We start from the raw sequence: 68,377 nt of genomic DNA, 5'->3' as shown, positions 1-68,377 counted from the left end.
TCCAGGTAGAAAACACGTTGGTAATTCATGCTTCTGGGATATAGGTATATAGATCATATGCAGTTATAGGTAAATAGAGCATCCACAAATTTGTTTTATCTGTTTGTTAACAAAAAGGCAAAAACGACACCAAAGCAAATTGAAAATTTGAAAGATAAAGTCGATAACAAAGTGTTTCATTTCAACAAAATACCTATATCTGTGTTACATGTAAATTGACCTGCTGGTGGCAAGCAATTAAGGGAGGTACTAAACCCAAATGTACCTATCATATAGGCAAAAATAATCCCATTAAAACAAAATGTCTCTATGATATAAGTGAAGGTGTAAACAGACGAAGAGAACATAAACATGCAAAAAAGTACAAAAAATGTGCCTTGTAATGGCCAAATGAAATCACGAAAACACTTCTTACCTTATTTATATTTTAGGGGCAAATTTGGAACCACAGCATAAAAAAAAAATTAAAAATATAAAATATAAATGTCAGAAATTGAAAAAAGGTAACTAATCCTATGTGGCACAAAAGTCAAAGGACTTGGATTACTAACAATAAGTGTGTGGATTGCACTCAAATTCTATCATAACAATTGGACTTATACTGAATTATTTATAATTTGTAATTAATTTACAGTATATAACACTATAAAAAAGGCAAGTCTAAGAAACATCTCCCTAAAATTAATATGGCAATAAATTTAACGGCTTTGTTTTCTTTGCATGACGTCTTCTTCAATTTGCAGAATATATAGTTATTCTCTCATCCGGACGTCCTCATGTTATTATCGTGCGGATGTCATTGTAAACATGGAGGAAAAATGACAGAGGGATAGTATAAAATACATAGTATTTGTATGATTTCTTATATATATTTATATATATATATATATATATGATTTATAGAGTTTTATTCATGGGTGAGTAATACATGTTATGGAGGTATGAATTTCTGTTATCTTGTTGTCACGCTTGTTTTAATTTGAGTGTGTTTTGAGGTGGCTTGGAAGAGTTTAGATAGCTCAGGTCTCTAGAGAAGGAACATGGTTGCTGATAGTCTTGCCAAATCGAGCTCCTCCGTTAATGAGGGGAAAAAGAACATAATCTTAGGTATTAACAGGATATGAGGCAGCTTACTACTATAGTGCAAGTGAGTAAGAATAACATGGTTTTCAAGCACTAGAATTTTTAGGTTTTAAGTATGCCAAATACAAAATACCAACTAGGTAGAATTCTTATGAATTCCAATATTTCATGGAGATAGAAGCACCTGGTTAACCATTTTGTCCAAACCCACAAAAGATGAGCCATTAGGACTGGTGGCCTCCGTTGCCAACTTTTTCCATTCCAGGGCTTTCTTCCTCATCTCTTTGCCCTCGTCTCCCTCCATTAATTTTCTCACAAGCCCCTCTACGTGGTTTCTTTTAACATCACTCTCCATCTCCATGCCAATGCCCCACTCTTTCTCACTGTACCTACAATTGGTCTGTTGCTCTGCGAAGAAGGGCCAGCAGATCATGGGCACTCCAGCACACACACTTTCAATAGTAGAGTTCCAACCGCTGTGAGTCAAGAACCCTCCTACAGCCGGATGGCTCAGGACTTGTTCTTGAGGGCACCAATTTGCCAACAGGCTCCTTTCTTTGGTCTCTTTCACAAACTCTGGTGGAAACACAGCTGAATCCCCACCAACAAGGTCAGGCCTAATCACCCAAAAGAAGGTCTGGTTGCTATTTGCAAGTCCCCAAGCAAACTCAATTAGCTGCTCTGCTGTCATCACTGTGATGCTTCCAAAGTTGACATAAACCACAGAGTTAGGTTCTTTAGAGTCAAGCCATTCTAGACACTCTGGTTCCTCTGTCCATAGGTTTGATCTTATCTCCTTTAACTCGCTATCTGCCGGGATCTGATTAATCTGTAGATGCAGGGGTCCAATGGAGTAAATAGGTGGTAGCAAAGTCGAAAGTGCATCTAAAACTTCATGTTCAAAGTCATGGAAGGTGTTAAAGATGACTGCGGAAGCTTTTCGAGTTCGCTCTGTTTCATGCACCAAAAAATCCAGCATGATATCATCTGGGTCTGTGGTTCTAATGAAGCTGGGGATGTCCTTTAGTCGGATGCCTCTCATGCCTGGTATCCAATCTATCTCAGTCTCCAAATAGCCGTTTGTCAAATAACTGGCATCTGCAAATCAAATTAAGAAATAATGCGTTAAAAATAATGTCAAGTAGAACGGTTTAGGACAAGATGTTCATCTGCAAACCAAAAATAAAATAAAAATAGATCATGATCAGTAAATATATGTTCATTGCAAAGTCAGTCATTCCAAATGACCAAACTAGAAGTAGGGTTTTCCTTTTAGTTGAGAATAAAACCTTTGAGAGGAGTTAGACCCTTTTCAATGAGGCGGTGGTAGTGTACATAGGCCAAGAAGCCACAAGCACTGGTTGTCCAGAAAAGCACTTCTGGAAGGCCAAATTCTTGGGCTGCATCTAGAGTGAAGCCCATGGCACCGTCAGAAACTACGCAACTTACAGGAGGGCAATCGGGCGAAGAGTTAAGCTTGGACAAAAGGTCTCTGAAGTAAGGCAAGCTGCGTTTCCTAGTGGAATCACATAAGGATGGTATGTCTTGGGTGGCATTGGCATCAGTTGGAGGCAGGCCGTCGGGGATGGTCTCGAATCGAAAGGATGGAAAGCCATCAAGAGAATTGGGACCTCGGGATTTAAGGAGGCGTTTGTGGTTGAACTCAGTGTTCACAAAAGTTATATGAAAACCTTTGTAGTGGAGGAGTTTGGCTAGTTTCAGCAGTGGGTTAATGTGGCCTTGAGCTGGGAATGGTATGCAAACTGCATGTGGCTTCTCTATCAAACAATTTGAACTCATTCTGTCTCTTTTCTCTTTTCCCTCTCAAATCACACACAAATTGAACCAGAGAAGCTAAGAAGATGGGATATAGAGGTGAGAAGAAAAGCCTCTTACAGCACCAGTTTTATAGGAACCCTTTTTTTAAAAGTCAAATGATGCGACAAATGAAGAACCAGTTCATACAAAAATTTCAAGCCTATCAAAATATCTATATACATTTTTTGTTCTTTTGTTTGTTGTGTTTTTGTTCATTTTGTTTTGTTCTTATGTATGGTTTTTTTTGTATTCTATAATGAGACGGGATCACTCTCCACCAACTGGAGCCGGCGATTGCCCGTTCTTGTTCCTATATATATTTTATAGTTTTTTAAATGGAATAGAAAATATTATTGAGAAAACTTATCTGTCAAACCTTTGTTAAAATTTTTAATATTCCCCTTATGATCGTTGAAATCATTTCATCTTGAGCTCTCCATATTTCAACTAATTGTTCACCCCAATCGAAAGGATGCACACTAGGCCTTGAAGTGATCCAATTTGTATTCTTTACAGGCGTGCTGTTGTTAAAAATTAATGCAATCTGAATTGAGAACACATCCTATCCTAATATAATGTATCATTGTTTACTTTAATTTCCGTTCTTGTGGTTCTTGGTTTATGTCAGCATGGGCAATTGGGCATTGAGATTAATGACATTTGTCAGTAAAAATATCAGGAAAAAAGAATGACAGTAAAGAGAAAGTTTCATCATTTAAAACAAAATCTTCCCTTTACATACATGTCATATTGCAATTACTCCGAATCTGGAAACAAACCAGTAATACAAAAAGCCAGAGGCAGATTAAACCCTAATGTTTCAACTATTTGAATTCTCACACCTGTAACAAAAGAAATAAATAAATAAATAAATAAAATCCTCCATTTCTCATGGCTTTTAGCACTAAGACTGCTTCCCTTTACATTTTTATACCAACCAAAGCTGAAGAAGAGGAGGCAAATAGGGCCAACAATGGTGAAGAACAAGTAAAAAATGTTGAGGTGGAAATCAGAGGGTTTTTACCAAAGTGGAAGACTACTTCCTTTTACACTTATTTACCAACCAAAACTGAAGAAGAGTTTTGATCGGCGGAGATTCATTCTTTTGGAGGTGAAAGTGAAGAAATAAATTGGTATTGGTTTAGTGAAATTTATTATCAAAATATAATTTCAAATATGTTTGTTTTGAAATTTTCAGATGTTAAAATTATTTATTCAAGGGAAGTAAATCATATTGTTTTGGCCAACGGTGTTTAGCCAGTAGAAATGGCCTTGACTTGCAAACTAGGCATCTTATGTTCAAACCCACATGATATCATTGTAGTGTGTGTGAAAAACTTTCTTATAATATCGCTTGTATTAAATAAAAAAAATCCTATTGTTTTTGGAAGCAAAATATATCTTTCACATTTCAAGTTGAAAAGTATAATAAATTGAAAGCATTTAAAACTTTTCAAAAACTAGAGGGCCCACTAGCTGGAGAAATTCTCCTAATATCTTTCTATATCATCCACCTACATTCGACATTTAGGCGAACTTGGAGGGTTACAATCTTCCTATAGTTGCAACTTGCATATAAGATTCGTATATATAATTAAGTTCATAAAGAACCCAAAAAAAAAAAATTATACATATATATATATATATATATATATATATGTGACACCATATTTTTGACACAAGTTTTGACACAATTTTTGGGCCATTAGATTACTCCATTTTTAATAGTTGAGATTAAATCTAACATGACAAATAATTTTAATATTTTAAATAAAAAATCATTAATTTTATTTTCTCTCTCATAAAAATAAAATAAAATAATTTTCTCTCTCCTTCCTTTTTTCTTGGAAATGTAATCTTTTTTTTTTTGTAATATCCTTTTTTACTTGATACTCTAATCTCTCTTCTTTCTCACGCATACCTCTCTCTCTCTCTCTCTCTCTTTCCTAGGACCAGAAAAAAACCTCCATCATTTTTCCCTCTCTCTCTCTCTCTCTCTCTCTCTCTCTCTCCAGTAACTGCAAACCAACCATATGAATTCTCTACTCCATTTTCATTTTTAAAACAAATACGTTTTGTTTTGTTATTTATGATTATATTGATAGTTTAGTTATCTGCTATGCGTTATACATGCAGTTGCATTTCTTATTATATTTATGTTATACATGCAGGAATTCAAGGAAGCTCCTCCTGCTGAAAAGCTACGAGCAGTTGCATTTCCTATTATTCAAGAGAAGCTATATTTGGAGAACAATTGCTTGGTTCCGGAGAAGTTCGTGGAGATATTAGCAAAACACTTTGATGCTCAATCAAAACCTTCGCTCTCCAACAATCTCCACCAGCTGCTCACATCTAGTGGTTGACAAGATTTTATTTTCATGTAAATATAATTTTTCTCTTCAGGATCGCATTTTTTTATTTTCGCTTCTGTGCTCTCGTATGTAAGATTCTTTTCATTTGACTTGAAAATGCGGTGGTTTAGTTTCTTGGGAGTTTCACTAAAACACCCAAAATATGGGCTGAAATTATAAAAAAAAAAACCCAACACCCAAAACACTTTATAAGCACATCCAAAACTCATCATTACACACACTCAAAACCCATTTATAAACACACCCAAAAAATATACAATTGTTGATTTTGGAGTTGATTTTGGGAGTGTTTCTATGTTTAAATAATGCTTGGGTTTTTTTTATAAATACATGTCTAGAATTGAGTTTATTTATAAATTTGTATAGTTTCTTTTCTATAACATCCTCGGAAAACAATTATTAAAAAAACATATTATGTCTAAGTGCAGATCTCAATGAAAGGGAATGATTCTCAGCTCTGTACAAGGCTAGTGACGTTGATACCTTGCATGATGTTGAACATGGAAGGCTTATTTTTCCTTGGGTGTAACGAATGCTGACGCATAGTAGATAACTAAACTATCAATATAATCATAAATAACAACAAAAAAAACGCATTTGTTTTAAGAAAATTGAAAATGGAATAAAAATGGAGTAGAGAATTCTACGGTTGCAGTTCTGGGGAGAGAGAGAGAGAGAGAGATTAGATTACCAAGTAAAGAATGATACTATCAAGAAAAGAGATTACGTTTCCAAGAAAAAAGGGAGGAGAGAGAAAATTATTTTATTTTATTTTTATGAGAGAGAAAATAAAATTAATGATTGTTTATTTAAAACATTAAAACTATTTTTCATGTCAGATTTAATCTCAACCATTAAAAGTTGAGTAATCTAATGGCTCAAAAATTGTGTCAAAAATATTGTGCCACGGATCCACCCCCATATATATATATATATATATATATATGGGTCACAGATTCGCCCCATAAATATAAAATTCGTATTTAAATACTTTTGTTTATGCTAAAAGGTTTAATTTCATCCATTAAAAGTTCTGTAATATAATAACTTAAAAATTGTGTCAAAACTTATATATAAAACATAATGTCACGAATCCGCCCTATATGTATATGTTTGAACCTTTACCTCAGCCCCTACGCACAGTCCAAATATTTAAATATCGAGGGAAAAATTGTGGCCCCTTAATTTAACAATCATTTTCTGCCTAAAAAGCCTTCTCGATGCATCGATGGTCCTCTCACTTGGGCTCATGCCTCATAGAAACAAAAGTTGATAACAACTGGTTATTAACATAACAAGTAGGTTTTTATTAATTCTTTCTAATTAATTATTGTTTGTCTGTCGCGAATCTCACTGCCTGATGCTCCGGGCCGAAGGGATCTGCGTCAACACGTGGCGTCCCTTCTTTTGAATGCGGTGCGGTTGTGCAGATGATGATGAGGTTCGTAGAAGATGGTTTAAATGTTGCGCTGGCGTTCGACTCCTAATCAAGCGATCGTGGCGAGAGAGGAACTAATCTCGGCCGTCAAGTTCACGTCTGAGCTACAAGGCCGTTTAGTGGTGGTGTTGGTGGCGGGTTTTAGGCGGTGCTCCGACGCGTTGCTTAGAGAGCAACGATCGTATGATATATGGGGTGAGTTAGGCGATAACAGAGATGGTGCTCCGGCGCCTTGAAAATCAAGGGTGGTATGATATATTGATGAATGAGTTTTCCTTACAATCTACCACTACTCCTAATAAAACAAATAAAGGTATTGAAAGTGCATTACAGGAAAATATAATTTGCTCCGTGGGAGGCTTTTGGTTTGGTGTTTGAACCCTTTGAATGTAGTCCTGAGCTTAGTACTTATAGGAGTCCTGGAGGGACATTCGAGGCTGACAAGACCTGCGCGGTGGAGCCTGACCGGGGCAAGTGGGTAGTCAAATCGGCATTTGGGATCGTGAAGCATGGCGGTTTGGGGTTGAGAAGCATAGTGGTGTGACCCCCATAAATCTCGGTAAATCTCGGCCACCGCCCTGATCGTGGGTTCTACCCCCTTGGCCGTGGGAACGCATTTAATGTCCTGGTTTGGTGGTTGGTGATCTGACCTTAAGTCGTAAGATTACTTGTGAGAATGTCTGCGCCTAACCACCCTGATTTCCATCACCAAATCCGACTTGATCACTTCCCTTGTGCATTAAACGCTTCTTGTGACTAGTGGGTTTGCTGCGAAGTCGAGGCATTACTTCATTAAATGGGCGTGGGGCCACGAGGCCACGTGGTGATTCAACCACGGCTTTTTAAGCCGTGTCTTTACGACCTTCAATCTGCGGTCGCGAGACCGAGAGGATTCTGCATTTCCAGCTTTTCATTGTTCTTAGGAATGCAAAATGCTTGACGAAGCAGTAAGCGCCAGGGCCGAAGGGAAGTCTCTTCAATCAGTTCATGACCGTGATTTATTAGGCACAAACAATTATTGATTGTCATTTGTAACTAATAATATAATATTCTCTAACTAAAAAAATTAATAACATGTTTGTAATTAATTTTTGTTCACATAAGTACACACCAATGACCTTGGATGATACTTTTTCACATTATGTTAGCTTTTAATCATAGGGTGAACTCGTTTAACATATACCAACAAATCCAACAGTAAATCTGAAATCTAACTCCCAATGCAAATAATGGAATCATCATATCCAATCCAAGTGTTCAAAAAGTGTTTATACTGAGCATTATCATCACATTATGTGTTATCAAATTAGTTTGATATAATCTACCCGTTATTTAAATTTCAAAAAATTATTCAACCACACATGATATGATAGTAATGTTCATGACCACCATTTAAGAGTGGTCTCTTTCAACAAAGAGATAAATTACGTTATGGTCCCCGCCAAAACAAGTTGCCCTAATTGCAACGGAGATAGCACAACCAATAATGCTACACACTAGTCCGCCAAAACAAGTGAAAGTGATATCCCCTTTTTATAGAAATCTTTCTCCTACACACTAGTCCCACTTGTTTGTTCCTATTTGTGGCATGGAATACACACGTAATGTAATAAGTCTCTTTCTTTATGAGGATTCATTGTTTTGTTAGAACCCAACCTATCCTGCAATTTGATTCCATAATTCAAACCGTCTATTTTTCAGGCATTTATTTTAGAATCATTTGTTATAGGTCATTTTAGTGTTTATCAAAGACGCTATTCTTGTATCTATTTTTTATTACAGAAAGATGCATCATCAAATCAATGGTTTCTAAATTGACTAATATTTTGTAACAACAATCCTCGCGGAAAACTTAAGGAATAGATGGTTTAGATCACTGAATCGCATCTATGGATGCTCGTTCATAAATCTCCATGTGATTTTTCCCGTAAATAGGGACCCTATCATTGAGGTGATGTTGTATAATATTTATAGTGATGGGGATTGTTTACTCGAAGGCCCATCCATGGAGAATTTAATCCTTGATATCAGATCACACTTACCCAGATAATCAATACAAATGAATGATTAAAAAAAACTTCAAATGCTTGCATGCGGTCTTCACTGTGGCACGTCCTGTTCTCTTTATTAAAACTAAGTCGGTAATAAGATTGACAATTTTACTCTAAATATTATATGATATGCCTCCTAAAAATATATATGATTACATTCTGCTTATGAACGATACAGCTAAATCTTTCCGATCTGTTTGACCTTTAAATTTGTTCACACTAAATCTGAACAGATAAGAGTCTAGGCTAACTTACAAGTGTGCTGATGGTTGAGGATTGGAGTGACCTTCTTCTGTGATGTCCGAAGGTTTGAGCAGGGGCTGGATCCGAACTGAGGAGGGGATACCGGTGTGGTATCTGCCGAAGGCACTCTGATGCCAAAATTAGTAACTAAGAGCGATTCTATTGACAGTGGAAGCATTTAGTCCAGTCAAAAAGTCTTACCGCTTGGCTGGGACAGGGGGCTCTATTTATAGAGAGCATTTGTGATGCTCTTAGTACTTAGTTTCGATGTGGGACTCGTGGGAGTGTCTTCGGAGATCGACACGTGTTATCGAGGTATGAATTTCTTTTATCTTGTTGTCACGCTTGTTTTAATTTGAGTGTGTTTTGAGGTGGCTTGAAAGAGTTTAGATAGCTCAGGTCTCTAGAGAAGGAACATGGTTGCTGACAGTCTTGCCAAATCGAGGTCCTCCGTTAATGAGGGGAAAAAGAACATAATCTTAGGTATTAACAGGATATGAGGCAGCTTACTACTATATAGTGCAAGTGAGTAAGAATAACATGGTTTTCAAGCACTAGAATTTTTGGGTTTAAGTATGCCAAATACAAAATACCAACTAGGTAGAATTCTTATCAATTCCAATATTTCATGGAGATAGAAGCACCTGGTTAACCATTTTGTCCAAACACAAAAATGATGAGCCATTAGGACTGGTGGCCTCCGTTGCCAACTTTTTCCATTCCAGGGCTTTCTTCCTCATCTCTTGGCCCTCGTCTCCCTCCATTAATTTTCTCACGAGCCCCTCTACGTAGTTTCTTTTAACATCACTCTCTATCTCCATGCCAATGCCCCATTCTTTCTCACTGTACCTACAATTGGTCTGTTGCTCTGCGAAGAAGGGCCAGCAGATCATGGGCACTCCAGAACACACACTTTCAATAGTAGAGTTCCAACCGCTGTGAGTCAAGAACCCTCCTACAGCCGGATGTTTAAGGACTTGTTCTTGAGGGCACCAATTTGCCAACAGACTCCTTTCTTTGGTGTCTTCCACAAACTCTGGTGGAACCACAGCTGAATCCCCACCAACAAGGTCAGGCCTAATCACCCAAAAGAAGGTCTGGTTGCTGTTTGCAAGTCCCCAAGCAAACTCAATTAGCTGCTCTGCTGTCATCACTGTGATGCTTCCAAAGTTGACATAAACCACAGAGTTAGGTACTTTAGAGTCAAGCCATTCTAGACACTCTGGTTCCTCTGTCCATAGGTTTGATCTTATCTCCTTCAACTCGCTATCTGCCGGGATCTGATTAATCTGTATATGTAGGGGTCCAATGGAGTAAATAGGTGGTAGCAAAGTCGAAAGTGCATCTAAAACTTCATGTTCAAAGTCATGGAAGGTGTTCAAGATGACAGCAGAAGCTTTTCGAGTTCGCTCTGTTTCATGCACCACAAAATCCAACATGATATCATCTGGGTCTGTGGTTCTAATGAAGCTGGGGATGTCCTTTAGTCGGATGCCTCTCATGCCTGGTATCCAATCTATCTCAGTCTCCAAATAGCCGTTTGTCAAATAACTGGCATCTGCAAATCAAATTAAGAAATAATGCGTCAAAAATAATGTCAAGTAGCATGGTTTAGGACCAGGTGTTCATCTACAAACCAAAAATAAAAAAATAGATCATGATCAGTAAATATATGTTCATTGCAAAGTCAGTCATTCCAAATGACCAAACTAGAAGTAGGGTTTTCCTTTTAGTTGAGAATAAAACCTTTGAGAGGAGTTAGACCCTTTTCAATGAGGCGGTGGTAGTGTACATAGGCCAAGAAGCCGCAAGCACTTGTTGTCCAGAAAAGTACTTCTGGGATGCCGAGTTCGTGGGCTGCATCAAGAGTGAAGCTCATGACACCATCAGAAACTATACAACTTACAGGAGGGCAACCAGTCGAAGAGTTCAGCTTAGACAAAAGGTCTCTGAAGTAAGGCAAGCAGTGTTTCCTAGTGGATTCACATAAGGATGGTATGTCTTGGGTGGCATTGGTATCAGTCGGTGGCAGGCCGTCGGGAATGGTCTCGAATCGAAAGGAGGGAAGGCCATCAAGAGAGTTGGGACCTCTGGATTTAAGGAGGCGTTTGTGGTTGAACTCTGTGTTCACAAAAGTTATATGAAAACCTTTGTAGTGGAGGAGTTTTGCTAGTTTCAGCATTGGGTTAATATGGCCTTGAGCTGGGAATGGTATGCAAACTGCATGTGGCTTCTCTATCAAACAATTTGAACTCATTCTGTCTGTTTTCTTTTTTCCCTCTCAAATCACACACAAATTGAACCAGAGAAGCTAAGAAAGATGGGATATAGAGGTAAGAAGAAAAGCCTCTTACAGTACCCTTTTTTTAAAAGTCAACTAATGCGACAAATGAAGAACCAGTTCATGCTATCAAAATATCTATATATATTTTTTGTTCTTATATATGTATGGTTTATTTTGTGTTCTACAATGAGACTGGATCACTCTCCACCAACTGGAGACGGCGATTGCCCGTTCTTGATCCTATATATATTTTATAGTTTTTTAAATGGAATAGAAAATATTATTGAGAAAACTTATATGTCAAACCTTTATTAAAATTTCTAATATTCCCCTTATGATTATTGAAATCATTTCATCTTGAGCTATCCTTATTGTTCACCCCAATTAGGAGAGATGCGGGACCAGGCACACTAGGCCTTGAAGTGATCCAATTTGTATTCTTTACAGGCGTGCTGTTGTTGGAACTTTTGGCTGAACTCAAAAGATATTCGTTGCACATGATGAAGTTTCAGGAAAAAAGAATGACAGTAAAGAGAAAGTTTCATCATTTAAACAAAAATCTTCCCTTTACATACATGTCATATTGCAATTACTCCGAATCTGGAAACAAACCAGTAATACAAAAAGCCAGAGGCAGATTAAACCCTAATGTTTCAAGTATTTGAATTCTCTCATCTGTAACAAAAGAAATAAATAAATAAAAAAATCCTCCATTTCTCATGGCTTTTAGCACTAAGACTGCTTCCTTTTACGTTTTTATACCAACCAAAGCTGAAGAAGAGGAGGCAAATAGGGCCAACAATGGTGAAGAACAAGTTAAAAATGTTGAGGTGGAAATCAGAGGGTTTTTACCAAAGTGGAAGACTACTTCCTTTTACATTTATTTACCAACCAAAGCTGAAGAAGAGGTGAAAGAAAAGAAATAAATTGGTATTGGTTTAGTGAAATTTATTATCAAAATATAATTTCAAATATGTTTGTTTTGAAATTTTCAGATGTTAAAATTATTTATTCAAGGGAAGTAAATCATATTGTTTTGGCCAACAGTGTTTAGCCAGTAGAAATAGCCTTGACTTGCAGACTAGGTGTCTTATGTTTAAACCCACATGATATCATGGTAGTGTGTATGAAAAACCTCCTTATAGTATCGCTTGTATTAAATAAAAAAATCCTATTGTTTTGGAAGCAAAATATATCTTTCACATTTCAAGTTGAAAAGTATAATAAATTGAAAACATTTAGAACTTTTCAAAAACTAGATGGCCCACTAGCTGGAGAAATTCTCCTAATATCTTTCTATATATATATATATATGTATATATATAGGGATTGTAAACCTCCTATCCTTTACACAGTGACTCGAACCTGGGCTGGTATTTGATCACATAGGTGAGCGGTTTCCAAGGGGACACATGCACACTTAGAACGGTTTATCAGAACAGAAGCGAACTGGGGTTGATCCCAGTTGAGCCCCCTCCGATAGTTAAGTCAGAAGCTATTTGGTGGTGGCGTAATTGGATATAAGGTTTCATAAGTGAGAAGTATTTAGTACCTTTGTCCAGAGATAAGTGAGGAGTATTTATAGGGGAAGAAGGGGAGACTGGTATATCTTTGAGAGAGAATATATTTTCTTCCCTTCCCCTTGGTGGGGCCAAACTCACATTTAATGGCCATGCTACCTAACAGGGGTCAGGTGGCAAAGCCATGGCTTCAGATGGGAGGCGTATTAAATGGTCCATTTCCTGAGTATCAAAGGGGGAGGCGACACCTAGTCCTGGATGGGAAGTGCATTAACTAATTCCCTACCTTCGTCACATTGTCCTATCGAGGGGTGGAGTGACTAATCTGACAGGGGTTCGATCAACCTTGCAAGTCATCAATGCGCTCCTGGTCAGATATAGCACCACTATGGTCTGATCGGTATACGTGTAGCCTAGCAAGGAAAGGACCACGTGACGGTCCGTAATAGGCATGTCTGCTCGGGTCAATATATGTGCGACCTAGCAATGAAATGCCTCAATCTGTAATAGGCTCGGCTTTCAGTGGTGATATGATCTATCAATAGGGGTCACGAATACGCCCCATATATATATAATTCGTATTTAAATAATTTTTTTATGCTAAAAGGTTTAATTTCATTCATTAAAAGTGCAATAATTTAATGACCTAAAAGTTGTGTAAAAACTTATATATAAAATATAATGTCACGAATCCGCCATATATATATATATATATATATACATATATGTGTGTTTGAACCTTTACCTCAGCCCCTACGCAAGCAGTCCAAATATTTAAATATCGGGGACAAAATTGTGGCCCCTTAATTTAACAATCATTTTCTGCCTAAAAGGCCTTTCTGATGCATCGATGGTCCTCCCACATGGGCTCATGCCTCATACAAGCAAAAGTTGATAACAACTGGTTATTAACATAACAAGTAGGTTTTTGTTAATTCTTTCTAATTAATTATTGATTGTCATTTGTAACTAATAATATAATATTCTCTAATTAAAAAATGTAATAACATGTTTGTAATTAATTTTTGTTCACATAAGTACACACCAATGACCTTGGATGACACTTTTTCACATTACATTAGCTTTTAATCATGGGAGCATTTTTACTCACCACATTAACTAGAAGTGTATGCTCACCACTACCCTTAAAATATGACACATGTCCCGTAGTTTACTTTAGTTAAGTTTTATGTGAGAATTTTTTAAATAAAAAAAAAAGGGAAAAATGGCCCACAGTCCAACACTTTCCTCCCCACACGGGACCTTTCTCTCTCCTCTCTCGCACCGTAACCATCCTCATCCTTCCATCTCTTTCTTTACTGGAATATTGGATCTTGCTTTGCCAATCTTATTATTTATCATTAATCTATTATTATTATTATTGCCATTTTTGTTAATACAGTTTTTATTTTTGATTTGTAACAAATCAGAGCTTCCTTTCTCAATCTCTGTCAACGATGTCGACTAGAAAACCTTCATATACAAACCCAAACCCTGCAAGCACATTTCAGCATACAAGCTCAAACATGGCTTGGGTCGTATCAATCAATCCAAAAGTGCCTCAGGACCACCCCAAATGGACGGTCAAGTGTTCAAAATCCTGGCACAGAGATACCCAGATGAAGTTCATGTAATGGGTATCAAGGTAGACTCTGTGTTTGTTTAATTTGCTCTTCAATTCCATGCTCAAGCCACGCCATTTTGCATACCCGGTCTTAGATTAGCTGTGGGCATTGAAAGGGCTGAACAAGAAACAAAGTGAGGGAGAGAGTGCCGGCAAGAGGAGAGAGAAGAGAGAAGGGTCGGAGCTCGGAGTTGAGGGAAAAAAAAAAAGAAAAGGAAGGAGGAGAGAAGTGCTGGGCTGTGGGCCATTTTTCAATTTTTTTTTTTAATTTTCACATAAAACTTAACTAAGGTTAACTATGGGACAAGTGTCATGTTTTAAGGGTAGTGGTGAGCATACACCTCTAATTAATGTGGTGAGCAAAAATACTCCTTTTAATCATCGGGTGAACTCGTTTAACATATACTAACAAATCCCACTGGAATCATCATATCCAATCCAAGTGTTCAAAAAGTGTTTACATTATATGTTATCATCACATTGTATGTTATCATATTAATTTGATATAATCTACCCTTTATTCAAATTTCAAAAAATTATTCAACCACACATATAATGTGATATTAATGTTCATGACCACCGTTTAAGAGTGGTCTCTTTCAACAAAGAGATCAATTATGTTATGGCCCCTGCCAACACAAGTTGCCTTAATTGCAACGGAGATTGCACAATCAATAATGCCACACACTAGTCTGCCAAAACAAGTGAAAGTGATATCCCCGTTTTATAAAAATCTTTCTCCTACACACTAGTCCCACTTGTTTGTTTCTATTTGTGGCATGGAATACACACGTAATATAATAAGTCTCTTTATTTATGAGGATTCATTATTTTGTCAGAACCCAACCTATCTTATAATTTAATTCCATAATTTAAACCATCTATTTTTCATACATTTATTTTAGAATCATTTGTCATAGGTCATTTCAGTGTTTATCAAAGACACTGTTCTTGTTCTATTTTTTATTAAGAAAAATACATCATCAAATCAATGGTTTCTAAATAGATGGTTTAGATCACTGAATCGCATCTAAGGATGCGCGTTCACAAATCTCCATGCGATCCTTCCCTTAAATAAGGACCCTATCATTGAGGTGATGTTGGTGATGGGGACTGTTTACTCGAAGGCCCATCCATGAGAATTTAAGCCTTGATGTCAGATCACACTTACCCAGATAGTCAATACGAATGAATGACTAAAAAAAAACTTCAAATGCTTGCATGCGGTCTTCACCGTGGCACGTCCTCTCCTTTCTGTTAAAACTATGTCGGTAATAAGATTGACAATTTGATCTAAATATTATATGATATGCCCCCTAAATATATATATGATTACATTCTGCTTATGAACGATACAGCTAAATCTTTCCGATTTGTTTGACCTTTAAATTAATTAAAAAATCAGTGTGTAAGTGTACCTAATCAGCCCGCCCTTTACCTTCTACATAAACTGCGAACACTTCCTCTTTCTAAAGAGAAACAAAGAAACCAGAGGAACAAAGGAAAACAAAAGAAAAGTTTTACTGAATAATCCTCTTCTCATTTACTGAATTTTCTTACATAATTACATTTACATTTTAGGTGTATATATATAACCAAGGCTGTACTAAGCTTTCCCTAACAACCTGCTGTAACAAACATAACAGCATAACAGACTAAAAGAGCTGTCATGAGTCATGACTTGGCATCTTTATCTTTACACCCCCTCAAGCTGAGCTTGGAAAGACTAGGAGTACCAAGAGAAAGCTTGGATTGAAGAAAGAGGAACCGATTCTTAGACAAAGATTTAGTATGAATATCAGCTATCTGGTCTTGGCTGCAAACATACTGAACTGTAACCAGATTTGCAAGAACCAGCTCTCGGATATAATGATAATCAATTTCCACATGTTTGGTTCGGGCGTGAAAAACAGGATTTGATGCAAGGGAGATAGCAGAAATGTTATCACACCAAATGGTAGGTTTAACAGAGGAGGAGAAACCAAAATCTCGAAAGACTTTGCAGATCCATGTAACCTCAGCAGCAGTGTGAGCTGGGATCGATATTCAGCCGAGAGCGAACGAGCAATCAGTAGGCTGCTTTTTAGCACTCCAGCTCACTAAGTTGGAGCCAAGAAACACACAAAATCCACCCGTGGATCTCCTATCAAAAGTGCAGCCAGCCCAGTCTGCGTCAGAGTAGGCGGATAGAGTGAGAGGACCTTTATGAAACCATATACCATGTGAAGGGGTACCCTTGAGAAATCTGAGGATTCGCTTGCTGCATATGTGAATCAGTTGGAGCATGCATGAACTGGCAGACTTGATTAACTGCAAAAGAGATATCAGGCCGAGTCCAAGTTAAATATTGTAGGCCTCCCACAATGGATCTATACTCTGTGGGATTTTCCAAAGGTGTACCACCGTGATCCAGTTTGGTAGTTCCAAGAGGTGTAGAACAAGGCTTAGCACCCTCCATATTTGTCTTTTGTAACAAGTCCATCAGATATTTACCTTGATGGAGAAAGAGTCCCTTGTTGGTGCGTTGAACTTCAAGACCCAAGAAATAATGTAAGGGACCCAAGTCCTTGACAGGAAACAAAGAGCTCAGTTTCTTGATGAAAAGAGTGCACACTGATGAATCTGGACCACTGACCAAGATGTCATCCACATAGACAAGGACAATAACAAGAACTGGAACCTTGAGAACAAAGAGGGATGCGTCAGAAGATGATTGAGTGAAACCAAGAGACTGGAGAGCACTGAAACAATTTATCAAACCAGGCCCTGGGAGCCTGTTTGAGGCCATACAAGGACTTTTTGAGTTGACACACATGATTCGGAAAGCTTGGATCACTGAAGCCAGGTGGCTGATGCATGAAGACTTCTTCCTTTAAATCACCATGAAGGAAGGCATTACTAATATCAAGTTGATGCAGAAACCAATTGAATTGCACAGCAAAAGTTAACAAAATTCTGATAGTGACAGGCTTTGCCACAGGACTAAAGGTTTCCTGATAGTCCAAGCCCTCTTTTTGATGAAATCCCTTGGCAACGAGCCGAGCTTTATACCTGTCAATGGTCCCATCAGGCTTTTTCTTGATTCTAAACACCCATTTACAGCCTACAACATTCTGGGATGAAGAAGAAGGAACCAAGATCCAAGTTCCAGTTGATTGGAGGGCATTAAATTCAGCTTGCATGGCTGATCTCCATGCAGCAAATTTAGAGGCTTGAAGATAGGTTGTGGGGACATAATCAAGAGAAGATGATAAAGGGTGTTTGGTAGCAGTGTAAGCTTTAGGCTTAAAAATGCCATTCTTTGATCTAGTAACCATAGGATGGATATTTTGACCTGATAAAGATGGAGAAGAGGAGTGAGATTGCAAAGGGCTGAAATTGTGTGGTGATACAATTTCACTAGAATTAGGAGGAGAAGAGGAGGGAGATTGCAAAGGGCTGAAATTGTGTGTTGATACAAATTCACTAGGATTAGGAGTATGTGAAGAAGGATGGATGGAGGGAGAACTTGGGAAGATAGAGTGTGAGTTGGGAATGGGAAATTGCAGGTCAAAAACAGGAGATAAAGGAGGGATAGAATTAGAGGGGGATGCAGACTTGGCAGTAAAGGGAAATGACTTCTCATCAAATAAGACATGCCGAGAGATATAGACCCTGTCAGTGATCATGTCTAAGCACCTATAACCCTTATGCTGTAAACTATATCCAAGGAAAACACACTGCTTGCTCTTGCCATCAAGCTTAGAGGAAACATAAGGTTTCAACCAGGGGTAACAACTACAACCAAAAATCTTTAGCTTAGTATAATCTGGTAATGTATGAAATAAAAGCTCCCATGGAGATTGGGCAAGACCAGAAATAGGCAACCTGTTGATCAAGTAAGTAGCAGTGGATAGAGCTTCAACCCAATAGAATTTAGGAACATTAGAAGCCACTAACAATGTTCTGGCTGTTTCAACAAGATGCCTATGCTTGCGTTCTACACAGCCATTCTGCTTTCAGGTGTATGAGGACAACTGAACTGATGAGAAATACCATGCAAATTAAGATAAGACTGAAAAGAAGCACTAGTGAATTCACCCCCTGAGTCAGAACGAATAGCCTTTATTTGATTACCAACAGATTTTTCCACATATGTCTTGAAAGTTACAAAGGTAGAATACACCTCAGATTTCCTTCTCAAAGGAAAGAACCAGCTATATCGGGTGTAATCATCCACTAACAGCAGGTAATATTGAAAACCACTCACAGAAGTTACAGGGGCAGGTCCCCATACATCACAATGAAGTAAAGCTAGACTATGGGAAGTAGATGAACCAGCAGGGTGAAAAGGCAGTTTATGATTTTTAGCTATAGCACAATCTGAACAGAAGAAATCAACAGAGGATTTACCTTGCAGGGCAAGCTTATTACCAGAAATCACTTTTCGAAAAATATTGGAGGAGGGATGACCCAATCTACTATGCCAAATCAGCACCGGAGCTTTAAGACTGACAAATGCTGAAGAAGAAATGGAAGAAGCAGGACCAGGTGAAGGAGAGCTTTGCAAAGGATAGGATCCATCTCTAACTGGTCCCCGCAAAAGCATCTTCCCCGTAAAACGATCCTTGACAAGGGATCCATCAGAATCAAGAGTCAATGAACATGAATTGTCTTTGACAAATTGAAAAGCAGACAGCAAGTTGTGCTTCATTTGAGGAACATGAAGGACATTTTTCAACTTAAAGGAAGTACTGGGAGTATGTAACAAAGAGGAACCAATATGGTTGATGGACAGACCTTTACCATCACCAATATAGACTTTGTCTTCACCAGTGTAAGGAGATGAAGAAGAGATGTTGGAGATGTCATTGGTAATGTGAGAAGTTGCGCCAGAGTCAATGAGCCAGGAAGGAGAGGGCTTTGATGTATAGTGCGCACACATTGCAGCAAGCTTGGTGGGAGGGATTTTACCAGAAATTGCAGGATTCATGCGATCATAGCAGTCGATGGCCTCATGACTTGTATTTCCACAAATCTGGCAAGGAACACGAGCACCAGAGGAAAAGGAACCACGAGAGTTGGAATTATGACCACGATTGAAACCAGAAGGGAAGCCAGAGGTGTGGTTGCCTCGATGAGAGCCAGAATTGTAGTTGCCCCGATTATGACCATAGTTGCCCCGATTGTTGGAAAATTGATTATTCCTGCCACGATTGGAATTATATCGAAAAGAGTTGTGAAGCGGTGGATGTTGAGCAGCAAATGCCTGAGGTGGTGTAGGAAGAAGAGGCGGTGAGACTTGGGCCGAGAGAGCATGAAACGGTTCAGTGGTAACAGAGGAAGCAATTTTCTTCCGTCGAGTCATGGAGAGCTCCTTTGTGAGTAATAAACCATGTAATTCATCAAGAGAAGTTGAAGAGAGACGAAGCATGATAGAATCAATGAATGATTCAAAATCATCAGGAAGCCCAGCCAGTGTAGCAGCAATAAGATCGCGATCCGAAACCAAGCTCCGGTGAGGAATCGAGATTTCCTTGAGCTGCTGTAGATAATCACCATTGTTTGGGAGCCTTTCGAATATTCGAAGACGAGAACGAAGTCGATGAATATGAGCATCAGAAACACCACCAAAGCGCTGCTCAAGTTTGAGCCACAAATCTCTAGACGAAGAAACACCAACAGTAAACGGAATGACTTCCTCAGAGAGGGTTGAATTGAACCAGATGAGAAGATTCTGATCCTTCTCATACCAACTTTCATAAGCAGGATTGAGTGATCGATCTGGTAAAAATGGCATCGGACAAGACTCAGTTCCATCAACAAGTCCAAGAAGCTTGTAGCGACGAAGAATTGGGGCAAACAGAGCACACCAAGGCAGATAATTCGAACGCTTGAGCTTGATCGGCACCATGCTACCGATGTTTTGAATTGTAAGAGAAGTGTAGGTTTGGGACGAATTAGGGTTTGAAAAGGAAGAATTGGGAATCTGAGTGGGGATAGACGGAATCGGAGAAGAGGATTCAAGAGGTGACGCCATCAGAGATGAAGGAGACAAAGAATCAAGAGAAAGAACAGCAACAATTACGCATGCATGAGATCAAACCAGAGAGTAGAGCACAGAAGCGGAAGAGACTAGGATCGAAGAGTGCCGTGAGGCAGTGGCGAATGATACCATAAAGAGAAACAAAGAAACCAGAGGAACAAAGGAAAACAAAAGAAAAGTTTTACTGAATAATCCTCTTCTCATTTACTGAATTTTCTTACATAATTACATTTACATTTTAGGTGTATATATATAACCAAGGCTGTACTAAGCTTTCCCTAACAACCTGCTGTAACAAACATAACAGCATAACAGACTAAAAGAGCTGTCATGAGTCATGACTTGGCATCTTTATCTTTACTTTCCACCACACCATTCCATTTCCATTTTCATTAGCTTCGTGTTCGTGTCATGTTGAGGGAAATAAAAACATAGAGAAACAGAGAAATGGGTTCAATTGGTTTGACAGAGAAGCCTCATGCAGTTTGCATACCATTCCCAGCACAAGATCACATAAACCCAATGCTCAAAGTAGCCAAGCTCCTCCACTACAAAGGCTTCCACATAACCTTTGTGAACACAGAGTTCAACCACAATCGCCTTCTTAAATCCAGAGGCCCCAATTCTCTCGATGGCCTTCCTTCCTTTCGGTTCGAAAACATTCCGGATGGCCTGCCTCCAACGGATGCCAATATCACCCAAGACATACCATCTCTGTGTTACTCCCTTCAAGGCTTATACATAAGGTAAATCTAGCCCACCCTAATTTGAAATCCTAGGTCTATCCCTGACGATGGATAGAGCTTCTTAGATGTAGGTCCTTTTTTATCAAGATGATGTAGTCGATAAGCTCTCCATTTTTAATTAAAATCCAGCAACCTATGTGTTTCGCCAAGTAAGCAATTAATATGCCCATAATTTTTAATTAATATACAGTATATAACACTATAAAAAAAGGCAAGTCTATGAAACACCTCCTTAAAATTAATATGGCAATAAATTTAATGGTTTTGTCCTCTTTGCATGACGTCTTCTTCAGTTTGCAGAATATATAGTTTTTCTCTCATCCGGATGTCCGCATGTTATTATCGTGCGGATGCCATTATAAACAGGAAGAAAAAATGACAGATGGATAGTATAAAATACATAGTATTCGTACAATTTCTTATATATATATATATATATGATTTATAGAGTTTTATTCATGGGTGAGTATACATGTTATGCAGGTATGAATTTCTTTTATCTTGTTGTCACGCTTGTTTTAATTTGAGTGTGTTTTGAGGTGGCTTGAAAGTGTAGATAGCTCAGGTCTATAGAGAAGGAACATGGTTGCTGATAGTCTTGCCAAATCGGGATCCTCCGTTAATGAGGGGAAAAAGAACATAATCTTAGGTATTAACAGGATATGAGGCAGCTTACTACTATAGTGCAAATGAGTAAGACTAACATGGTTTTCAAGCACTAGAATTTTTAGGTTTAAGCAGGCCAAATACAAAATAGCAACTAGGTAGAATTCTTATCAATTCCAATATTTGATGGAGATAGAAGCACCTGGTTAACCATTTTGTCCAAACCCACAAAAGATGAGCCATTAGGACTGGTGGCCTCCGTTGCCAACTTTTTCCATTCCAGGGCTTTCTTCCTCATCTCTTTGCCCTCGTCTCCCTCCATTAATTTTCTCACAAGCCCCTCTATGTAATTTCTTTTAACATCACTTTCTATCTCCATGCCAATGCCCCACTCTTTCTCACTGTACCTACTATTGGTCTGTTGCTCTGCGAAGAAGGGCCAGCAGATCATGGGCACTCCAGCACACACACTTTCAAGAGTAGAGTTCCAACCGCTGTGAGTCAAGAACCCTCCTACAGCCGAATGGCTCAGGACTTGTTCTTGAGGGCACCAATTTGCCAACAGGCTCCTTTCTTTGGTCTCTTCCACAAACTCTGGTGGAACCACAGCTGAATCCCCACCAACAAGGTCAGGCCTAATCACCCAAAAGAAGGTCTGGTTGCTGTTTGCAAGTCCCCAAGCAAACTCAATTAGCTGCTCTGCTGTCATCACTGTGATGCTTCCAAAGTTGACATAAACCACAGAGTTCGTTTCTTTAGAGTCAAGCCATTCTAGACACTCTGGTTCCTCTGTCCATAGGTTTGATCTTATCTCCTTCAACTCGCTATCTGCCGGGATCTGATTAATCTGTAGATGTAGAGGTCCAATGGAGTAAATAGGTGGTAGCAAAGTCGAAAGTGCATCTAAAACTTCATGTTCAAAGTCATGGAAGGTGTTAAAGATGACAGCAGAAGCTTTTCGAGTTCGCTCTGTTTCATGCACCAAAAAATCCAGCATGATATCATCTGGGTCTGTGGTTCTAATGAAGCTGGGGATGTCCTTTAGTCGGATGCCTCTCATGCCTGGTATCCAATCTATCTCAGTCTCCAAATAGCCGTTTGTCAAATAACTGGCATCTGCAAATCAAATTAAGAAATAATGCGTTAAAAATAATGTCAAGTAGCATGGTTTAGGACAAGATGTTCATTTACAAACCAAAAATAAAAAAAATAGATCATGATCAGTAAATATATGTTCATTGCAAAGTCAGTCATTCCAAATGACCAAACTAGAAGTAGGGTTTTCCTTTTAGTTGAGAATAAAACCTTTGAGAGGAGTTAGACCCTTTTCAATGAAGCGGTGGTAGTGTACATAGGCCAAGAAGCCACAAGCGCTGGTTGTCCAGAAAAGCACTTCTGGAAGGCCAAATTCTTGGGCTGCATCAAGAGTGAAGCCCATGGCACCGTCAGAAACTACGCAACTTACAGGAGGGCAATCGGGCGAAGAGTTAAGCTTGGACAAAAGTTCTCTGAAGTAAGGCAAGCTGTGTTTCCTTGTGGAATCACATAAGGATGGTATGTCTTGGGTGGCAATGGCATCAGTTGGAGGCAGGCCGTCGGGGATGGTCTCGAATCGAAAGGATGGAAAGCCATCAAGAGAGTTGGGACCTCGGGATTTAAGGAGGCGTTTGTGGTTGAACTCAGTGTTCACAAAGGTTATATGAAAACCTTTGTAGTGGAGGAGTTTGGCTAGTTTCAGCATTGGGTCAATATGGCCTTGAGCTGGGAATGGTATGCAAACTGCATGTGGCTTCTCTATCAAACCATTTGAACTCATTCTGCCTCTTGATTTCTTTTTTCCCTCTCAAATCACACACAAATTGAACCAGAGAAGCTAAGAAGGATGGGATATAGAGGTGAGAAGAAAAGCCTCTTACAGTACCAGTTTTATAGGAACCCTTTTTTTAAAAGTCAACTAATGCGACAAATGAAGAACCAGTTCATACAAAAATTTCAAGCCTATCAAAATATCTATGAGGCCTATGCAGGATAATTGATCATTTGCTCATACAATCGATGGTCTAACCAAAACTGTCATGAGGTGCAAAGCAAGTTTGTCTCCATAAATTGTGTCATAACCGAGGGGGCGGCTGGCGAGACCATACACCATTTGGTATTCTTCTTACCAAAGTGGAAGACTACTCCCTTTTACACTTATTTACCAACCAAAGCTGAAGAAGAGTTTTGGTCGGCGGAGATTCATTCTTTTGGAGGTGAAAGTGAAGAAATAAATTGGTATTGGTTTAGTGAAATTTATTATCAAAATATAATTTCAAATATGTTTGTTTTGAAATTTTCTATTCAAGGGAAGTAAATCATATTGTTTTGGCCAACGGTGTTTAGTCAGTAGAAATGGCGTTGACTTGCAGATTAGGTGTCTCATGTTCAAATCCACATGATATCATGGTAGTGTGTGTGAATAACCTCCTTATAGTATCGCTTGTATTAAATATAAAAAAAATCCTATTGTTTTGGAAAGCAAAATATATCTTTCACATTTCAAGTTGAAAAGTATAATAAATTGAAAGCATTTAAAACTTTTCAAAAACTAGAGGGCCTACTACCTGGAGAAATCTCCCAATATCTTTCTATATCATCCATCTACATTTGACATTTAGCAACTTGGAGGGTTACAATCTTCCTATAGTTGCAAGTTGCACCGTGCATATAAAAGATCCGCCTCATTTATATAAAATTCGTATTTAAATATTGAGGACAAAATTGTGGCCCCTTAATTTAACAATCATTTTCTGCCTGAAAAGCCTTCCCGATGCATCGATGGTCCTCCCACATGGGCATGGGCTCATGCCTCATACAAGCAAAAGTTGATAAGAACTGGTTATTAACATAACAAGTAGGTTTTTGTTAATTCTTTCTAATTAATTATTGATTGTCATTTGTAACTAAAAATATAATATTCTCTAACTAAAAAAATTAACATGTTTGTAATTAATTTTTGTTCACACAAGTACACACCAATGACCTTGGATGATACTTTTTCACATTACATTAGTTTTTAATCATAGGGTGAACTCGTTTAACATATACCAACAAATCCAACAGTATATCTGAAATCTAACTCCCAATGCAAAATAATGGAATCATCATATCCAATCCAAGTGTTCAAAAAGTGTTTATAGTGAGCATTATCATCACATTATGTGTCATCAAATTAGTTTGATATAATCTAACCCGTTATTTAAATTTCAAAAAATTATTCAACCACACATAACATAATGTGATAGTAATGTTCATGACCACCATTTAAGAGTGGTCTCTCTCAACAAAGAGATCAATTATGTTATGGCCCCCGCCAAAACAAGTTGCCTTAATTGCAACACAGATAGCACGACCAATAATGCTACACACTAGTCCGCCAAAACAAGTGAAAGTGATATCCCCGTAATCTTTCTCCTACACGCTAGTCCCACTTGTTTGTTCCTATTTTTGGCATGAAATACACACGTAATATAATAAGTCTCTTTATTTATGAGGATTCGTTTTTTTGTTAGAATCCAACTTGTCCTGCAATTTGATTTCATAATTCAAACCGTCTCTTTTTCACTGTTCTTGTTTCTATTGTTTATTATAGAAAAATACATTATCAAAGACACTTGTCACAGGTCATGTCATTCCCTTAAATAGGTGAACCTAATCAACTCACCCCTTACCTTCTACATAAACTGTGAACACTTCCTCTTCCCACCACACCATTCCATTTCCATTTTCATTTAGCTTCGTGTTCGTGTCGTGTTGAGGGAAATAAAAACAGAGAGAAACAAAGAAATGGGTTCAATTGGTTTGGCAGAGAAGCCTCATGCAGTTTGCATACCATTCCCAGCACAAGGCCACATAAACCCAATGCTCAAAGTAGCCAAGCTCCTCCACTACAAGGGCTTCCACATAACCTTTGTGAACACAGAGTTCAACCACAAACGCCTTCTTAAATCCAGAGGCCCCAACTCTCTCGATGGCCTTCCTTCCTTTCGATTCGAAAACATTCCAGATGGCCTGCCTCCGACAAATGCTAGTGTCACCCAAGACATACCATCTCTGTGTTACTCCACCAGGAGACACTGCTTGCCTCACTTCAGAGAGCTTTTGTCTAAGCTCAACTCTTCCCCCGCTTCTCCTCCTGTGAGTTGCATAGTTTCTGATGGTGCCATGAGCTTCACTCTTGATGCAGCAGAGGAATTAGGGATTCCAGAAGTGCTTTTCTGGACAACAAGTGCTTGTGGCTTCATGTCCTACGTTCAGTACCATCGTCTCATTGAAAAGGGTCTCACTCCTCTTAAAGGTTTTAATCTCAATCAAAATGAAATACCCAAGTAGTGTTGCCCTTGCTTGTGTTTATCTTATGCTTTTCATTTTTAATAATAAACTGCATACTAATTTGGAAAAAACACAAAACAAAACAATCTAGTGTTTATTGTTGCAGAAAAACTCGTATGAAACTAGATCGCATTGTTTTGATATCTCCGACCATATAGTTGCAGTACATTAATTATTGTTGATATTTGGTTGATATGGATAATGTACTGGATCCTGTAACATGGCAGCCTATTAATGGTGTATGGTATGAAGTAATGAATTCAACCTTCTGAGCTGGTCATTCGGAAATTGACTGACTTTACAGTCGGACACATCTTGACTGATGTTGTGCATAAGATTAACTTATATTTTAATTAAAATGTTAACTAACTTTCCTAATTTGATAATTTGATTTAATTTGCAGATGCCAGTTATTTGACAAACGGATACTTGGAGACTGTGATCGATTGGATACCAGGCATGAAAGATATCCGATTGAGGGACATCCCAAGCTTCATAAGAACCACAGACCCAAACGACCCCATATTGGATTTTATCCTGCACGAAACAACACGAGCTAGAAAAGCCTCAGCTATCATTTTGAACACATTTTATGACTTAGAACATGAAGTCATAGATGCACTTTCAACTTTGCTTTCACATATTCACTGCATTGGACCTCTCCATTTGCTACTCAACCAGATACCAGCAGACAACGAGTTGAAGTCAATCGGGTCAAATCTGTGGACAGAGGAACCAGAGTGTCTTGAATGGCTCGACACGAAAGAACCTAACTCTGTGGTTTATGTCAATTTCGGAAGCATCACGGTCATGACATCTGAGCAGCTGATTGAGTTTGCTTGGGGGCTTGCAAACAGCATGCATACATTTTTGTGGGTTATTAGGCCTGACCTTGTAGGTGGAGAATCAGCTGTAGTTCCGAAAGAGTTTGTGGATGAGACGAAAGAAAGGAGCCTATTGGCGAATTGGTGCCCTCAAGAACAAGTCCTAAGCCACCCGGCCATAGGAGGGTTCTTGACGCATAGTGGATGGAACTCTACGCTTGAAAGTGTGTGTGGTGGAGTGCCCATGATCTGCTGGCCCTTCTTTGCAGAGCAGCAGACCAATTGTAGGTTTAGTTGCAGAGAATGGGGGATAGGGTTGGAGATAGACCCTGATGTGAAAAGAGATTATGTGGAGGGGCTTGTGAGGAAGTTGATGGAGGGAGAGGAGGGCAAGGAGATGAGGAAGAAAACCTTGGAGTGGAAGAAGTTGGCAAAGGAGGCCACTACTGGTCCTAGTGGGTTGTCTTTTGTGGATTTTGAGAAGGTGGTCAACCAGGTGATTCTAGCGCAGAGGAAGTAGAAAGATTTGATTAAATCACTGTTGGTTAATTAATTAATTATTTTATTTGTGTTGAATCTAGTTGTTAATTAAATTTGTATTATTCGGACCATATCTGGTTCCGTCTCATGCACACACACACGTCTAAATTATTCTTTCAGGTTTGTCTTGATGTTTTATAGCCAAACCAGAGATACTAAACAAATTTAGGGGACCTGCAATCACTAAACCTTCTATGCAAGAAAAGATACTATCTGTAATTAAACCTCTGTTTGTGTCGATCTGAAAGCAGCAAAGAAGAAACGATTTCTTTTAAAGACTAACAATTTAGAAAACTTTAGCGACCTGCAATTCTATCAAATACTTATGACCTAGTATTTTCCTTGTGACAAGCAATCTCATGCAATCCGTCTGTGATAGCAAGACTGGCCCTTTTTTAAGAGCGTGATGTTCAAGTGAACTCTTCTGATCACAAGCCCTCCTCAGCTTTGGTTGTTCCAACAGAAATTGTAAAAAAGGTGTAAAAGGAAGTTTTAAACACTTGATTAGTCTTCATAAGCAAATTAATAAAACTACATATTCATGCTAAGGCATTTTGAAAGAAAATAAAAACCCTCAGCAATTGCTCCAAAGCCAAAGAATTTCTAAAGGAGACTAAATTGCAGTGAAAAGAAGCTTAAATACCTCCTAAAACCTAGCTACCCAATCCCACAAGAAAATTAAGTTAAAATAAAATCAGACTTAAAGTCCAAATTGGATTGAGAATCTGCTCTGCCCAACAAATCTTTTTAAAGATAAAAATATTCTTGTTCCTTCAGGATTGTTGGCCCTATTTGCTTCCTCTTCAGCTTTGTTGGTAAAAAAATCCTATATTGAAAATATAATTCAAAGATCAAAATTCTTCCAAAATATTAACCAAAATATACTAAGAATAAGATTAAATATATAATATAAAATCGATGAAGAAAAATAATCCCTTGTTTGTGTCTTCGATTTCGACTGGACAGTTTTTACGATCTCTCGGTATAGCTGGCCTTTTTTCCATCTTCCTCAGCTTTGGTTGGTAAAAAAGTGTAAAAGGAACTGTCTTCCATTTTGGTAAAAACCCTCTGCTTTCCACCTCAACACTTTTTACTTGTTCCTCAGGATTTTGGCCCTATTTGCTTCCTCTTCAGCTTTTTGGTAAAAAAATGTAGAGGGATGTAGTCTTCGTGCTTGAAGCCATGAGAAATGGAGGATTTTTCTTTTCTTTTCTCTCTCTTTTGTTACAGATGAGAGAATTCAAGATTAATTTAATCTGGCTCAGGCTTTTATAATGATAGATGCACTGTGCGAAGTGGAAAAGCTGGTTATTTCCATATTCTGAGTAATTGCAATATGACATGTATAATGTAAAGGGAAGATTTAAATGATGAATCTCTTTGCTCTCATTTCTCCCAAAACATGGGAATGTAATTTTAAACTCATTCCCTAGCTCAATGCTTTTTTGTCCACTGCCAAATTGCCCATGCTGACACATCACATAGATTTCACCAATTATATAACCCTATCTTCTCTTCTCAATTCACATTTAGGACCTTGTAGCTCAAATAGTTTCGATTTCCCCCTCTCTAATACAGCTTGTATAAAATAATATATAATCCTTTTTCATTGAAATCCTTCAAATAAGCTTATATAAAATAATATATATTGAAATTCCGGTTTGGTCGTGAGAGGCACGTGTAGTAAAGTACATGGGCTAATTCGAGACAACAAAACTATAAGGACCCAAATTCAGCGATGTTTATATTTGTGCTGATCTTGAACAAGCCCTAAAACCTCTTGCATTGACATGGATGTGGCTTTGTAAACGGGCTGTTCATATGTAAACTTCTACACAAAACACATCCTTGGCTGGACTAAAAGCCCATCCCAACCAGGTGGGGCACTTTGCATGGCCCCTTCTGCCTTCAAAAATCTCAATACGTGCGAGGAGGCATTGAAATTGAAAGCAACAAAACCTGCCAATTGAAATTCATTTACTAAATGGGTTCAAGTGCAATAGTTACATTAACAGCATCATTTTGTACTTACACCCACACATTAATATATACAATGATCACCACAAAAGAGCCACGTGTCCAATGGTTGAACACTGAGAAGTATTAGGATCAAACAGAGCAGGCAAGAGGTACTTCCTCCCGTTCACACCAATCGCATTGTAGCTCGCACCAGAACTTGTGTCCAATTGCAACACCCCAGCATAACCGGGATAAGCCCCTTTCCCATACACCCCAGGACAAGCCTCAGCCGCCTCCAGGGGAGCCTCAGCCGAGCCCATATAGTAGCCGCTTCCAAACGGGTTCGTCACAGAACCGGCCAAAAGACTCGCGATATTTACGACCATGCCATCCACCCCCACGTCACCGTTGGGTGCACCCAGCGGTGATGTCTGTGGCCCGTACACGGGTTGGTGAAACGGCCACGCACACTGACCCGGGCATTGAGTCACCGAGTTGCCAACCCAGATGAAGACCGAGTTGCCTTTGGCCATGGGACCCACAATTGCTCATGCAAAAGTCCTCAACCGCCACGTCATGCGATGTGAGAACAAGAGTCAACCCACCGGGTGACGAGTTGACCCGGTGAGCCAACTCGGAGACATGAGATTTCTTCAAGTTTTTGCCAATCGAGTAGTTTTTGTCTGAGAGTTGGGTTGAGAGAGAAATGCGGGTTGGCTTTTGCCAGCTTTTTTCATGTAGGTTTGGACTGTGCCCCACCAGAGAGAGACTGAGGACTTGGATTGTTGGTCTTTTTGTGGATCAATATGATTAAGAGAGAGAAGAAAATCAACAACAATGGATTTTTGGGGTGGTGCGAAATTTCCATACCATAGAATTGAAACTGGGCGGTCCCCTTCAAGCAAAGCACCACCATGGTAAGTTAGGGCCATGGGTGGAGGTCGGTAGAGTTATGTTAGCTTTCTTGCTCCAAGACACACGTGAATTATTAAGCTCAATTGAGCAAGGAAAAGGAAAAGATAGGATGGTTTAGAAAATTGAGAGGAACCCATTAATTTCCACATGTTTTAAAAGAAAAAGATTGTTGGGGTTTCAAAGATTCTCAAAGGTAGAGACAGATTTTGGTACTTTTTGAGTGATGAGATTGAGAGGAAGGAGTGGTAGTTGGTGCATGCACCAACCAAAGTGTTTCAAATATCAAAGCATTTCAAAAAAAATTGAAATTGAGAGCATTTTTTTTTATAAATACAATTGATTATATATTATTAGAGAAATCAAATGTTTGTCTATATGATGTAGTAGAAATTTTGATTACCAAATCTTAACCATGACTGATTTTGTATCTCAAAACATGATAAGAAGAAGGAAGAAAAAATATGACATCAAGGGTTAGGTTTTTTTTTGGCAATCTAAAACCTTAATTTATATGAGCAGCATCTCCTACATGCAATGAATTGGTGGGGTCTTTATTTAGAGAAACACTTATATGAAACAGGAATATTATTATTTTGTTATCCCCGTCCAATCACTTGTAATTGATTGGGAATAGTAATATAGCGCTATTCTTGTCCAATCACGATAACATAGGAAAAAAAGGAATCTCAATTCTTTCACGCTTTTTGATTAATTAGGATTAGATATTGAGATTAGGAAGGTGACTTTGCTTTGCATTTGCTTTGCTGACGCCAACTTCGATTTCCTGTCTACCAAAATGGCATCGAGGGAAGCAGAAAGAGTTAAAATTGAAGGAACCTTGAACCTGCAAAGGTTCAACAATGGGCTGCATGTGCTTAAAACCAATTTACTAGGCACCACTTTCGATTAATTTATACCTTAATATTTGAGCTTTTGCATATATTCAGATGTTTCCTATTGTTTTCCCACTACCTTAAAGCTATATATGCTCAAGCCTAATGAGGTTTAAACATGTGAAACATGAGACTAAGTTGGCCTTTTTATTTTTTATGTTTTCTCTTTTCAATTTTAGGTACTCATAGTCTATAGATTCTTGATAGAGGCATACACTTTGATGAGGTTAATTTTATATGTTTTTTAGTCCGCATGAAGCCTGGAAAGTGCAAGCAATCATGTCACGATAAGTTTCCAAAAAACAAAAAAAATCATGTCTCGATATGATCAAATCAAGGATACATGGACACCACCACATAACTCATGAAGTGAAGTAAAATATATGTACTTATCAAAAGACATGAATTATAAAACATTGAAACTGCATGTACATGAACAATGGAACTAGTGATTTTATCACCGCATCTATATATAACATTACCGTCGTACATAATAATTTATCTAAAATAGAGACCATCAGTGCAATATGTAAAAACTAGTATTCACGCACTTTATTTTATTAGATTTAATCAAAGATTGAACTCGAATCATGATTATAAAGATTTAGGGTTTAGAATTTATCGATTTATTCCGATTTACTGGACTCAAGCGAGTGAGAGTTAGACAAATTTTCTCCCTCATCACCATCAGCAGTTTCAACAATGCATTGCCTTTTAATAACAAAGCAAGAGTGAGTGGGATTTAATTAGCTGGACAACCCTTTATTCTAACAAAAGTGGAGGACAAAACTAGAAAAGAAAGGGGTGAGATCTCAATTGTATTTGCCATGGCTTGTTTCTGAAAAGAATCTGTAAAGCGAGCAGGTATAATAAGATTTGTCCACTAGAATATGTAGGCCCAAAAGAGGAGGTTCTTGCTTTGATGAGTCTATCTGCAACGAAAGTGCAATGAACTTTAACATCATGGTATTCTCAGAACTTGAAAAGGTAGCCCATGCAGGCTCCTATGGCTTTGTGGGTCACATGCCATGTCTGGTACTACAAGTTCCATACCAGGGATGTGGTCACTGCAGGGTATAAATGATATTTAAGTTTTATTGAATGGATAACAGATATGCAGTTCGAACTCTTTCAATTGTTAGATCTGCCCACTGCAGATCTATATAATGTAAAGTCAGCACTACATTTGCTTCTTTGACATTTCAAATTTGACCATTACAGTATTTATTTGAGGGATATTTTTGTTGGGTTTGTTCAGTATTGTATTGCAATGATCCAAATCGTCTTTTTTTTATCTTTCTGGAATTCTCTCAAAGATCATATCTACGAAAATATTGATGGAATTTGAAATCCTTTAACCACACAATTAAATAGTTGTCATTTTAATATTTTCTTTAAAAAATGTGCTTGTCTATATATTTTGTTGATCACGATTAAATATATTATTGAATTTATTTATAAAGATAACCACTGAATAAAGATTTAAAAATTAGACGTGTTGAATTAAAATTCGTGATGAACCTGTGTGTTTAAGAAATGATAACCAAGCACATGCTAGTAAATGTTTGGTTGAATACACAGATATTATAATCTGATGAAAATGGGTTTTAATTGGATTTCCAAAGCAGCACTCGTGCAAACTATTATAAAATTATCATTTATCAGGGTGACCATATTTTTTTAATATGACATAGTGGTAACCATGTTTGCAAGTATAGGTACAAACGTGAAGTGGTCAGCCATTAGACAGGCTAGCTGGATCGATGCCCAGCTGGTAGCATCCGAGGAGACTTACAAGCACTTTGCTAAGTTATGGAATATGATTGAGGAGCTTCAGTTGCTTAATTAAGTATTGATGATTTTCATAAACCAAAATTAAGATTTTATATAGAACTCGATTTTGGTATATAAAAGCGATATTGATAATGTGATTAGTAAATATTGTGCATGTAGATTTTTCATTATTGAATTGATGCATGTGCATGCTTCAAAATGCACGAAAGACCTAGAACAAGAAATCGAAGCTCCAATATATATAATAACGATCGTGTTTGAAGCATGACAACAATAATGTAAACAAAAACACCTCATATCTATTCCACATCAATTCAAACTGAATTACAACCCAACATAATGACAAAAATTGTCTGCTTCATCTCCATGTTTTGGTCAAAAACGAATTTATTATAGTTACTTACAGCTCGGTTTATTCCCCAAGCATAGAGACAACCACAGCTAAGGAGTCCTCCAGAACACAGACAAAGAAAATCCAGGATAAGGATATGTTAAAAGGACATAGCGTATAGCTCTGCATGTATAAACAGAACCCTAACTAAAACATACAAAATCAACTAGACCAGGTTACATTCATGGAACCTTTCTGGGTAACTACAAAAACTTAATAAATTAAGGGTATTAACTTAATTTAATAACTAAAACTGATTAATTATATTAAATTATACTGTCTGCTGCAGGGAAGAAACAAAGCAACTATATCTAGTGCTGAATCTGCCAAGAGACACGCTCTTTTTCATTTTTTATTTTTCTTTTGAGTCAATCGGGGTGTTAGGGCAATGTAGGGGGACGCATTGTCAAACTCAAAACATTATGATTTTATTTACAAGTTAAACCTGACAGGATATTAATTTAATTAATTACAATAAACCCTATGTTTCTTTTAAAATTCTTATGGGGGTATTTTTTTTGTAGAGAATAGCGCTAGGATTGTATTGATAGGATACATAACTAGTACAAAAATTGAGCTATGTCATCGGGGATTAGGCAAGTAAAGTTTTTTTACACATATGAGCTCAATCGTCGATATAAATGGACAATCGTATCCTCTCAACCACAAACGGAAGAAAAAACCTTGGTTTTGATAGAGTACCCCCTTCATATATATTACTCGCAGCTCGTGAATTTAGGTTCTAGATAGAGTGATAAGGATGACGATAGCCAGCTACTTATTCTAGTTTAACGTGATCATTTGTTTAATGCTAGCTCAATTAATTTAAACCATTTGTTATGTTATTAGAGCTAGGTTTATTTGTTAAATTAATAGGCATGATTGGGATTTTCATTTTGACACGTTCATGCCCGACTGGTGATGAGAATTTGCACCAGCACCTGTACTGTATGTACAAAAACCAGATTTAATTTGCTCTAAAAATGAAATAAAAGTACATTATGATTCATGAACTTTCTGCACGAGTCATGTTACTGTATATATGTTAACGTTGGAATCACTTGAATTCACGGGTTGAGGGAGGCCATTGTTTTCTCCTAATAAACATAGACCGGTATCTAATGAAACAATGTTCTAAAATCTCATTAGTCTGATCCAAACTATTAATTAATCACTTTGTTTCTAGTTTGATTAAACAATATTTTTCAATTAGCACAAGGAAGAAGAAGAAGAAGAAAAAAAAAATATTTAAGAACATGGGAATCCAGTCTGATCATGTCAGTTTTTCGATTTCAGATAATACAATGACGCATAATTAACACATAGTTTTGTTTTGTATGATTATAGTATAACATCAAACCTCACAATATTAACAAAATGAAAACAAACATCCCAAGCTTTTGTCTTAAATATTAGGGAGTTTCACTAAAACACCCAAAATAGGAGCTGAAATTATAAAAAAATCCAACACCCAAAACACTTTATAAACACACCCAAAACTCATTATTACACACACTCAAAACCCATTTATAAACACACCCAAAAAATATACAATTGTTGACTTTGGGGTTGATTTTGGGTGTGTTTCTATGTTTAAATAGTGTTTGGGTTTTTTTATAAATACATGTCTAGGATTGGGTTTATTTATAAATTTGTATAAATATTAATGTTCTCATAATGTTTATCTTTATTCAAATTTATCAACCAATTTAATACCGTAATAAAGAAAAATGAAATAATAAGTTAGGATTATGGTACAATTAGAATTCAAGTCCTTCAAATGTAGCTGAATGTTGTAACCAAACTTTAAACATGAACTTAGACTAAACTCACAATTACCTCAAGTAATTTTGATGTTTTTTTTGTTTGGGTTTTATGGGTATTGGTTCTCACATCAATTGCATCAATATCATTAGGAGACATTATGAACCAAAACAATAGACCAGAGGTGTCTTAGCAAAATCCTATAGCCCCTAATATACAGGAAAAGTGATCCTTGCAACAACAACTCATACAGACTGGTGAACAGTAAAATGTACCTCAAAGAAACTTAACCGCCGTTAAAAAGTCATAAGTGGCATGCATCACATTATCAATTTTTGGAATTTAAAAAAAAAAATCAATTTTCGTTTGATTAAAGTAGTTTGAAATTGTCCAACAACAACAAAAAAAAAGGTGGCTTGAAGGGGTTGTAGATCAGTGTCTCAAATTTGAATCATTATAGCACTTTGGTAGTGTGTGTGTGTGTGAAAAACCTTTCATTTCCTTGTAGTTTAGCATAAAAACTTATATGAAACGGTGATATTACTATTTTGTTATCATCAACCAATCACAGATTGCCACGTGAAAAATTTATCATATGTGACATGTTGTGATTGGTCGAAGATAATAAAATAGTGTTATTCTCGTTTCATATAAATGTTTCTCATATTTCTCATATCTTAGACCAAAAAAAAAAAAAAACACTATCCGCTTGTATTTTTTAAAAGTTCAAAAGTTACTTTTGATCCTTATAGTTTATATATTTTTCACTAAATTGAAACTACAAAAACAAGAAGTGACAAAGAAGTAAACTACATGGACAAAAAATGACTTTTAGCCACACACACAAAAATAAAAAATTGAAAGGTTTATTCATAAATCACCACCACTTTAATTACTTCTTACATGCATGAAAGATGACGTCAAATTTAATGCATTTCCCTAAATGGAAGATAAGATCCTTCAAGACTTAAGTTATGAAGAGCCAATTAAAAATTAAAAACAATAATAAAACAATTTAATATACACATGGAAATAATGACGTGTCAGATGATATAAATTCCTTCCTCTGGATTTATTGGTCATAAAAAGATTAGGTGAAAACCTTCCACCTATGAACCCATCAGCCCAGCAGGTTTTTAGACTTGCAAGCTGTTACGTGTACTTAGCTTGATCCAGCTGGCGCCTCAAGGACTTTTCAAATTTACATCCACATCATTTAATTAACCTTAATTAGTTATAATTAAATGATTATAAGTAAGATTCGCCTTCCCTCCCGGTTCCAGCTCACCACCAATCACTCACGAGCTCTGTGTGAGCGGAGAGACTGCGACACTGTGACGCGGGGACTTACAGTGCGCGTGCCCTCACGTGATCGTCCCACATCGGATACCAGATGACTGCCAGTTGGCTCAGTCCACGCTTCCCGATAGACATTCATTTTTTCTGCCCACAAGCCAGCCTGTAAACGCAACGTCTATCTTCGATAGTGAGTTGACGGTATTGCCCGCCGAATAATGGGATGCGCGGGGGTTTAATGAAGGGCGGTTTGGTCAATTCCGGTGGTTTTGTGATCTGTAGCTAAGCTGTAATGCTTTTTTGTCTTGTAGCTGGAGGAAAAAGGTTTCACTTACTTCCACAAAGGATGCCTTTGCCTGTGCCTTTGGCTCTGCCTCACCCTGCCCTACCCATAATTAATATCCATTTAGGCATTGGCTGTAACACACGTTTTCTTTCTGGAATGAGGACAAATCTCTACTCTCACTCTCTATGCTTTTTGCTCATTCACCTCCACAAATTCAAATTACAATAATAATTTTGACAATTACTTTAGTAAAAATAACAGTTTGTTTTAATTGTGATTTGCTTGCATGATCCATATAAACTTGTTTAATTAAGTAAAATTTCACGTATTTTAAAAGAAATTGTCATTTAGATGTATCGTCACATGTCTACAGCATTCATCATATGCTCTCGGGTGCAAAGTAAATTTTATCGAGATTATAAGCAAAATGACTTTACATTGTCACATGAAGAAAATAAATACAATTGATATAGGGTTACATTATTATATTAAATATATTTCATTTATAAAATTAAGATCACCTTTTTGTCGTGAAAGTGGAAGGAATAATTGTACAATACAAACCCCCTCACAGTATCCAAATGCTATTTTAATTCTAAATTTCTCTCACATGTTTATAAAAGGAAAGGATGTTTTGTTTGGTTCTTTTCAGTTGTGTACTTGTATTTTTTTTATTAGAAAAAGGAAATAAAAGAGGAAAGGGTATTGATTGATATTTGTGGTTGGAGCGTGGAAACAAAATGCATGGTGGGAGCGTGAGTGGGGAGCCGAGAGCAGGTATGAGTTAATCGTTTCGAAATAAAGAAACGCGCTTGGAGTACCGTTTGGTCACTTTTTTCTTACTGGCCACAGTCCGCAAGTCGTGAATGGGAAGCAAGCAAGCAACCCATATCTCTCTTTCTCTTTCTCTCTCCTCTTTCTCTTTCCTAACCCCTTCCCACATTCAATTAACCCTTATTTTGAACCTTTTCCTCAGCTATATAAATACCCTTTCACCCCACTCTCATTCCACACCAAAAATCACAAGCCCTCTCAGCTTGGAAACCAAAAACCCATCTATTTTGTTCCTGAAAAACCCCCAAAAGGAAAATGGCAGTTTTGGGTTCTTCCTCTTCTCTTTTGAAACTCTTTCTCGTTGCTTCTTTGATCCAAGTCTCTTTGGGTTCTAGCAGATTTTTCCAAGTCTCCTTGGCAACAAGGAAGCTCAGTGAGCTTGTCCAAGGCCAAACCCAGCTCTTGAAATACCACAATGGCCCTCTTCTTTCTGGCAAAATAGCCATCAACCTCGTTTGGTATGGCAACTTCAAGCCTTCCCAGAAAGCCATCATCTCAGACTTTATCACCTCCTTGTCTTCATCTTCACCCCCAAAAACCACCCCACCATCCGTCGCCACGTGGTGGAAAACCACTGAAAAATACTACCACCTCAGCTCTAACAAGAAGACCTCTCTCTCCCTCTCTTTGGGAAGACAGATTCTTGATGAAAAATACTCCCTTGGGAAATCCCTGACCACCAAACAGATTGTGCAATTGGCCTCAAAGGGTGACCAGAAAAATGCTATCAACGTCGTTTTGACGTCTGCCGACGTGACTGTTGATGGGTTCTGTATGAACCGATGCGGGACCCACGGGTCTGCTTTGGGCTCCACCAAAACTGGTCTCATAAGGGCAGCAAGCGTTCCAAGTTTGCTTACATTTGGGTTGGAAACTCAGAGACACAGTGCCCAGGGCAATGCGCCTGGCCATTCCACCAGCCCATCTATGGTCCCCAGAGCCCACCACTGGTGGCCCCCAACAACGACGTGGGCCTAGATGGGATGGTCATCAACCTGGCTAGCCTCCTGGCCGGGACAGCAACCAACCCTTTTGGTAACGGCTACTTCCAGGGCCCAGCTGAGGCGCCATTGGAGGCTGCTTCAGCTTGCCCTGGGGTTTATGGGAAGGGGGCTTATCCTGGTTATGCTGGGAACTTGTTGCAGGAGCCCTCGACTGGCGCAAGCTACAATGCCAATGGCGCTAATGGAAGAAAGTACTTGCTTCCTGCTCTATATGACCCTGCAACTTCATCTTGCTCAACTTTGGTTTAAATCTTCTGTGGGGTTTGTGAACTTTTAGTAGACGGAAATGTATACGCGTGATTAGGAGTAGATATATTCATTGATTTGTTGTAATTTCTTTTGTTATGCGGGTTATAATTATATAAAAAGCAAATTGTTCTGATTTGCATCATAAAACTTTGTCCCTTGAATTCTTGTTATTTGAGCTTGCCTTTATTTAAATCAAGATTAGTAGTAATTAGTAGTATCTGGTAGAACAAAAGCAAAAGTTAGATCCTAGATGGCCTTGATCAAAGTTGCTAGAGCGGAGGTATTCCCATTCATCCGAGTTTGAATTCACCTCATAGTAATTTAGATTAGTTTATTATCGCATCTATTTTTAAAAAAACAAAAACAAAAAACAAAAGTTACCAGTTTTTGGGGCCAATAACGAAATTTACCAGTTGAAATAAGACCAAATTCTTAATTAGGTTTTTTTGTTCTTTATAAGGTAAGAAGAAAAACTGTGGCATTTGATCCCTACTTGTAACACCCAAGTTCCTTTGTGTGTGCATATTTTATGTACAGAAGCGGTCTGCACTTATATAAACACGATCTTTGCACAATTTGAATAGTTAATTGTCAAACAAGATCCTTTGTTTTTTGTTTATAGATTGAGGACAGAGCTAAGGAACCCTCTACAGTTATATGTTGACTTTATCTATCTTATATTATTGCACTTCACCTGCTTTATGTCCCTACTTTGAAATAAATCCCTTCGCTAGTGATCAAATGGGTTGGCAGTTATTGTTGGCGTGATTTGTGGATATTGACTTACTTTTTTTACATACCAAGAATTTCTATTATAATTATAATTGATTTACTTTAATTTTTGATTTTCTATCGTAAATAGATTTAGAATTTATTATTTACTTGCTCATTCAAGTTTCGTTGTATTATAAATGTGACCTCTTACAAGAAGAATATACAAAAAATTCCCACAAACAAATATTCTTTCATAGTTTTCATATTTTAGCATGGTATTAGAGCGGCGATCTTGGAATTGCTGACTCTAGTTTCACACCCCCGCCACCGCTATAGGGGTTTGTGATTTTTCATTCCTCATGGAGGTAGCACCACAAAGTCTTCTCTCCTTCTCAACCAACCATAGCCGAGTTGAGTGCCCAGATGACTCAGCTCCTACAGATGCAAACTTTGGCCCCGAATCTAATCCTGAATCAGGATCCTCTTTTGACGACCCCGACGACGACCTCGACTCCGACTCCGACTCCAACAACGACCTCGACCCCCACTCCAATGATGACTCCACCTCGACCCCGACTCCGAATTTGTCTTTGATTCGACACTCGATCCCGACTTCGACTCCGACCCAAACCTCGACTCAGCTCAGATCTCGATCCGAATTCCTACTAAACTTGTATCCTATATATCTTCCGCTGCACAGATTATGACTTCTCGACTAACGACCTCGACACATGGACCAGATTATGAATATTGTGGTAATTTGAGACACACTTGTGAGACTTGTTTTAAATTGCATGGCTATCCCGATTGGTGGGCTACTCTTAAAGATCAAGGACAACGCAATACAACCAGTAATGGTACTGGTTATGGATTCCATACTTTCGCTAAGATTGATTCCATGAGTTGGATAATTGATTCCGGTGCAACTGATCATATGATGTTTGATCCTGATGATTTTCTAAATACTACACAACCTCGACGAACCTGTATTGCAAATGCCAATGAAGTTACTTATCCTGTGACAGGGGCGGCACTATTGCACTCTTATCCTCTCTCACACTGTCTAATACTTTACTTGTTCCATCTTTATGCATTAAATTGTTGTCCATTAGTCAGCTTACTGAACAATTGAATTATTGTGTACTCATTTACCCAGTTTTTGTTTGTTTTAGGATATTCACACTAAGGAGATTCTTGGTCGTTGTACTAAGAGAGGGGGGCTATATTATGTCGATGACTTCAGTCCTGACATGGCTAACAGTGTGATGCATCCATTTGATAGCAAACAAAAGCAAATCTGGTTGTGGCATCGTCGATTGGGACATCCGTCTTTTAGTTATATGAAGCATCTTATACCATGTTTCAAGGACTCTGACTTCACATGTGATACTTGTATTTTGGCCAAGAGTCATCCGTGTGCCCTACTCGTTGAGTACGAACAAGTGTACTACTCCATTTACGTTAATTCACTCTGATGTCTGGGGACCTTCACCTATCACTGCTCTTTCTGGTGTTCGATGGTTTGTCACGTTCATAGATAATTATACACGAATGACATGACTTTATCTGAAGAATAAAAACGAAGTGTTTTCCGTTTTTAGTAATTCCACAAACAGATGAAAACTCAGTTTAATGCTCAAATTTAGATTCTTCGCTCCGACAATGGTGGAGAATTTGTCAATCATGACTTTTAGACTTACTTAAAATAACATGGAATTATCAATGAGACGACTTGTCCTCAGACACCGCAACAAAATGGTGTTGCTGAACGAAAGAATCGACATCTTCTTGAAACCATCCGAGCACTTCTGATTGGCACTCATGTTCTTCGCCATCACTGGGATGATGCTATTGTCACTGCAGTTCACCTAATCAACTTCATGCCTTCTGGTGTATTGACCTTTAAAACTCCCTTACAGGTGCTTGCGCAACACGACCTCTGCCTCTGTTTTGGTACTCACACCCGAATCTTTGGATGTGTGGCTTTTGTTCATCTCCACAAAAATCAACGTAGCAAACTTGATCCCTGTGCGCTTCATTGTGTTTTTGTGGGTTATTCCACTCATCGAAAGGCTACTGTTGTTATCACCCTCCTACCTGACTATGTCACTTTGGATGTGACCTTTTTGGAATATGTTCTTCCATAACCCATCATCCAATTCTACGCTTCAGGGGAGATACGAAGTGAAGAGCAGAATTAGAGCAACTTGGAAAACGAAGAAGTTCTCCTATGTACAGAAATGATTGATTATCCCGAGTTTGGAGCACAAGATTACTCTATGCCGAAAAGCGACCAATCGCATATTCATAGCGATCAATTACCTGACCCATCCTGATCCATACGAAGATATTTCTGATCCAAGTCTCACACCTACAGACAATACAGAACAACAAGATGAAGACCCCCCTCTAACTCAACAGTACCAACAGACCAATCTCCTGAGAATATCCTTGAGGTAACTACTCCTACTAGACTTGTGCATTTAGAGGATAAAACTATTGGATATCAATTACCTTTCAGGCAAAATCGTGGAAAGCCACCAAACCGCTATTCATCTGATATTGGCAAGACATCCAAGTATCCAATTGCAAATCATGTATCCACTGAGAAATTGTCTGAACCACTCAAGGCTTTTGTGCATCAGTTGTCTGCTATCCATATTCCAACTAAGGTCTCTGAAGCATTGAAAGATCCTAAGTGGGTCCAAGCTATAAAAGAGGAGATGAAAGCTCTTGAGAAAAATCAAACTTGGACATTGGAGACTATACCACGAGGAAAAAAGACTATCGGATGTAGATGGTGTTTACTATAAAACACAATACATATAGGATTATCGAGCGATACAAGGCAAAACTTGTGGTAAAATGGTACACACAGATCTATGGTATAGACTATGAAGAAACCTTTGCTCCAGTTGCAAAGTTAAACACCGTCATAGTCTTATTATCCCTTGCAGCTAATTTAGATTGGCCACTACACCAGTTTGATGTAAAGAATGCTTTTCTATATGGCGAACTCACGGAGAAAGTGTACATGGACATTCCTCCTGGTCTACTCAGACTTGAACAGTTTGCAGGTTACGAAAATCATTGTATGGGTTGAAATAGTCACCATGTGCATGGTTTGGACGGTTCACCATGGCAATGAAGAACAATGGTTTCAAACAGTGCAACTCCGATCATACTCTGTTCTTGAAAACATCGGAAAAGGAAGGTAACAACATTAATAATTTATGTTGATGATATGATTATTATTGGGAATGATAAACATGAAATATCACAGCTACAAGACTATCTGGCTACAGAGTTTGAGATGAAGATCTAGGTGGACTCAAGTATTTCTTGGGAATTGAGGTGGCTCGATCGCAGCAAGACATATTTCTCTCTCAAAGGAAATATGTCTTGCACTTGTTGACAGACACAAGAATGCTATATTGCAAACCTGCGGACACTCCTATTGTTCAGAATCATCATTTTGGAGAATATCTTAATCAAGTTCCAACTAACAAAGAAAGATACCAAAGGTTAGTGGGAAGATTGATCTATTTGTCACATACTCGACCAGACATTGCTTATGCAATGAGCGTTGTCAGTTAATTTATGCACTCTCCAAGTGAAGACCACATGAATGTAGTTCTTCGGATACTTAGATATTTGAAGTCTGCACCTGGAAAATGACTTATGTTCTCAAAGCATGGTTATCTAAATATTGATGGTTATTCAAATGCAGATTAGGCAGGTAATGTAACAGATAGAAAATCCATATCACTTCACATTCATGGGAGGTAATTTGGTGACATAGAGAGCAAGAAACAGAATGTAGTAGCTTTATCCAAAGCGAGTTCGTGAGGCATGACTAAAGGGATTTGTGAACTTCTTTGGTTAAGAAAGTTGCTTACTCAACTTTGGTATAAACCTATATCTACAATGAATCTCTTTTGTGACAACAAGGTTGCTATAGCCATTGCACAGAATCCGGTTCAGCATAATCATACTAAACATGTTGAGGTGGATCGACACTTCATCAAACATAAGCTTGAGGCTAAAGTGTTTCAGTTTCCTTTTGTGAAATCCGAGGATCAATTGGCGGATATTTTGACAAAGACGATTTCCAGTAAAGCATTCCACAATTCACTGGATCAGTTGAGCATTGGCGACATCTATGCACCAATGTGAGGGGGAGTGTTCGTTACTTGTGGATATTGACTTACTTTCCTTACACACCAAGAATTCCTATTATAATTATAATTGATTTATTTTAATTCTTGATTTCCTATTGTAAATAGATTTAGGAATTTATTATTTACTTACTCATTCAGGTTTCGTTGTATTATAAATATGACCTCCTACAAGAAGAAGAATACACAGAAAATTCCCACAAACAAATATTCTCTCATAGTTTTCATATTTTAGCAGTTACCATTAGTCATTGTCAATGCTAGTAATTTTGAAGAATTTAAAAACTCAAGTAGATAGCTAAGATTCGTCATGGTGTATTGTACAAAGACTCTTTGGTGTTCTTTATTAAGGACGAAGACAATGATATTGTCGAAAATGAATCGATAACACGTCAGCACGTTCTATTAGCAACAATGTCAATCATAACATTATCGATAGCATTATCAATAGGCATGGGTTATTGGGGGGTAGAAGAAAATACAGAGGGAGAGCACATAGAGATTTGATGGAACATTAACGATGAAACTATATTGTAACAAATTTAAAAGACATGAGTATATAATTGTAAAAATTGAAAAGATAGAGACCAACTATAAAATACTAAACTGTCATTAACCCTATTTTTTGTTGTTTCACAAAGAACATACAATCCTCAACCAATGCTAGCTCCCCTTCAAGCAAAAAGAAAAGGGCTAGCTGCCAAGCCTTGAATAATAATAGTAAAGGGATGTCCAAAGTGATGGCAGACATAAATTAAGATGGTGAAGAGCAAACAGATGCCTTTGCTTTGTCCCTAGTTCACAAAAGGACAAAGATTATGTATATTTATTTGCAAAATTCAGTCCAGAGTGTATGAACGGGAATTGTAAATTCAGATGCCAAAATAAATTGCCTCCTCTTTTCTGTAGAATATTATACCCAAATGGTCGGTTTCTTGGCATGCCTACATATTCTCAAACTTATAACCAGTAAAAAAGTCCGTTGGGAGCTTTGAAGTTTGAAAAGCGAAGTTAGCTCAATTAACAAGAAAGTGGTGACACTTGGAAGTCTATAATACCCATTAACCGAATTTGTAGTTCATGTGATTAAGCGCAGTTAATATTACAAAGTAAATTTTTGTATTTCGCTTATATAAAAGATGAAAATTTGAAAATACTCGTGGAAATTAATGCAAATCGAAGCAATCTGCTATTATATTATTATAATCCTCATAACCCAACAATTTAATCAACAATTCAATGAATATATCTAACTCCTACATAATCGTATAAATATTAATTATCTCTGCAGCTACTAAACCAAAGTAGAACAAGATGAAGTAGCAGGGTCGTAGAGAGCTGGAAGCAAGTACTTTCTTCCATTAGCACCATTGGCATTGTAGCTTGCACCAGTCGAGGGCTCCTGCAACAAGTCCCCAGCATAACCAGGATAAGCCCCTTTCCCATAAATCCCAGGGCAAGCTGAAGCAGCCTCCAATGGAACCTCAGCTGGGCCCTGGAAGTAGCCATTTCCAAAGGGGTTGGTTGCAGTCCCGGCCAAGAGGCTAGCCAGGTTGATGACCATGCCGTCTAGGCCCACGTCGTTGTTGGGCGCCACCAGTGGTGGGCTCTGGGGACCATAGATGGGCTGGTGGAATGGCCAGGCGCATTGCCCTGGGCACTGGGTCTCTGAGTTTCCAACCCAAATGTAAGCAAACTTGGAACGCTTGCTGCCCTTTATGAGACCAGTTTTGGTGGAGCCCAAAGCAGACCCGTGGGTCCCGCATCTGTTCATACAGAACCCATCGACAGCCACGTCGGCAGACGTCAAAACGACGTTGATGGCGTTTTTCTGGTCACCCTTTGAGGCCAATTGCACAATCTGTTTGGTTGTGAGGGATTTACCAAGGGAGTATTTTTCATCAAGAATCTGTCTTCCCAGAGAGAGGGAGAGAGAGGCCTTCTTGTTGGAGCTGAGGTGGTAGTATTTTTCAGTGGTTTTCCACCACGTGGCGACGGATGGTGGGGTGGTTTTGGAGGGTGAAGAGGAAGACAAGGAGGTGATGAAATCTGAGATGATGGCTTTCTGGGAAGGCTTGAAGTTGCCATACCAAATGAGGTTGATGGCTATTTTTCCAGAAAGAAGAGGGCCATTGTGGTATTTCAAGAGCTGGGTTTGGTCTTGGACAAGCTCACTGAGCCTCCTTGTTGCCAAGGAGACTTGGAAAAATCTGCTAGAACCCAAAGAGACTTGGATCAAAGAGGCAACAAGAAAGAGTTTCAAAAGAGAAGAAGAAGAAACCAAAACTGCCATTTTCCTTCTGGGATTTTTGAAAAACAAAGAGATTGATACAAAGATTCAGAATGGGATTTGGGAGAGGCTGTGAAGCTGAGAGGGATTGTGATTTTGGTGTGAGATGAGAGGAGTGGGAGAGGGTGTATTTATATAGCAGAGAAAGAGGTTCAAATTGGGTGTGTGTGAGACTGGTTTAGGTCTGGCTTGGGACCGAATCTAAAGACTTAGCAGATGACAGGGATGAGCCAGCTGTGTAAATTAGGAGTGGGACAGACGAGACAGCCCATAGAGTATGCGAGGGACAAAAAGTCGCTCACTGTCTTTTTGTTTTTGGTCAAAAATTAGCCACTGTATAACAACTTTTCTTCCACACAAACATAAATAGGGAAAATTGCTCTTACCTTGTATAACTAACATATAATTTTAATTTTGTTTAATGGAAAAGCGTCAAGTTGACTAATTGATTTAATATATGCAACTAGATGAATTAATCACAACAACAACAAAAACCCAAAATTTCAAACCGTAATTAAATTTGTTGAAGGCGTATTATTTAACTCTGAATTCAGTGATATATTTCTTTTTAATGTTAAAACATGTTCTGATTTCGCATGTCCCGTTTTCCCTACTTGAAAATAAAATTCGTACTTCACTTCCCAAATGGCATATGTTTCCTTCATTCTGTTTTTGTTTTTGTCCCTTGATTTTTCTTATTAAAGGTGGGGGAGAACATGCTAGATCTATTTTAACATCCATTAAAAACTATGGCAATGCCCTGCACCACAATGTACGCCAATAATAGTAATCAACTTCACATTCACTCTTGCATGACAAAAATATCAATAATTAGTCACACCCTTCGCCACATAAAGTCTTAAGAGCAAACGCGTTTTTGTCCTCCTCTTCCTCAAAAAAGTAAATCCTGACAGTCATGAGAGAGTGAGCCCAAAACTCTGTCGTTTTCATCCCCCATAACTCCTTGGGCTGTCTTTTATTTTGTCCCTATTCACATCGCTGGCTGGCTCAAACCTGTCATCTGATAGCAAGTCTTCAAATTCTTTCCATCCATCCAAACCCACCCTTCACCCACTTGAAATTTGCAACGCGTTGTCCTGCTGGCCTCTCACTCTCCCACTTTATGTGCTGAAGTTTCAACCCTTTTACCTCCTTCCATGCACTTTCTTCCCCCCAACTTCTGACCACTATATATACACAAATTTCCTTCTCCATTCTCCAATTCAATCCAAACCCACAAAAACTTTGAGCTTCGTTTCAAATTGGTCACTTTTGTTTTTACACGAAACCATGTCTGCTTTTCTGAAATTAGTGCTTCTGATCTCTCTGTTCCATTTTGGCTCGGCAGTTCGGAGCCTTTCTGAGACTCTTCTGACCAAACCCAGCAACCCTCTTTGCAATTTCAGTACCACAATGGCCCCCTCCTCTCTGGCAAATTCTCCATCAACTTGATCTGGTACGGCAACTTCAAACCCTCCCAGCGTGCAATCATCTCTGATTTCATCACCTCCCTTGCTTCTCCTCCCCAATCCAAACCCACCTCAGGCCAACCATCTGTTGCCACGTGGTGGAAGTCCATAGAGAAATACTACCACCTCTTGAGTTCCAAGAAACAATATTCTCCTTCCCTCTCTTTGGGCACCCAAATCTTGGATGACAAGTACTCTCTGGGAAAATCCCTCACTGCTCGTCAAATCCAGCAATTGGCCGCAAAGGGTGCCCAGAATTATGCAATCAACGTAGTTTTGACCTCATCTGATGTTTTGGTTGATGGGTTTTGCATGAGCAAATGTGGAAGCCATAGCTCTTCCTCTAGCTCCAGCCACATTAGGGGCAAAACCCAGAAGTTTACTTACATTTGGGTGGGAAACTCCGAGACCCAATGCCCTGGCCAATGTGCCTGGCCATTCCACCAGCCCATCTATGGGCCCCAGGGCCCTCCACTGGTGGCCCCCAACAACGATGTGGGCCTAGACGGCATGGTCATCAACCTGGCTAGCCTTTTGGCTGGGACTGTGACCAATCCATTTGGAAATGGCTACTACCAAGGTCCCAAAGAGGCTCCATTGGAGGCTGCTTCTGCTTGCCCTGGGGTTTATGGGAAAGGCGCTTATCCTGGTTATGCTGGAAACCTCTTGGTGGACCCCACAACCGGTGCTAGCTACAATGCTCATGGTTCTAATGGGAAGAAGTTCTTGCTTCCTGCTCTGTTTGACCCTTCAACCTCAACTTGTTCTAACTCTGGTTTGAGATATGAGAGTGCTGAAGAGTTCTTAGAGGAGATAACAATGGTTTATGTGACATTCGGAAATATTAGGAGTATACATTATGTAGAGAAGTATAATTGTTAGGGGGATGAACTTTGTAACATACATATATTTTTTATTCTTTTTGTATCACATTTACAATAATGAAAATCTATTATTTTGTTTCCCTTTCAGTTTTACTTGACAATCTGTGATGTATTCAGAAAAAAAAGCCGCATTTAACATCATATTCTTTATAATTAAAAAAAAGAAAAAAAGAAAATGAATATCAATTATACACATTAAACAATACATATACATATATATATATATATTTGTAAATCTGTAAAAACATTATTATGTTTTGGTGAGTATGTAAATAATAATAAAGTTGGTTACGACAATGTGTTCATGCTTTTGCTGAAGTTTTGATCATCTTTCAATGAGTCAAGTCATGTTCGTTAAAACAGTGTATTCATAATTTCACTGAAATTTGATATACCCTTGTAATTTAGCGTAATTTAAACATAATTTCTTAATTGGAAGTAATTTTTCAGAACCGTATAATGTCTCAAGCTTAAAAGAGTTGTATGAGATAGAATATGACCAAATGGCTAAAGTAATTCTCGTCATATTCATACGATGATGGGTACGAATAAACTTTGGGTGTTTGTTAAAATAGAAAGTAGGCAAGAGTGGAAAAACTTGATTGAGCTATATGCATAATTTCTGTAGCTGGGTTCGTAACAATAATGACTATCAACAAACATGTCACATAGAATTATCGTGGCACATAATAATTCTTCTTATACTATTACAGTGCATGCCCTTTCTTCTCTCCTTGATTATTTGTCTAACTTATTATGAACGTCAGTGGTGGTAGGTCCTTCCAACCAAAATTCCTTCGAGAGCACTCAACGCGGTCGAAGGAGGCACCATACAAAGACCAATATGCAGTGCAGTACATAATAAGTGTCAAGTGTGCTCCACATGCCGCAAATTTGGCAGCCATGAGCCGCCCATCAATTTTCTTCTTTAAAACTCCAGGGCCCAGAGAGCCATTCATATATAATACATAGGACACGCCAGGCCCGCCGTGGCGGTGCATCGTCTCCAATCCATCCACAAGTCTAGTGCCTGACAATTCGACATACATTCTCTCTCTCTCTCTCTCTCTCTCTCTCTCTCTCTCTCTCTCTCTCTCTCAGAATATCACAAATTAGCACCGACCCACTGCCTGCCCCACTATCTTAAGTTTGAATAACTTTCCGACCCTTGATATATATTGTTCATCAAAATTCAAAACACTTTATATCCCCATTTTGGTTTTCCAAGGTTCTTCACCTCTACCCTAGTTTGGGTCTCATTTTGATAAAGAATAACCCCTTTTTAAAAGCCTATTTTTTTCCAACACCAATGTTTGAATGAATGAGGACCCAACGTTTGAATACGTGTTGTCATCACATAATTTGGTCATTAAAATTTGATAAACAAATTTAGGTACATAGTTTAGGAGCCAACCTAATTAAGTTGGGTAGTTTGATTTACTGAAAACCACCTTTATCACCACTATAGCTAGCTGCCATATCTACTGAAACCACCATCATGTATATATATTGTTCCTATGTTCCATCAACCAAACCCACAAGAAACTTGGAAAGATATTTGTATGTTCCAGGTACACCACGTAATTGGTGTACCATCCAATATACATAGGACATATGTAAAAAAATAATTATATTAGGTAGTACATTAGTCACGTACTGTACCTAAAACATGCAAAAATTACTCGAAATGTTGGCTCTTATTAATTATGTAATCTGTCGATGCTCAAACTTTTGTGTTCCAATTTGATCTATTAATATTCACAAGTCGGATGTGCATAATATTATAGTGAGTTCTCTACTTATGGCCATAGGTAGCTAGAATACTAATTTACAATAAAATATACATGACTAGAGTGATAGAATTTAACCAACATGGTTGAGGATAAACATGAGGAAGATGCAGAGAAACAAGGTTACCAAATTAAAAATATCAAAAGTCAAAACCCACCAAAAGCAAAACCTTCGCAGGACAAGCCGACCTTCCCTTAATAAACCTTTCCATCGAAATATATCATATGATCTGTGCACAATGTTCATCGCAAACTAAAACCCTGTGTGCTGTGCTGCCTATTAATCCAATCCAAATCAAACCAAGTCAAAACTTAAAACCCACGCGGCTGCATTTAAAACATGCCCATCACTCACTCTCTCCACCCATCTGTTTATATATAAATACGCATTACAAGCATTCTTACAAACACCTCACAGTCATCACTCTCTGAATCACTTAAACACAAGCAACAGCTTCTAACCTTCTCATCAATGGCTTTTACTTCCCATTTGGCCATCTGGGTCACATTTTTCCTTGCCCTTTCCTCCTTCCTCGGCCCTTGTACAGCCACCATGCGCAAGCTCTCAGCTCTCGTCCAACAACAACCACTTATGCTCAAGTACCACAAAGGCCCACTGCTTAAGGGCAACATCACAGTCAATGTCGTATGGTATGGCAAGTTCTCCCCCATCCAACGGTCCATATTGGTCGACTTTGTTCAGTCTCTGAGCTCCCACCACACCCCGCAACCCTCAGTCTCATCGTGGTGGCAGACTACAGAAAGGTACAGGGGAGGGCCCTGCACCGTCGCTGTAGGAAATCAAATCCTCGACCAGACATACTCTCTCGGGAAAACACTCACGGACCAAAAACTCGCGGCTTTGGCAGCCAAAGCATCAACAGGTCGAAACGCAGCGGTCAACGTGGTTCTCACGGACGCTGATGTGGCGGTTGACGGGTTCTGCATGAGCCGGTGCGGGTTCCACGGGTCTGGCGGCGCGGGGAGAAAGACGGGCAGGCTGGCGTACGCGTGGGTGGGCAACCCGGCGATCCAGTGTCCGGGTCAGTGCGCGTGGCCGTTTCACCAGCCGATTTACGGGCCGCAGACGGCGCCGTTAGTTCCTCCTAACGGCGACGTTGGGGTTGACGGAATGGTGATCAGTCTTGCAACGGTTTTGGCGGGAGCGGTGACGAACCCGTTTGAAAACGGGTATTTTCAGGGTACGAGAGACGCGCCTTTAGAGGCTGTGAGCGCGTGTACGGGTATTTTTGGGAAAGGGGCTTACCCGGGTTTCCCCGGGAAGGTCGTTTGGGACAAAACGACGGGAGCTAGCTACAATGCGGTGGGTGTACGTGGACGCAAGTACTTGCTTCCGGCGATGTGGGACCCGCAGACCTCCACGTGTAAAACACTCGTCTGAGCAATGGCGTCAACCTGTGCGTGTTGCTAGAAGATTGTAGTGTTATGCATAATTGAATTTTTTTTAAATTCCTTCTTTTTGGGGTGAAAAATGTGAATGTGTACATTTAATTCAGGAAAAGTGTTATATAAAAACAAAAAAAAAATTGTTGAATAAGATCATGTATCAAGAATGGGACAATATTTAAGTGATAATAGAAAGTTTAGGGAGAGATTAACTACTCTCACCCCATCAGCTCCATAGCATACTAACAATCTCGAGTCGGAAGGAGAATGAGACAATACTTAGATTCTGAAATCTTTCACCATACATATATTACAATTGAAACCGTTCATTTCATAAATTATAATTTATAAATTATTATGCAAATTTTTTTTTAGTAATCGAAAACAAATGGACGTTTCATCACAAAGATGTTAATTAAATTTTATTTATCAAAGCCACTTTGATATGTGATAAGTAGTAATTCATGATCTCTAACTTAAAGTCACATTTAAGGTTCATAATATATTGAATTAAATGAAATTGCGTGGTAATTGCATATTTTGTAACATAGGACTTGAAATGAAATTAAAATTGGGCTTTGATCCAAAGACAAAAATTAGAATTGGGCTTAAAAATAATTAACATGTGAGTCATGAAGACCCAAACTTAGACCACAGCCCATCACCTTCTCCCCACCATAACGCCAATTAACCAAACCTCACTGCTTCCTCGCTCCTCCATTTCCTCCAAAAATGGAACCCCAACACCAGCCCACCTCCTGCAAAACGGAAGACCACCACCATCACTACCTGCAAAACCCTAGCTCCTCAGGATCCCCACGCTCCACCACCGTTCCCACCCCAACCTGCTGCAAATGCGGAGCCCCAACCCCTATGGCCGCTCCTCCTCCCTCCTTCTCCGACATCTCCCCTCCCCCAAACTACCGCCCAATCCGAGCCCCCGCCATCAACCTCCCCGAACCCTAATTCCCAACAAGCCATCATCCTCGCCCTGTCCCCCAACCCCTCTCTGTCCCCCAAATTTCCCCTCCCTACCATTTCCAAGCTCCCTCCAAGATCATCCAGTCCCCCGACGACCTCCGCCGCTTCCACGACTCCTTCCCCGGTAAGCACTTCCTCGGCTTCGTCGCCGCTCTCTCCGATTCCATTCGCGCCAAAAAAATCTCCGACCCATGCCACGAATCTCCCACGATCGCCACCATCGTCTCCATTCTCCAAACCCTAATTCAGTGGGTCGACGAAATCCCACCCACCAAGCAAGCCGCCCGATACGGCAACGTTTCATTCCGCTCCTGGCACGAGCGCTTGTCCCAAACCAGCGACTCCCTCATGCTCCAGTTCCTCCCGGAGCATCTCCACGCTTCTACGATCGAGATAGTCCCTTATTTCACAGATAGCTTTGGAAACCCTAGCAGAATCGACTATGGTACTGGGCACGAGACCAACTTCGCTGCTTGGCTGTACTGTCTCGCGAGAATGGGCGTGATTAAAGAAGAAGATTATCCGGCCGTTGTGGCCCGGGTTTTCGTGAAGTATTTGGACTTGATGAGGAAGCTGCAGTTGGTGTATTGCTTGGAGCCGGCGGGGTCTCACGGCGTTTGGGGTCTCGACGACTACCATTTCTTGCCGTTCATTTTTGGGTCGTCGCAGTTGATTGGGCACAAGTACATGAAACCCAAGTCTATTCACAATGATGATATAGTGGAGAATTTTTCCAAGGAGTATTTGTATATTTCGGGCATTGAGTTTATTAAGAAGGTGAAGAAGGGTCCGTTTTCGGAGCATTCGCCTTTGTTGGATGATATCAGTGGGGTGCCTAATTGGAACAAAGTGAATAGTGGGTTGCTTAAGATGTATAAAGCTGAGGTCTTGGAGAAGGTACCCATTATGCAGCATTTTCTCTTTGGCTGGCTAATCAAGTGGTATGACCTCCGCCCATTTCTGTCCCTCTCTCTCTCTCTCTCTTTAAACTATTTGCATAAACTCAGATTGTTAGTTTGTGCAAATATTGAAATATTTTAAGCAAAGAGATGAAATGTGGTTCTGTTCTTCTCATTTTACTGCCTTGTGTAGTGATGGTTCAAACTTAGATGGGATCATGCATTGGTTTAGTTTGACTGAAACTAGTTTAATTTCCTTACTTGAGTGAACCAACTTAAGCAGATAGGCATTCAAACTAAAAAACTTGGTTTTGTTCAGAGTCTTCGTGAAGCTGAAAAACCTTTATTTATTTATTTATATCAATGGGGGAAGGGGCATTCAAACTTGGTATATTTATCTCTACAAAATTAAGCAAATCTCTAGCAAGTGTTGTAGTTTTGATTTAACGTTATCTTGGGGCCATTTACCTCCAATCCCTCATCCTTCATGTTAATTGTAAAGGTCTCGCTCTGAACTTAGTCTCCTCATATTGTCACTCATATTGTCTGTTTCCTAGATGTATCCCTTTTTCCCACCTGCGAAGACTGCATCCTGATGTGCCTCCTATGTTAACTTTTTATATTTTAATCAACAACATTCCTGATAGTGTTTTGAGAGCCAAGCTTTGGCTGATCAAATCACCCATTTCTGTCATGTTTAGCAGGGTGTTATTGATTATTCTAATCGAATGATGATTTTCGGATTTACTTTGTCCTATTGATTGCACAAATCTTAAGAGTGGTGTACAAACACTTTGTCTACCTTGAGTTGCAGTATTGTCACATTCCAATATTGTTTTTGTGTAATTCTTTAAAGAGGAAAAGGGGCAAGTTATGATGTGTTTCACAGTTGCCTTCCTAAATGAAAGCATACTTGGATATCATGCAAGTTTTGATATACATCAGCTCATCCCCTGTCTTCATGATCATCTTTGTGTTTAGAACTTATTTGGCTTTCTACCTGAACCATACCTCTATTACCATGGGGGAAGCATCATTTCCATGAGAAAGGGGATAACTGTCGAGAGAATAATGATACTGCTCACCGTGGATTACTTATGTGAATGAATACTGCTGTGGCAGCATGATTTCTATAACTAGTAGTCATAATTTATGTCCTGTTCATACATTCATAACTTTTCACGGATTAGTTTCTTGTACTAGATGTATCAATCATGATTAAACAGTTGATAACTATATAGACAGTCTTTTAAACTTAGAATTGTACATTTCAAGTCTTAGAAAGCATTTTTTCTTTGATAGTATTATGATCAGATGAAAAACATTGCAGCCCCCTCATTAACAAGCTTTCTAGATTATCGTAGAGTTGTTTTATGATGTATAACTGTAGTTTATCCTGTTTCTTAACTGATTCATTCCTCCAATACTCTATTTTCCCAGGGAGTAGGATGTCGTGTGAGATCTACTGGAGCATCTGGTGTAGAAGAAGAAGTCAATTTTGTGTCAGGTTATAAGCCACTATAAGAGTAACAGTTAGTAGATTGGAAATGTATACATCTCCTCTTTTGTATCCATTAACTTGTTTTTGCCTTTTGCTCCTGTAATGAATACTGAATATGCAGTCTTGTTGTTGTGTTACTGCATTTTTCTTCTTTTGATCGTAATATTTCACTCTTGAGTGGAAAAGTGATCTCAAAAGAAGAAAAAGACCAAACAAAGTAGATTAGAATTTACTATTTCATTTAGAATCTGAGCATATATAGAGCTTCTTGTTCTTTGAATTGTTCTGAAACCTTTATTTTTTATTGAAAGACAAGGGAGAGTTTCCATCTCAAGTCATGATGATGCAATAATAAAATTATCATGTTAAACAGATAACCACACCAGAATTTAGGTATAGACCTCGGATGGTTTTTGTTGCATTCTTATTACACCAGAATTTACATCTAGCCTTGCAGAATCCAGGTTGCCAAACAAATTTAGGTAACTTGGGTAAGAACCTCTTCATCTTTAATGTTTTTGTAGTTTGTAGGAAAACCATTAACCATTCGTTCGAATGTGTGATAATTTGCTTGTCCACCCAATGGTCAAAAGACACGCAAACAACACCCCTTCTGTCCAAGGACAGCAAATATGAGATGCCCTTCTTTTAAGGGTTTAAGGCCTGCTTTCTACTTCGGGAGCATTCTCTTTTTGAGCACTTTCACCGCAAAGCCCAGCCTGGGCAAAAGGCCCCCTTAGGCAATTTTCAGTTATGGGCTAGATCTCGGATAGAAAAATAATGTAAAATCATCTCTAATAAAAACAAAATTTTGACTAAATTTGGAGTATTTGGCCATTTAGCTCTTATCGGGTCACATTTAGCCTAATTTTGCTAGGCCAAATTTTATGTGGGTCCCATACATATGTTTTTGAAGAAGATAAATTATCAAGTGAGTGCAAGAGCACAAATCATCTCGTGCAAATACATATCCAACAACCAACAATAAAAGCGCTGACGTCATCGATATATTTTTAAAAGCTTTTTAAATGTTTTCAATTTGTGTTGTTTAAGAAAAAATTATAAAATATTATTGGTCATGACCATTGGTGGTCAAACTATTGAAACCCAACCTTTTATATATATATAGCGGATCCGTGGCACCAATTTTTGAAATTTTGGGCCATGATTACTCCACTTTTAATGTCACCTAGTTTTAATGTTTTAAATAAACAATCATTAATTTTATTTTCTCTCTCCTAAAAATAAAATAAAATAAATTTCTCTCTCCTCCTTTTTTTTTTTGGAAACGTTATCTTTTTTTTTTGATACTATCCTTTTTTACTTGGGACTCTAATCTCTTCTTCTTTCTCACGCATACCCATCTCTCTCTCTCTCTCTCTCTCTCTCTCTCTCTCTCTCGCGACCAAAAAAAACCTCCACCTCCATCTTTTTTCCTCATCTCTCTCTCTCTCTCTCTCTCTCTCTCTTTCTCTCTCTCTAACAAGAAAAAATAGGCCTTTCATGTTCAACATAGTCAGCCGGCCTTGTCTCTCGTTAGAGTTGAGAATCATTCCATTTATTGAGATCTGTTGGATTTAGCTTCTGTGAGTTAAATTTTATGATTTTGATGTGATTTCAATTATGGGTACTTTCATTTTTGTTATTTATGCTGTTGTTTTGGATTGGTTTTTGATGATTTTCATGCTAACCTTATATTTGCAAGGGGCATGAATTAGTTTATGTTTCATTTTTAAACTCAAAAAGTGAGAAATTTTATGCTTGCTTATTGGACTAATAGTTTCCTTCAGCTTCTATTGGCTCTGCTAGTATGCTTGTAAATTTTGATATTTTTCAATATTGTTTCTAGCTTAGTGTGTATGCTCAATGATATGCTTAAATATCTATTTCTGGTTGCTGGTGATTGAGAATTCTATTGCTAATGTGACATTTTGTTCTTGCAGAGGTTGAGTTCAAAAACCAAGTATGATGCTTTGGATAAACTAAATGAAGAGCTTGTAAGCATCTTTTATATCTCTTATTTCAGAATCAATCTTGCTTTATTCATGCTCAAATCCCATATTATGTTCTGTCAACATCTAAGGTCTCATTAACTGATGCACAGAGTACAAGCAACTAAAAGCCAAACAAATCGAATAGCATGTAAAATCAGGGTTATGCACCTGTATTTGAAGAAGGCACAAAGTCTAAATGTGGCAGTCATGGTGATATGCAACAGTCGAGAAGAAAGTCGTGATGAAGAGTTTGAGCATGACAGTAATGGATACAGTGAAGAGGTTAGAGCCGGACAAGGCCAAGATGACATATGTTGCAAATGACAGATTTAATGGGTAGAATTACGATGACAAATACAATTTTGATGAATTATGACTCAAATAGTCAACTCAATTTTCTTGATTTAGATTTTTTTTTTCATTAATCAATTGTATCATGTTACGATCAATAAGTTAAGCAATTGAATCTTATGATTTTTGACAACTTTTTCAAATTGGTATTAGTTCGAGGAGAGATGCTATTGAGCATTGTTTGTATGTGTCTTCGAACTATAACCATGAGCAAAATTTGTAAATGGGAACACTGAATTGTTGGTTCAAAGTTCACACTTAAGAAAGTGTCGGATCCAATGCATTTAAACCGACACATGGCATGCCACATTTTTACAAATGGAGAAGGAAATTAGAGAGCTGAAAAAGCACTCTATTTTGGGATATTCATCAATAGAGTGCACAGTTGACACAGAGCAAGTCATTCTATAAGGTCTTTTGAAGAGAGTTGTGTTATTATTTTGCTGTAAGCGAGCATCCATCATTATTGTGTTCACCATTTGCAGGAAATTTCCAACCTTTCTTGTTGGCGGAGTCTCTTTGGTTGCTGCAATCAAGGGTATGAACGAAGCACCAACTAAAGTTTTTAAGAAGCCAGAAGCATAAGAAATTGAGTGTAGAGAGAAGCTTGACAACAATGTTTCTGTTTTCTTCTTCCTAAATTCAATACAGACAACACCAAAAACAAGTCTCAATACAGATATTATTACTGTGGTATATGAATAGAATCTTCTTTTGAAGTGGTCTATAATTTACTGAGTACTGTCATGTGAGAAAGAGAGAGAGAGATTAGAGTGGATAGTATCAAAAAAAAAAAGATTACGTTTCCAAAAAAAAAAAGGAGGAGAGAGAAATTTATTTTATTTTATTTTTATGAGAGAGAAAATAAAATTAATGATTGTTTATTTAAAACATTAAAACTATTTGTCATGTCAGATTTAATCTCAAACATTAAAAGTGGAGTAATCTAATGGCCCAAAAATTGTGTCAAAACTTATGTCAAAAATATGGTGCTATATATATATATATATATATATATATAATGTGGTCACCTCAATTTTTAAAAAAATTATAAAAAATTACTAGTCATGAATGTTGGAGGTCAGACCATTGAAACTTATCCTCTTAAAAAACCCTCTCTCCCAAAAAACCCTCATAGAGTTGTTTTCACTTTGAGGGGGGAGGAGGCCCTTGTTCTTCCTCTCCTCTCCCCTCTTTCTCTTCTCTTCCTCCCTCTCTTCTCCAGAGACAAATGGTTTTCTCTCATAGGCGATTGTGATTTGTTCTGATTTTCCTCCAACCATCATAGGCGATTTCTTTGACGCCGATCTCTACCACCATCTTTTTGCGGTTTCTTTATGCTTTTCTTTTGTGAGAGCTTTCCACCTCTCCTTTGTGAGAGTTTTATTTGTATTGTTATGGCTTGGTTTTTCCAAGCTTTGTCTATTTTTGATTATTCTGAGTTTGCAATCTTAGTTTGGATGCCTATGCTAGAGTTTATTCGATCTGCATGATCGTTAGTGGAGGCGCACCAGATTGTCTTAATTTTGTTGTTCGACCGCTTTATTGTAATCGCCCTTTGTGGCTAGTTTGTTTTGGCCCCTTGTGGCTAATTGGCTTTTTTGACTGAATTATGAATGCAATCCTAGAATTTCTCAACAAAAAAAAAAACCTATCCTCTTTTTTTTTTACTAAATAAATAAATGTGGTCACCTTTTTAAATGTTTTCAAGTGTTGTTTAAAAAAATTATAAAAAATTATTGGTGATGGAATATTGTCTCTAAATAGTAGTTGAATTAAATTAAACAATACATAGTTGTGAAATGTATGAGTGTTGTGCCATAGTTTTTCTCAAAATAATAAAATATGAAGGACCCTAAAATGCAGCCTTGCATAACTGGATATGGAAAAATTTAGCATTGCACTATTCTTTAAAAAATTAATATTTTGGAAGGCTAACCCTAGAATACATTTAGCCCTATGACTAGAGATGACCTTAGGTTGAAGTAACCCACTCCACCGTACAAATCCAGCCGGGGCAGATGATGGGCTCCATGAAGACAACCCGAGTTTCTGAGGTCATGACGTACAAATTTTTATAATTAAAAAAAATCTGAAAAATTACCAAAAAAATTCATAATCTTTTTTTATACATACATAGAATTTTTATTTATTTATTATTGATCTCATACATAAAAATAAAATTAAACCCGTGTGAATAGTAATTGTCATTGAGTTGCCATGACAATACGTGAAAAGCAAAAAAAAAAAAATTTGCTAGGCATTACACCATGAGTGAAAGTGTTCTTAAAGCCCTACTTCCAATCCAGAGAGATTAATTAATTCCTAATTCAAGGTTCAGTGCTTTCCATGAAGATTAATTAATTAATTAATTTCCTTTCATTATTAATATGTGCATCCTCATGCCCTCTAGTTTGTCCATCTCTATCTTTGCCCTTGATCCAATAAAGAAAAAAAATAGTAGTATTTTCCCTTGATGCCCTAAATCAAGTAGTCTTGATTCTTGATTATGCTGAAAAAATATACAGAGTTCTTAATTTCCTTGCAGTTTGTTTAGGAATGCTCCCTCTACAATCACAAAATCAAAATGGATGTTTTGAAATAACGGTGTGCTGGGGGGCATTATTTTAAGTTTTGAGGAGAGATTAAGTAGTAATTACCGGAAAACCCTCGAAATTTCAGAGTTCAATGCAGTTAATGAATCTCGGTGGTAGATGGGCTGTATGGTGTGGTGGTGGGCTAGTCCTTGTTTAACCTTTGATGCACTCTAAAGGCCGTTTCCAGAAGACAATCTAGGAGAGAAGATTTATGTGTTTTTATTTTTGGGAGATTTTCGAATAAGTATTTTATGTTAATGATTGGTTACAAAATCTTGGTCGTTGGATCGCATTCATTAAATGTGTTAGTAGTATCTTAGATGCAATCAAATTGTCGATATTAAAAGTATGTAACCAATCATTCACATAAAATACTTATTCGAAAATACCCTCTTACTTTTAAAAGATAAATATTAAACACAACAAGACATGAAATTCTATTTCTTTTTCTTCTTCTTTTTCTTCTTTCCTTGAAGCATGATATACAAGGGTCAATGCACATCATTTTTGTTTTGGTTGGTAGGTCAAAGTACTTATTTGTGATGATCTTTTTAGGGAAGACTTAAATAATCCAGTCTGCTAGATGGGGAAGTTCTACAATATTCATGCATGCGTGAAAAGTGTAGTAGCAAGTCTTTATTCTCACTCATGTATGACCCAAAACAATGTTATGAATTAAATCCAGCACTCTTGTGCTTTGCATTACACGCTCTGTATTCATACATATAGGTCTTTGCACGACCTTGGTAGAGGCATGAAACATTTCTAAATTTTGTTCACAAGAAGATGATGTGACAAGTGAGACTTACAAAATCAAATAATGTTCAAATTAAATTTTTTTTTTTTTGAGAACAAGCAGAAATTCATTATAACATGAGCAAGTACACGAGATTGAGATTAACAGTAATAATACGCCCTAAATGGAGGTTCATGCATACAATAATTTGAAAAATTAAATCCATCAAGACAGTGAGAAAAAAAAAATACAAAATCAAGTCTAGATCACTAGGAGTTGAAAGTACGAAGATCCAAAAGGCTCATTGCAGCACCAATGCTCCATAGAGATCATGAAAGACCAACACATTCTACGCTAACAGGGAACAGAACCACCCAAAATGAAAAGATCTTACTGCCCATCATTCATCCGGCCAAAGAAGACCACAACACTTCCAGAAACCCACATAATCTCACAACACCCAAAAATAGCAGATCCACCATGGCTAACAACTCCACCTCCAAAAAGAAACATGGCTCTAAGATATCCAATACCTACTTCAACCCAAATCACAAAAGACTAAGACGTCATAGAGGGAACGTCGTGGCCTCTACGTACGTTTTTCAAAATTAAAATATCTCAAATTTAACAGTAATGTTGGTTAAAGTAAAATAATAGGAATGTTATATATTTTTATGAATATAATTTTTTATAATTTTTTGTCTGAAAAATGGAGCGGGGCTCCCACGCGCAAGTTGAGCCAAAAAAGAATAAAAAGTACAGAGACCCCACTTGACCTTTTTACCATTGTAATTTGGAGTAGGTGGAAAAATTAGCCTCTCTGCCCCCTCGCTGTCTCTCCTTCTCTTGCCTGTTTTGCTTGCTGTCTTCTCTCTCTTTCTTTTTCTCTCTCGTCTGCTTAGCATGGCTCATAGTCACTGCACACACAACCTTTTCATAGATTCGCACTTCCCCAGATCCAAATTATATCAATGTGTCCTCATTTTGCGTGGGTTGGGTTCACTATTCTGCTCCAGTGAGTTGAAACTTGAAAGCGAAGGATTTTTCTAGATTAATTAATTATTCTAAACCATGGAAAGTCAAAAGGAAAAAAGAATATATTTTGAATTTTCCAAAACATAATATATAATCATTAATAAAATTACGAATTGTACAGAACATGGGTACCGTACCACCAAATTGCCTTCCTATACTAAGAAAAACTTGCATTGTTTTCATTCTATCTTATTCTCTTTTTTCATGTCACTTATCAAAGAAAAAAAGAAATTAAAAAAAAGAGGACAATACGACGAGAGTAGAAAAGTTTTTCAACCTATATTAAGGTGCAGCGCATGCAGGGTTAATTTATTTTGAATCTCAAGAGTAATTCATAAAAGTTACACATTTTTCAAGCATTGGATCTAATGACATCCAAGGGCCCTAACATGATGTGGCAATTATATGGAATTTTCTTTTTCAATTACAAGTCTTTCTACTATCCTTATGTTTATAGTTCATTGATTTATCATGTTTGGTAAGTCTAGACATAGAAAATGATTTTCTGGCATATCGAAAAAAGATAGGGAAAAATGAAACCCTCCATGCATTTTGGTTTTCATTTTCTCTTCCTGTGGGAAATAAGATTATATGCATGTTTTTCATGACCAAATTGTACTCATGAACAATTTAGCATTAAATGCATTCCTTTTTTATTTTATTTATTTCATATTTCTAATAGAGGTATAATTGAAAAACTAAACAAAGTTTGGGTCGCTGCGTTATTTAATAATTTTTTGTGACTAATTTGTATTGGACTTTTGTGACTAGTGGCTTTTTTTTTTGGACTTATGGATGCAATCCTATAATTTCTTAACAAATAAAAACCAAAGTATATATTTATATTCCTAGACAAACCAAACGTGGAAAAGGAAATAAAGTTGTATTTTCTGAATACTTTCATAGTATTACCAAACATGCGAAAAGAATTTTCAATTTCTCATCCACTGGAACAAAAAAGACAGAAACTGATTTTCCATCAAATCCTTAGCACGAACCAAATGGGTCCTAAAATCAAAATACAAAAATTCATGCACACGTAAACAAATATCAACTATTAATGCATGTGAGATTCATTTGCCACTATAATTCATGATTATAATGTTGCACCTAATCTCAATGCTCATTTCGTAGGTCTACAACACCTCATTTTTTTGTTTATCTAGATAGTAGGTCCCAAATCCTTATCCCAATCTAAATCAAGTAGTGTGTTACACGAAACTAGTGAAAGATCCCACACCAAAAAAAATCACAAGAATAAGATAAATTTCTAGTAATAATAGTGGCTATTTCCAGAAGAATTGTTAACAAACTTGGCGTTCCATAAAAATGGAACACAGACAAAAGGGTAAACAAGCAAGAATGGCATGGCAAATACATTATTGTTTGTTTGCCATGGTAAACAAGCAAGAATTGCATTCTTCTTCACTTTTCAATCTGATTTTGCCCTCTTGCCCAACCTGCATTTACTGCACATGCAAACAGATTTAACTCAGATTCATAGGAAAAAGAAAAAGAAATAAACTTATTGACTGTAGCAAAGAATCCCATGTTTGAAACCAGAAAGGTTACAGAGAGTAAAACTGAACCTGTAGGTTGAAAAACTTGAATTTAAAACCTTGGTCTTTAACTATGGTCATTGTACTTAACCAACCCATTTTCAAGTTTCAATATTTTCAACCTACTGTTGAAAAAAATCCGAGAGTGCTATAATTTCCAGTTTCCAGATGGTTTACCACCTCCCTCTCACTCCTCTAAGCCACCGACTCGTGTCGGTGCCTCTCTTTCCCACAAACCCCAGTTGGAAATTGTAACTTCTCTCTCTGTCCAACAAAAAAAAAATTGTAACTTATCTCTCATGTCTCTATCTTTCCACAGTATTTACTGCTCATTGAGTCATCTCACATCCTATCTTTCAGAAAACCCCACATCCTATTTTTAATTACATGTATGTATGTGGATGGATGATGCCAATCACCAAACACCAATATCATTTAACTCTATCATTAAACACCCATTTTGACAGTTTTCAGTGTCCAATTTTCATTTATTCATTTTCTAAGTTGGAGTTTTCAATTTTAAATTTCTCCTTATCTAAGTTGGAGAGAGAGAGAGAGAGAGAGAGAGAGAGATAGAGTTGAGGCGTGTATCTATCAAATGGGTTCAAATTAATTTAACCTTTTTCATACCTCATTCATACGTATTTGTTGCTTTTTCACTCTTTGTTTTTGTTTTTACCTTTGTTGTTCTGGATTCTGCTTGCTGGTGGCAGCAGATGGGTTTCATTTTGTAGCTTTCCTCTCCTCTCTCTCTCTCTCTCTCTCTTTCTTTTGCCCTGCGTCTCTGGCGGATAACCCGGTGAGTAGTTGCATGATCTAAATCCTGAAAACTAACAAAGCCCACTTCTTTAGGGCGTATAATCAGTGTATGTTTTTACGTTTTAACATATATTTTGTCTAAATTCTTCTTCAAAAAGGAAAAATATTTGTGCAGAAGATAAAAGCTGCAATCTTTTTCCACTATGGTGGACTTGTTTGCAAAGCAGGGGATTTCACACTGCATCTGCAACTGAAAGATGTGGTTTTGTTTGTATAAGCCCGAGTTCAGTGTTGGTCTTTTTGCTTCCGGGGGTTTCCAAATGATTAAAAATGAGTTTTCGAAGCCTAAATCTTTATCTCATTTATTCAGTTACCTAGTGGTGTTTTGGCTCTCCTCTAGATCTGTGAGGAGGTCGTCATGCACTTAATGAAACAACCTTTGATACACATGCAGTGATTTGGACTCTGTTCATCTTATGCCTTCCTCCTCCTGGGTTTTGAATTCTTTCATTAGTTGGCCACTGCTTTTAGCTCTCATTTGGACTGAAATCTCTTTTGTTTCACCCATGTTATGTTTTTATTGGTCACATCTGGGTGTTGCTGGATCTACCACAAGAGTTTTAATTTCTTTTTGGTCTTCTTTTGCAGATATTAATTCTTTGAACTTTCTTCTCTGTCTCCCAAATTATTTTCCTTGCCTGTTAATTTTTCTGATTATCTTCTCCGACAACTGAATGTTTTATGTTTGTCCTTTTTCTGCCTTATCTTTTTGTTTTTTTTAAATTACTCTTCTGAATTTTCTTGTTTTTATTGGCATAGAAGGGCATTTTGTTTTCCAGCAGTTGTTAATGTTACATGATTAGTGGAAAATATGATGGATTCACTTCTGCTCACGCATTGTATATGAATCTTTATTTCTTTTGGTACCTGCTACAGTGGTTCTCATGAATTTCAGACAAATTCATTCTTTTTACATGAGATTTATCTAAAATGTCATATTTTCTTTCCCATTTTTAATGCTAAGTGTTTGCTCTGAAAACTGATTTTCCACTTGTGGGTTTTCCCATTTTCTGCAGGCAGACTAGATGGAAGTGGGAACCGATTTTCGGCATTGGGACGAGTTAATACCAGATGCTTTGGGTCTGATTTTCAGCAACCTTACTCTCCAGGATCTACTAACAGTGATCCCAAGGGTTTGCCAATCCTGGAGCAAGGTAGTGATGGGGCCTTACTGTTGGCAAGAGATAGACATTGAGGAATGGAGTAATAGATGCCGGCCTCAGCACCTTGATCGTATGCTTCAAATGCTGATTACAAGAAGTTGTGGATCGCTCCGAAAGCTCTGTGTTTCTGGCCTCCAAAATGACATGATCTTCTCCTACATCACTGAACAGTAAGCAGAATTCTTTAAATTTTGTTCTAACCAAGCTCCCATGTAAATAATGCTCTATGTTTTTGCTCCCATAAATGACCTTTTTTTTTTTTTTGAAAACCCATTAGACAGCATAGCATTTAGTATAAGGTGAATCCTCTGGCTCAATCGTGATGATATTCTTATATACTTGTAGAATCAGTAGTTCTGGCCATATATTCAATGTCTTTTGTTAATTAAGTTTTTTTTTTCTTTTTGTTTGGGGAAGAGTGGTTTATGATAAATTGGTCCTTTTTGATTTGAGTCCTGTTTTCTTGGTTTTGCAAGTGCTGGTTCTCTTCAGACCTTGAGACTGCCAAGAAGTGAAATAGGTGATTCAATAGTAGAACAGACAGCTGGAAGGCTTTCTACTATCACTTTCTTGGATCTTAGCTACTGTGGCAAAATTGGTTCTCGGGCTTTAGAGGCAATCGGAAAGAACTGTAAATTGCTCGTGGGGTTGTGCCGGAACATGCACCCATTGGATACAGCGGGCAAGCCCTTGATGGATGAGGAGGCTCATGCCATTGCCACCACAATGCCTAGGCTGAAGCACCTTGAGATGGCATACCATCTTATCAGCACAAAAAGCGCTCTTCAAATACTCTCAAGCTGCACCGAGCTCGAGTTTTTGGATTTGAGAGGGTGTTGGGATGTTCAACTTGAGGACAAGTTCCTCAAGGAAAAGTACCCAAAATTGAAGGTTTTAGGGCCTCTTATTCTGGACTACTATGAGAGGAATGAGTGGGAAGATTGCTCCGATTTCTCGGATGCTTCTGAGTATTTGGCCTGGGAATTTGTGGCTGGTGAATTGGAGGATTACTATGATGATGATGATGATGTGAGTTATGATGGGATGTGGGATGATGAGGGAAGGCTGGAGGAGCTTGAGCTGAGGTTCTATGAAGGAATTGATCAGAATGGGGATGCAGTGTATGGAGGGCATGGTTGGCCTCCATCTCCTTAATAAAGTTGTGTTTTTTTATAATTTTTCAAACTGTTTGCTTTCTCTGTTTTCTAGCATTTCCTTGATGCTTCTGTGTTGAACTTACTATATCTTTTTATGGATATATATATAATCTGTTAATGGAAAATGAAAAAGCATGGTTTGTTTAGTCTCATTTTCAGCCGTTGTATGATGAGTGATGACTTTGTATTTTCCAATAATTGCATACATGGAAAGCAAGGACTGGTTAAGTTGAAAAGGAAAGCAGAAAAAGTAGATTTTCTTTCTTTCTTTTTCACCTAAGCAGAACGGTGGATTTACTGACTGGCTAGCATTTTCTTAGTTGGAATTTACTGTTCTGACTCCTGACTGAGATTGCTGGACATGAAGCATCAAAACCTATTTTTGGATCGAAGTTGCTCCATACGAATTTCAAATGAAAATCTCTCTCCCTCACTCATTGTTGTAGGGCCAAGGACCCCATGAGGGCTATTGAGGTGTATGGCAAGCATGGACAGAGACTAATCCACCTTACTATTTCAAATACTAAACATGAATAGGATATTTTAAAGAACAATAACTAATGATTTGTATAGAATAATATCTAATGTTGATAAGTATCTTATCATTATTCTTCTGAAAAGTTGTTGGTAAAGCTATTTGTGGGGGGGGACAAGAACCAAAACCCCCCTTCAAAAAGAGCTAAAAACGAACAAAAGGTGAGCAATAATGCAAACCATCATAGAACAAAACGAAACCAAAAACTAGCAAAAGCGATAAGTCTTAAGCTGAGACAAGTTTAGGCCACCAAACCAAACAAAGGGGAACCATAATGATCAACGCCAAAAGAGATCGAGTTCTTGACCTATCCTAATCGTAATGTAATTTTTTCCTTTTCTCACCCCTTGGTCGAACTTCAAGAGTTATTATTTTTTTTTCTACCAACATTTCGTCAACACTTGGTTAACAGAGATGAGGCAATATCATTATTCTTTTTGCTCAAAACAAAAGTTAGTCTTACCCACTATTATAATAAAATCGTGAGGAATCCTATACATTGTGGAAGAGTTGTTGAGCCTAGGTTAGATTATTTACGGAGCTTTTGCACCAAAAGAAAGGAAAGTGATGGTGACACTAGTGATGATGATTGAAGAGGACTTTGAGCTCATCGTGGTAGCCATTTTTTCAATATCAATTTCATCTAAATAAGTAAATATTAAAACAATTAAATTGCAACACATTCATGCCAGTATATTTATGTTAAATTATAACATGAATCATTTTACTATTAAAATACCAGACGAATGGTTCAGATAGTCATATTGAGGTCACGTGACATAGACATACTTGGAAAAGCAACATATAGCTCTATCAGTAGCTCCTATGAAAATTTGAAATTTCCAAAAAGTTCGTGGACTTTTGGAGTTGGTTTCTTGGCTTAGAGATTAGTCATTAGAGACAGATGGCTACTCTTGGGGGCGTCCTTTAGTTGTGTGGTGTGGGTAACCGACCAGCCGAGGACACGAGTCGTCTCAAATAATTTCCATAGCCTTGGAGGCTGGTGAGAGAACTGAGCAAATGCCCAAATTTATTAGGCAATTTTTCATTTTTTTATTTGGATAAAAAGGCGATAAATTTTATTAGATTAATAAATAAATAAAAAAGAATATAAAGAAGACAAACGGTAAATGGAGCTCTCTCAATAGCAATATGAGAGTGATTAATTTTTTTTTAAGTACACAATTGAAGTGAACAAGACATTGTAAAACCTTTGGTGCTGGTTTCATCCAAATTTGATTAATAGAAAAAGACATTGTAAAACCTTTGAAATTCTGAGTTCGTTCTTGTTTTTTGTGTCAATTATCTTGCCAAATAAATGACTTAATTAATTTGATCTAGGAGATATTCTTCTTGTGAAATTACCTATAGGATGACTAAAAATGGCT

At 37.9% G+C, this 68,377-nt stretch overlaps 8 protein-coding genes and 3 pseudogenes across 9 annotated transcripts; 6 read left to right on the top strand and 5 right to left on the bottom strand.

The window, feature by feature from the left end:
- Window positions 1–1,052: 1,052 nt before the first annotated feature.
- Window positions 1,053–2,898, bottom strand: LOC103319542 ((R)-mandelonitrile beta-glucosyltransferase-like). The gene is made up of 2 exons (XM_016791462.2): window positions 2,373–2,898; window positions 1,053–2,181 (listed from the first exon to the last, which is right to left on the bottom strand). Exons 1-2 carry the CDS (start codon window positions 2,881–2,883, stop codon window positions 1,250–1,252), a joined length of 1,443 nt encoding a protein of 480 aa, XP_016646948.2. The 5' UTR covers window positions 2,884–2,898; the 3' UTR covers window positions 1,053–1,249.
- A 6,637-nt stretch (window positions 2,899–9,535) lies between these two features.
- LOC103319546 ((R)-mandelonitrile beta-glucosyltransferase-like) lies at window positions 9,536–11,262 on the bottom strand. Its single transcript, XM_008221096.2, has 2 exons — window positions 10,752–11,262; window positions 9,536–10,563 (listed from the first exon to the last, which is right to left on the bottom strand). Exons 1-2 carry the CDS (start codon window positions 11,260–11,262, stop codon window positions 9,632–9,634), a joined length of 1,443 nt encoding a protein of 480 aa, XP_008219318.2. The 3' UTR covers window positions 9,536–9,631.
- Window positions 11,263–21,802: 10,540 nt separating this feature from the next.
- Window positions 21,803–23,714, bottom strand: LOC103319547 ((R)-mandelonitrile beta-glucosyltransferase-like). Its single transcript, XM_008221097.3, has 2 exons — window positions 23,116–23,714; window positions 21,803–22,926 (listed from the first exon to the last, which is right to left on the bottom strand). Exons 1-2 carry the CDS (start codon window positions 23,624–23,626, stop codon window positions 21,965–21,967), a joined length of 1,473 nt encoding a protein of 490 aa, XP_008219319.2. The 5' UTR covers window positions 23,627–23,714; the 3' UTR covers window positions 21,803–21,964.
- A 1,823-nt stretch (window positions 23,715–25,537) lies between these two features.
- LOC103319548 ((R)-mandelonitrile beta-glucosyltransferase-like) lies at window positions 25,538–27,581 on the top strand. The gene is made up of 2 exons (XM_008221100.2): window positions 25,538–26,146; window positions 26,585–27,581. The coding sequence occupies exons 1-2, from the start codon at window positions 25,636–25,638 to the stop codon at window positions 27,523–27,525; spliced, it is 1,452 nt and encodes a 483-aa protein (XP_008219322.2). The 5' UTR covers window positions 25,538–25,635; the 3' UTR covers window positions 27,526–27,581.
- Window positions 27,582–29,505: 1,924 nt separating this feature from the next.
- Window positions 29,506–30,870, bottom strand: LOC103319549 (protein PHOSPHATE-INDUCED 1 homolog; annotated as a pseudogene).
- Window positions 30,871–37,841: 6,971 nt separating this feature from the next.
- LOC103319550 (protein EXORDIUM-like) lies at window positions 37,842–39,077 on the top strand. The gene is given in 2 exon segments (XM_008221102.3): window positions 37,842–38,500; window positions 38,503–39,077. Coding segments are annotated over 2 exon segments (996 nt in total). The 5' UTR covers window positions 37,842–37,932; the 3' UTR covers window positions 38,931–39,077.
- Window positions 39,078–44,988: 5,911 nt separating this feature from the next.
- LOC103319552 (protein PHOSPHATE-INDUCED 1-like) lies at window positions 44,989–46,223 on the bottom strand. Its single transcript, XM_008221103.3, has one exon. The coding sequence runs from the start codon at window positions 46,113–46,115 to the stop codon at window positions 45,117–45,119; it is 999 nt and encodes a 332-aa protein (XP_008219325.2). The 5' UTR covers window positions 46,116–46,223; the 3' UTR covers window positions 44,989–45,116.
- Window positions 46,224–47,327: 1,104 nt separating this feature from the next.
- On the top strand, window positions 47,328–48,545 carry LOC103319553 (protein PHOSPHATE-INDUCED 1-like; annotated as a pseudogene).
- Window positions 48,546–50,670: 2,125 nt separating this feature from the next.
- On the top strand, window positions 50,671–51,885 carry LOC148919477 (protein EXORDIUM-like 2 pseudogene; annotated as a pseudogene). The gene has a single exon (XR_016124759.1). The product of XR_016124759.1 is annotated as a protein EXORDIUM-like 2 pseudogene (transcript).
- A 459-nt stretch (window positions 51,886–52,344) lies between these two features.
- LOC103319554 (phosphotyrosyl phosphatase activator (PTPA) family protein) lies at window positions 52,345–55,180 on the top strand. The gene is given in 4 exon segments (XM_008221105.2): window positions 52,345–52,615; window positions 52,617–52,648; window positions 52,651–53,584; window positions 54,983–55,180. Coding segments are annotated over 4 exon segments (1,194 nt in total). The 5' UTR covers window positions 52,345–52,394; the 3' UTR covers window positions 54,990–55,180.
- An 8,702-nt stretch (window positions 55,181–63,882) lies between these two features.
- On the top strand, window positions 63,883–66,606 carry FBW2 (F-BOX WITH WD-40 2). Its single transcript, XM_008221106.3, has 3 exons — window positions 63,883–64,114; window positions 65,151–65,467; window positions 65,774–66,606. Exons 2-3 carry the CDS (start codon window positions 65,160–65,162, stop codon window positions 66,450–66,452), a joined length of 987 nt encoding a protein of 328 aa, XP_008219328.2. The 5' UTR covers window positions 63,883–64,114; window positions 65,151–65,159; the 3' UTR covers window positions 66,453–66,606.
- The last annotated feature ends 1,771 nt before the right edge of the window (window positions 66,607–68,377 follow it).

The sequence above is a fragment of the Prunus mume genome, linkage group LG2 (genome assembly GCF_029339155.1).
Source record: "Prunus mume cultivar Tortuosa linkage group LG2, ASM2933915v1, whole genome shotgun sequence".
NCBI lineage: Eukaryota > Viridiplantae > Streptophyta > Magnoliopsida > Rosales > Rosaceae > Prunus > Prunus mume.
Note: the sequence above shows the minus strand (reverse complement) of the source record. Positions and strands in the feature narration are given on the sequence as shown.

What these genes read in the sequence shown, in the direction of transcription:
- FBW2 (XM_008221106.3), top strand. Translation starts at nt 65,160, where the DNA reads ATGGAAGTGGGAACCGATTTTCGGCATTGGGACGAGTTAATACCAGAT. An exon ending in TTCTCCTACATCACTGAACA is followed by an intron (nt 65,468 to 65,773) that starts GTAAGCAGAATT and finishes TGGTTTTGCAAG; the next exon opens with TGCTGGTTCTCTTCAGACCT.
- LOC103319548 (XM_008221100.2), top strand. Translation starts at nt 25,636, where the DNA reads ATGGGTTCAATTGGTTTGGCAGAGAAGCCTCATGCAGTTTGCATACCA. An exon ending in GGGTCTCACTCCTCTTAAAG is followed by an intron (nt 26,147 to 26,584) that starts GTTTTAATCTCA and finishes TTTAATTTGCAG; the next exon opens with ATGCCAGTTATTTGACAAAC.
- LOC103319542 (XM_016791462.2), bottom strand. Translation starts at nt 2,883, where the DNA reads ATGAGTTCAAATTGTTTGATAGAGAAGCCACATGCAGTTTGCATACCA. An exon ending in GGGTCTAACTCCTCTCAAAG is followed by an intron (nt 2,182 to 2,372) that starts GTTTTATTCTCA and finishes TTTGATTTGCAG; the next exon opens with ATGCCAGTTATTTGACAAAC.
- LOC103319546 (XM_008221096.2), bottom strand. Translation starts at nt 11,262, where the DNA reads ATGAGTTCAAATTGTTTGATAGAGAAGCCACATGCAGTTTGCATACCA. An exon ending in GGGTCTAACTCCTCTCAAAG is followed by an intron (nt 10,564 to 10,751) that starts GTTTTATTCTCA and finishes TTTGATTTGCAG; the next exon opens with ATGCCAGTTATTTGACAAAC.
- LOC103319547 (XM_008221097.3), bottom strand. Translation starts at nt 23,626, where the DNA reads ATGAGTTCAAATGGTTTGATAGAGAAGCCACATGCAGTTTGCATACCA. An exon ending in GGGTCTAACTCCTCTCAAAG is followed by an intron (nt 22,927 to 23,115) that starts GTTTTATTCTCA and finishes TTTGATTTGCAG; the next exon opens with ATGCCAGTTATTTGACAAAC.
- LOC103319552 (XM_008221103.3), bottom strand. Translation starts at nt 46,115, where the DNA reads ATGGCAGTTTTGGTTTCTTCTTCTTCTCTTTTGAAACTCTTTCTTGTT.